This window comes from Lolium perenne, chromosome 2 (genome assembly GCF_019359855.2).
Source record: "Lolium perenne isolate Kyuss_39 chromosome 2, Kyuss_2.0, whole genome shotgun sequence".
NCBI lineage: Eukaryota > Viridiplantae > Streptophyta > Magnoliopsida > Poales > Poaceae > Lolium > Lolium perenne.
The window spans coordinates 57,479,045-57,550,919 of record NC_067245.2 but is presented as its reverse complement, the minus strand read 5'-3'; the positions used below and the strand labels follow the sequence as shown (position 1 = coordinate 57,550,919).

Here is a 71,875-nt window from a genome sequence, read left to right as displayed (position 1 = left end):
GTTCTTCGCAAACAAACAATCATCATCCACACTATACATCTAATCCTTTGTTTACAGCAAGCCGGTGAGATTGACAACCTCACTGTTACGTTGGGGCAAAGTACTGTGATTGTGTTGTGCAGGTTCCACGTTGGCGCCGGAATCCCTGGTGTTGCGCCGCACTACACTCCGCCACCAACAACCTTCAACGTGCTTCTTGGCTCCTACTAGTTCGATTAAACCTTGGTTTCTTACTGAGGGAAACTTGCTACTGTGCGCATCACACCTTCCTCTTGGGGTTCCCAACGGACGTGTCAACTACACGCATCAAGCAAATTTCTAGCGCCGTTGCCGGGGAGATCAAGACACGCTGCAAGGGGAGTCTCCACTTCCAATCTCTTTTCTTTGTTTTTGTCTTGCTTTATTTTATTTACTACTTTGTTTGCTGCATTATATCAAAACACAAAAAATTTAGTTGCTAGCTTTACTTTATTTACTGTCTTGTTCTCTATATTAAAAACACAAAAAAAATTAGTTACTTGCATTTACTTTATTTAGTTTGCTTTATTTACTACTGCTAAAATGGGTACTGTTGAGAATACTAAGTTGTGTGACTTCACTAGCACAAATAATAATGATTTCCTATGCACACCTATTTCTCCACCTGCTACTACAGCAGAATTCTTTGAAATTAAACCTGCTTTACTGAATCTTGTCATGAGAGAGCAATTTTCTGGTGTTAGATCTGATGATGCTGCTGCCCATCTTAATAATTTTATTGAACTATGTGAAATGCAAAAGTATAAGGATGTAGATGGTGATATTATAAAATTGAAATTGTTTCCTTTCTCCTTAAGAGGAAAAGCTAAAGATTGGTTGCTATCTTTGCCTAAGAATAGTATTGATTCATGGACTAAATGTAAGGATGCTTTTATTGGTAGATATTATCCTCCCGCTAAAATTATATCTTTGAGAAGTAGCATAATGAATTTCAAGCAATTAGATAATGAACATGTTGCTCAAGCATGGGAGAGAATGAAATCTTTGGTAAAGAATTGCCCAACCCATGGACTGACTACTTGGATGATCATCCAAACCTTTTATGCAGGATTGAATTTTTCTTCGCGGAACCTATTGGATTCAGCTGCTGGAGGAACCTTTATGTCCATCATCTTGGGGGCGGCAACAAAGCTTCTTGATGATATGATGACAAATTACTCTGAATGGCACACGGAAAGAGCTCCACAAGGTAAGAAGGTAAATTCTGTTGAAGAAACCTCCTCCTTGAGTGATAAGATTGATGCTATTATGTCTATGCTTGTGAATGGTTGATCTAATGTTGATCCTAATAATGTTCCTTTAGCTTCATTGTTGCCCAAGAAGAACATGTTGATGTGAACTTCATTAAAAATAATAATTTCAACAACAATGCTTATAGGAATAATTCTGGTAACAACTATAGGCCATATCCTGCTGTTAATGGTAATAGTTATGGTAATTCTTATGGAAATTCTTACAACAATAATAGGAGTGTACCCCCTGGTCTTGAAGCTATGCTTAAAGAATTTATTAGTACACAAACTGCTTTTAACAAATCTGTTGAGGAAAAGCTCGATAAAATTGATATTCCCGCTTCTAAGGTTGATAGACTTGCCTCTGATGTTGATCTTTTAAAATTGAAAGTTATGCCTAATAAGGATAATGAAAATAAGATTGTTACTACAGCAAATGCCATCCAAGTTAGAATTAATGAGAATATAAGATTGATGGCTGAATTGCATGCTAGGTGGGAAAGAGAAGAAAATGAAAAATTAGCTAAAGAGAATAATGTAGCTAAAGTTTGGACTATTACCACCACTAGTAATGTTAATGATTCACATGTTGCTACACCTCCTACTATCAATGGTAAAATAATTGGTGTTGGCAATGTTACTACTCCTAGTGCAAAGCGCGCAAAATTACCTGAAACTGCTAAAACTACTAAAATTGATAAAACTGCTGAAATTTTTCAAAATATTGGGGACAATGATTCCATTGCTGTAGATCATAATGGTTTATACTTTGATGATTGTCACATCTCTGAAGTTATAAAGTTTTTACAAAAGCTTGCTAAAAGTCCCAATGCTAGTGCTATAAACTTGGCCTTTACAAAACATATTACAAATGCTCTCATAAAAGCTAGAGAAGAGAAACTAAAACTTGAAACCTCTATTCCTAGAAAGTTAAAAGATGGTTGGGAGCCTATCATTAAGATGAGGGTCAATGATTTTGATTGTAATGCTTTATGTGATCTTGGTGCAAGTATTTCTGTTATGTCTAAGAAAATTTATGATATGCTTGACTTGCCACCATTGAAAAATTGTTATTTGGATGTTAATCTTGTTGATAATGCTATAAAGAAACCTTTGGGGAGGATTGATAATGTTCGTATTATGGTTAACAATAACCTTGTCCCCGTTGATTTTGTTGACTTGGATATTGAATGCAATGCATCTTGTCCCATTATATTGGGAAGACCTTTTCTTCGAACTGTTGGTGCCACCATTGATATGAAGAAAGGTAATATTAAATATCAATTTCCTCTCAAGAAAGGTATGAAACACTTCCCTAGAAAGAGAATGAAGTTACCTTATGATTCTATTATTAGAACAAGTTATGCTGTTGATGCTTCATCTCTCGATAATACTTGATACACACTTTCTGCGCCTAGCTGAAAGGCGTTAAAGAAAAGCGCTTATGGGAGACAACCCATTATTTTACTTCTGCACTTTATTTTATATTTGAGTCTTGGAAGTTGTTTACTACTGTAGCAACCTCTCCTTATCTTTATTTTATTGCATTGTTGTGCCAAGTAAAGTCTTTGATAGTAAAGCCAATACTAGATTTGGATTGCTGCGCAGAAACAGATTTCTTGCTGTCACGAATCTGGGCAGAATTCTCTGTAGGTAACTCAAAAACATCTGCCAATTTATGTGCGTGATCCTCAGATATGTACGCAACTTTCATTCAATTTGGGAATTTTCATCTGAGCAAGTCTGGTGCCACTTTAAAATTCGTCTTTACGAACTGTTCTGTTTTGACAGATTCTGCCTTTTATTTCGCATTGCCTGTTTTGCTATGTTAGATGGATTTCTTTGTTCCATTAACTTTCAGTAGCTTTGTGCAATGTCCAGAAGTGTTAAGAATGATTATGTAACCTCTGAATATATGAATTATGCACTGACCCTCTAATAAGTTTGTTTCGAGTTTGGTGTGGAGGAAGTTTTCAAGGGTCAAGAGAGGAGGATGATACAATATGATCAAGAAGAGTGAAAAGTCAAAGCTTGGGGATGCCCCCGTGGTTCATCCCTGCATATTTTAAGAAGACTCAAGCGTCTAAGCTTGGGGATGCCCAAGGCATCCCTTCTTCATCGACAACTTATCAGGTTCCTCTAGTGAAACTATATTTTTATTCCGTCACATCTTATGTGCTTTACTTGGAGTGTCTGTTTGTTTTTGTTTTTATTTTCGTTTGTTTGAATAAGATCGGATCCTAGCATTCTTTGTTTGGGAGAGAGACACGCTCCGTTGTTTCGTATGAACACATATGTTCTTAGCTTTATCTTTAATGTTCATTGCGAAATTTGAACTATTTCATTCATTGTTATATGGTTGGAAACGGAAAATGCCGCATGTGGTAAATGGTTTAATGTCTTGAATAATGTGATACTTGGCAATTGTCGTGCTCATATTGATCATGTTTAAGCTATTGCATCATGTATCTTGTACTCATTAATGAATAACTACATAGAGCTTGTTAAAATTTGGTTTGCATGATTGATCTCTAGAGTCTAGATATTTTCTGGTTGAGGTATTTGAACAACAAAGAGACAATATACAGTCTTATAATAGCTACAATATGTTCATATGTAAGCTTTGCTGCACCTTTTATACTTGAGTTTGCTTCAAACAACCTTGCTAGCCTAGCCTTGTATTGAGAGGGAATTCTTCTCATGCATCCAAATCCTTGAGCCAATAACCATGCCATTTGTGTCCACCATACCTACCTACTACATGGTATTTCTCCGCCATTCCAAAGTACATTACTTGAGTGCTACCTTTAAAATTTCTATTCTTTACCTTTACAATATATAGCTCATGGGACAAAATAGCTTAAAAACTATCGTGGTGAAAAATATGTACTTATGTGTCTTATTTCTTAGTAAGTTGCTTGTTGAGCGGTAACCATGTTTTCTGGGGACGCCATCAACTCTTTTACCTTTGTTGAATATCATGTGAGTTGCTATGCATGTTCGTCTTGTCTGAAGTAAGGGCGGTTGACATAGGCATCCCCAATGGGCCTGCCGATGATGGTACCCGGGGTTTACTGAAGGCCCACTACCCGAAGAATAAGAAGATTCGGGAGCCCAAGATATTATTAAGGAAAGCTAGAGTTGTAATAGGAAGCATTATTTGTAATCTTGCGGGAGGAGTTAGAAACCTTCCCGGACTCTGTAACTTGTACAATACGAATCCCTCGGCTCCGCCTCCTATATAAGGGGGAGTCGAGGGACACAGAAGGCATCGAATCATTGTTTCCCAAACCCTAGTTTTCGTATTCGTCGAGTACTTTTCGGCTGAAACCTTCGAGATCTACTTGCCCTCTACATCCAACTAAACCCTAGTCTACAATCCGTAGGCATTGACAAATTAATACCTTGTCAATTGGCGCCGTCTGTGGGATCTAGAGGCGACAAGGAGCTGATCTCGATGGCACGTTCAAGATCGTCGACTTCATCAGTAGCAAGCAACATCATGGACAGAGGTAAACAGATCGAAACTGGTCTCGTCGATTTTATTCCTCACCCGCCCTCCCGTTTGGATGCATATGCGTATCTGGAGGGGCCCATGAAGATGACGTTTGGAAAATTCCACTTCCACGTCGAGAAAGAAGGATCGTATCGTCTCGAAGTTCCGATCTCGTCGGGATTATCGGCAGATGGTATTGATTTCTCAAACTCAGTATCATCCGTCGAGTCAAGCGACAAGGAGATTTCGTCGCCACGCTTCATCGGCAGCAGGGCAAGTGAAAAACTCGCCAAAATCTTCAGCGACATGTCCTTCGAGTCATCGGCGGACTCCTATATAAGCGATGATTCGAGCGACACCGATAGCTTCGACTTCATCGACAAATCCATCTCTATTGGGAAGGTCTTCACCAATCTCTATGATGGTGTCACCAAACCAAGCAAAGTGAAAACTCCAAAATATCACCAAGTCTATGCCATTGGAGAAGCAAGTCGCGATCAAGAGGAAACATAAGAGGCTTTCGACGATTTGGGAAACCCCTATGTCGATCCCTCAGATCTAAGGAGAGGTTTGGGCACTAAATATGTCGGGCCCACACCGCGTGCTAGAGTTCAACTTCCACAAGCAGCCTGGGATAGAGCTGCGAAAGCTTTGGATGGCTCTGAACCAATGGAGACAACTGCTACAGTCGAAGAACTGCAAGCTTATCAATATAGACTTGCCCGAGCTGGAAGAGAGTTCGGAAAACAGACAGTTGCTTTGAACAGAAGAAGGGAGGCAGCTTCCGCATCAAGCAGGCGACGAGCGGAATTAAGTCGACACTCAGAAACTTCGGGAGATAGTCACAGAGAAGCTCGGAGGAGAGCAAGATCTCGGCTGCAAAATATACCGGAAGCTGAAAGAGAGACTCTAATCCAAAACCTCGACATGTCTTTTATGTCAATCGACACGAGGGGGAATATTATCCCAAAAACACCGGAAGCAGGGTACATGGCGACACAAGCTTTCATCTTAGCGTCCAGGCCACCTCCCGGAGATCCAAGAGAAGCGTTGTACAACATGGCCATGGTAGGATGTGGAGCCATGGGAGCAGCGTTCACAGCTACACCTCCCGAAGGAACTGCAAGGCAAAATAGTCCGAGACCTACCACAGCAGTACAAGATCCACCAAGAGCAAGTGGAGCCAGGGACACAGCAACTCAGGCCAGAGTCGATAGAGCGTGACAAGAAAGAAGGGAACGTCGGCATTCACCAGAACTTGCTGAAGAGGACATGTGTGGACTTCCATGTTTCACACGACGGGTCCGAAAAACTCGAGTTCCATCAGGATTCAAGCTACCCGATAGTTTCAAGAAATTCGATGGCTTGCAAGACCCCGAGGATTGGCTTGTGGATTACCTCGAGATAGTAAAATTGATAGGCGGGACCAGAGCAACAGCCATGCAGAGCATCCAGATACATCTGAGCGGAGCCGCCAGATCATGGATAAAAAAGCTTCCCCCAGGTTCCATTGACAGCTGGGAAAGTTTCGAGGACGTGTTTATCAAGAATTTCCGGTCAACCTGCAAGAAACCTGCGACACTAGAGGAGTTGAGGTCATGTCGACAAAAGCATGATGAATCAATGAGGAAGTACATTCAAAGGTGGAACATCATCAAAAACTCGGCAGAAAATATATCTGACGAAAGAGCGATAGATGCATTTGTTGCAGGAGTTCGACGAGGAGATTTCGTGGAGGACTTGGGGAGGACAAACCCAAGAACAGTATCAGCTTTAATGGAGATAGCAAACAGATGGGCAGATGGCGAAGATGCGGTACATAACAAACGACATAGGTCCCCAGAGGAAGATCGCAGTCGAAATTTTCAAAATAGACGCCGATTTCCCCGTCAATTTTCAAGTTACGATGCACCTGGCCAAATATCGGCTGGCTTTCAGGGAAACAATGGAGGAAACAATAGAGATGACTACCAAAGAAGTAATGCACAGCAAGGCGACAATAGAGATAACAAGCAAAATAGCGGGCAAAGGTTCCAGAGACCTTTTGTGTCTCCCGAAGAGATGATGAACGGGCCGTGTCAGATGCATTTCTTTCTCGATAGCAATGGAAAAAGACAGTCAGGACACTTGCAAAAGGATTGCCGAAATTTCCAGGCAATGTTAAGATGGGCAGGACATGCAAATGCTCAGCAAAGACACGTAAATCCTCAAGGACCTAGGAGTGAGATTCACTTGCCACCTCCTCCCGCGGTTACGGATGAAAATCGACATCACTCGTAATAGCGGCAGCACTGCTCCACCGCCCTACGTCGATCCTAACTCTAATGGAGCGGTCTCGATGATTCAGAAAGCGAGGCCATCCAATAGAGCTCGGAAAAGTAATCTCGCGATAGGTGTTTATGGCGAGAGAAGATGCCACCGCCAACAATGAAAGTACCTTAACCGGTCGGGGCAAGATATTGGCTTCACAATAGCTGATCATCCACAAGAAGTTCCTCGACCGGGGCGATCAGACTGATCTTACCGATGTAATTGCAGGATTTGACGTATCTCGAGTATTCATAGATGGCGGCAGCAGTCTAAACCTTATGTACGCAGATACGCTAAGAAAGATGAATATCTCCCTCGCAAATTTGAAACCAACCGACACACGTTTTCACGGCATCATACCAGAGAAGCCAAGTTAGCCACTGGGGAAGATCAATCTCGACGTTCAGTTTGGGACCCGAGAAAACTACAGGATAGAGAGGTTGGAATTCGAAGTTGTGGATTTCCCGTCGCAATATCACGCTTTGCTGGGGCGACCAGCGTATGCCAGATTTATGGCAGTACCACATTACACGTACCTGCTTTGGAGGTTACCTGGACCTAAGGGACCAATCATAGTCAAAGGAAGCTTCGCGCTAGCCGATAAATGCGACAAAGATTTTCATCGACTATCAGAAACTTTCGGGATGCAGGCAGAGTACGCAGCGTCAAGGCTCATGACTGATTATGATGTGCTGCCAGACGTAGGGAGGCCCAACAAGGAATCAACTTTCAATACAGCAAAAGATTCTAAGGAAGTGCAGATTCACCCGACAGATCCGAAGAAAACGACGTCCATCGCAACAAACATGGACCTCGCATAGGAAAGCGCGCTCGTCGAGTTCCTCCGTGAGCACTGGAAAATCTTCGCATGGTGTCCAGCTGACATGCCAGGAGTACCCAGGGAACTTGCCGAGCATCACCTAAACTTGGATCCTATTGCGAGACCAATCAAGCAACCTTTGCGGCGTTTTTCAGAACCAAACCGCAAAGCCATGCTGTCAGAAATTGATCGACTTAGAGAAGCTGGTTTCATCAAAGAGATATCTACTGAGGCCACTTGGGTAGCTAACCCAGTGATGGTGCCGAAGAAAAACACGAAAGTCCTTCGCATGTGTGTCGACTTTACGTGCCTCAATAAATATTGTCCAAAGGTTCACTTTCCCCTCCCAAGGATCGATCAGATTATCGACTCCACGGCAGGATGTGAAGGTCTTTCCTTCTTGGGCGCATATTCTGGTTACAATCAGATCAGATTAAAAGTAGACGACGAAGCTAAAACAGCGTTCATCACACCGTACGGCGTATTTTGTTACAAAACAATGCCCTTCGGGTTGAAAAACGCGGGAGCAACATATCAACGGATGATGCAGAAGTGCCTAGCAACACAGATTGGGAAAAATGTACAAGTGTACATCGACGACGTCGTCATCACATCAAAAAAGGGGGCAACATTAATCGAGGACTTGAAGGAAACTTTCGACAACCTCGACAAATTTTGTCTCAAGTTGAACCCGACGAAATGTTCTTTCGGCGTCCTCAGAGAGAACTTCTCGGGTTCCTAGTTTCAGCGAGGGGGATTGAAGCAAATCCTGAAAAATCCAAGCTATCGTAATAATGAGGAAGCCAACAAAGTTGAAGGAAATACGGCAGCTAATCAAGCGAGTCGCAGCTTTAAGCAGATTCGTCGCCAGGCTGGGAGAAAAGGCGCTACCATTCTACGCCTTAATCAAACAAGGAGAGAAGTTCCAATGGAACGAAGATGCAGATAGGGCCTTCGAGGACCTCAAGCGGAAAATTTCGACACCACCAATTCTAGTAGCGCCAAAAGAGAAAGAACCGCTCATGTTATATATTGCGGCTACACCTCAGGTGGTCAGCACGGCACTAGTTGTCGAAAGAGAAGAAGAAGGAAAACTCCATGGAGTGCAGAGGCCAGTATATTTCATCAGCGAAGTATTATCGCCTTCAAAACAGAGGTACCCGCAGTACCAAAAGCTAGCATATGGAGTATTCACAACCGCAAGAAAGTTGCGCCACTATTTTTCGGCGCATCCGATAATAGTGGTGAATGAGGCGCCTTTATCCAACATACTCAATAATCCAGAAGCTACAGGCCGTGTCTCCCTTTGGGGAATAGAACTTTCTCCTCGAGACATCACGTATGAAAAAAGAAAGGCAATAAAGTCACAAATTCTACCAGACTTCATCGCAGAGTGGATGGAGTTGCAAAACACAGGACCTCCGGATTTATCGAGAACCTGGACTATGAACTTCGACGAGTCCAAAAGGTTAGAAGGAGCTGGAGCAGGGGTAATACTCATATCACCTGAAGGCGACAAATTGAAGTACGTCCTGCGGATGACGTTCCCAAACGCATCTAATAATGAAGCAGAATATGAAGCCCTTATACATGGGATGAAGATGGCGAAAGCCTGCGGCGCAACTCGACTAAAGATATTCGGCGACTCACAATTGGTAGCTCAGCAAGTCATGAACCAATGCGATGCGGTCAATGATAGCATGGTGGCGTACAAAGAGATGTATAATGAGCTGGAGAAACTGTTTGATGGATGCGAGGTAAATCATATCAGCAGGTTGAGCAATGATGAAGCCGATGTTCTCGCAAACATCGGGTCGCAGTGCCTCGCAATTCCCCCAGGTGTGTTCTGGGAAGAGATAACAGAAAGATCCATGAAGCCGAAGAAATTAACAAAGAAGGAGAAAAGCGAGAAACCCTCGGGGGCTGCGAAAGAAGCATTGGAAGAAGAAGAAGAGGAACAAGATCTAGTATTGATGGTGCAAATCCCGTGGATGCAGGCGTACATATCATACATCCTAAGAAAAACAATACCCGACGATCCAGTTGAAGTAAGGCGAGTTATTAGGCGATCCAAAGCTTTCACGGTGGTCAAAGGGGAGTTGTACAAACGCAGTATCTCGGGTGTGTTACAACGGTGCGTCACACCCGAAGAAGGAAGGATAATTCTGAAAGACGTACACGAAGGAGTATGCGGCCACCACGCGAGCAGTCGAGCTATTGCAGCCAAAGTTTTTCGAGCAGGATTCTACTGGTTGACAGCAATTGAGGACGCAAAGGAGATAGTACGAACTTGCGACGCATGTCAGAGATTTGCCGCAAAACCTCACTCTCCCGGCATGAATTAATGCCAATACCCTTATCTTGGCCTTTCGCTCAATGGGGTCTCGATATGGTGGGAAAATTACACAAAGCTTCGCTAGGAGGATACGAGTACATGTTGGTTGCTGTTGACAAATTCACCAAGTGGATAGAAGCAAAGCCGATAAATTCTCCAGATGCAGCATCAGCAATAAAGTTCGTGAAGGGCATCGTTTTTCGATTTGGAGTACCTCACAGCATCGTCACAGACAATGGCAGCAATTTTACGTCAAAGGAGTTCAAGGCGTACTGTGCAGAGGTAGGCATCAAATTGCACTTCGCGTCAGTTGCACATCCTCAAACCAATGGTCAAGTCGAGAAAGCCAACGGTATCATCTGCAACGGCATCAAGAAACGCTTGATAGGACCATTGGAAAAAGCTCGACATACCTGGCCAGAAGAGTTACCAAGTGTGTTATGGAGCATCCGAACAACACCAAATACAGCAACACAGGAGACCCCGTTTTTCCTTGTCCATGGAGCAGAGGCAGTACTGCCGATAGAAATAGAGCACGACTCCCCCAGAGTCACAGAGTATAACGAAGAAGTTTCCAGGAAAGCATTGGAAGACGACGTCGACGCACTCGACGAAGCTCGAGACGAAGTATTGTCAAGGGTAACTAAATATCAGCAGGACCTGAAAAATTACCAGAGTCGACGTTTGCGACCAAGATCTTTTCAAGTCGGAGACTTAGTTTTGCGACTCAATCAAGAGCGCACTGAAAAACTCGAGTCGCCATGGCTTGGCCCTTACGTCATCACGGAAGTAATCGAAGGAGGAGCATACAGGATAAAAGACAAGAAGACAGGGGTTCCCGAGAAAAACCCCTGGAACGTGGCACAGCTCAGGCGGTTCTACGCTTAGAGTCGAAATATAGTCCTCCCCTGTAAAAATACAATGTACTGAAACGCCCGCGAGTTTTCAGACGCACTCTTTTCCTTTTCGGGGCACCGAGTGGGGCCGGAAAGGTTTTTAATGAGGCGGGCTCGCGGTGCTGCAATATAATAAAGATAGTGGAGATATACTTCTTATCCTTCGACACGCCCGGGGGCTCAATGCCTTCAAAGTTACAAAATATATACAATATAGATAAAACTAGGCTTACCGAAATATTTCGCCTTGGTACAAGAATACCTCGCCAAATAGAACATCGGAAGCCAACAACTATGAATATAGTGTACTCGTCAAAATGTTATTGCTTTGGTCTGAAAACCTCGCAACAAAAAGATAGAACGTCACCACCAAGACACTCGGGGGCTCGTACCCATTGATAGCGAAATATATGTACCTTCTCGCAATAAGAGAAAAATCTTCGGGATAACAAAATAGTATAAGCCCCAGCCAAAGGCTCGGGGGCTCGACGATCAAAAATAGAAACAACATATACTTACAGAGTTGACAGCTTTACAATATAGATCATGTGTACAAAGACATATCAATGGTGAAACTACAGAAAAAGGAAAAATTCTCAGTGGCTACCTAGCACATGATCTATGGTTACTCGTTCATTGGAAGGACGGGTACTATGCTCGGCATAGCTACCCTTCACAAAGAACTCAGCGTCCATCCGAAGAAGTTCATCCATCATATCTTCGGCTACAGGAGTCACCAGATCATCAATCTTGCTCATGTTTCTCTTTTTCTTCGACATTTTAGCCAGGCACGTAGGAACAATTTGATCCATGGGCAATTTTGGATGGCAAATCTTTATCATCATCATAGCAAATCTCGCGCCAGCAGAGAGTTGAGCCCGCACAAAGCCATGGATTCGAGGAGCATCTCGAAATTTTTCCATTAATGCAGGAAGAGTCTCTGGCATTTTGTTGCGAGGGAACATGGTTCCATAAACTAAAAATAGGGTCTTCGTACAGAAATCAAGGAAATCACGGACCTGACCCGCGCGATCTTGGAATCTGACAATTTGACGGGTACGCTCGGGAGTAACCCAAAAGATAGAACCATGTTGTGCCGCCAGTTTGAGCAAAGCATTGGCTCGAGCTTCAACACGTTGATCTTCGGCAGCAGTATCCAAAAATGAGCCTGGTACAACGAATAAATTGATAAGGAAGGAAAAATAGCAAAAATAACATCCAGCATGGTTGTGAGCAAGAAACATACCTGTCATGTCCAAGCTGGCATCAGTCATCAGCTGAAGCATATAATTTTCTCGAGAGGAAGCTTCGGTAGCCTCAGCAACAGCAGCATCCCTTGCAGCAATGGCTTCTTGTGACTGTTGAAGAGCAATTTTTTCCCTCTCGGATGCTTGTCGAGATTGTTCCATCATCGCAAGAGTTTGTTTTTTCATGGATTGGAGTTGTTGGCGCAATTCTTGCAAATCTTGCGACAGATGTTGCCCGGAAGAACCGTCGACAAAGTTATCATTGACTAGTGTTTTCTTCGAGAAGGAGGAAGCAGGAGAAGTATCGGCAGAATGAGGATCGACAGAGTAGTTATCAAATATCACCTAGAAAAGAAAATTCCAATATCAAAGGATTGCACAAGACAGAATTCCATTGATCTTCAAGAAATTTACATGGATATTACAAAAGGAGTTCTTCAAAAAGTACTAAGGAAATTGTCGCCAAAGCTAATATGGCGACAATAGCTAAAGAAACAAGAAAAATAAAAAGAAGGGGCATTCAACTAGACCTCCGGCTTTGATGAGCTAGGAGTCGAAGATGGCTTGATCCCGAGATAGGACAGGATTTTCTTCGTGTTGGGCTTTGCCGCCTTGATCAACGATTGCCATTTTTTCTGCTCTACATGTTCTGTGTCGCCTACTTTCGCCCAGTCGATAGTTTGTTGGCTATCAGCAACCAAGGCAACAGTGCTTTCAACAGCGACCTTCATATTTTCCTGGCGCATCTTCAGCCCAAGATCTTCAGGAGGATTAAAGCACTTGGCAAGAGTAAGGAAAGTTGCGGGTTCCTCTTTCTTTGGGAAGAAATAGGGGAAGAGTCGCGACAGCCCTGCTTTCGCTTGATCAATGCCCTCGCGTGCTTCTGTTCCATGAAACTCCAGGAACGAAATGGCGTCAAGAAGAGGATCATTGTCGGGATCTTCAAGTTCAAATTCTTGAGATGTTTTACCTGTCAAGATAAAAACTTATTGATCAACAAACAAGTGAAGGAAAGAAAGTCCAAAGGATGTGAAGTGGTTCAGATACTTACTGACAAAGCGACGGTTTTGCGACCTTACGCGCTTAATGATCGTTTCCTCGCGAGCAGATTGTACGGCTATATGCTCGCTCAGCGAAGTCTCGGCATCGTGAAGTCTCTTCCTAAGATCTTCGACACCAGCAGCATCGGTCTTGGCCTTGTCAGCCTCTGCTCTAGCTTGGATAGCATCTGATTCGGCCTTCTTACGAGCCTCGTCACTTTGCTCTAATTTTCGAGCAAGTGTATTAGCACGTTCGTTGACCTCTGCCAGTTTTTCTGCCAAGGAAGTTAAATATAGTTAAAAGCATCGACAACAAAGGAGTAAGAAAGCAAGGGCAAAAAGAAGCAGCAAGGCATTACCTTCAGTCTTACTCGCATACTCACGATACCCAATGAATTGGGCACCAATACGAATAAGCTCTTTGATCATAGGCTGTCAAAGAAGGACAAAGAAAGAAAATGTCGGTATGGGAAAAATATGATAGCATAAAGAAGCAAACAGAGGAAATATAGACAGTGATACGAAAATTAAGAACTTACATCATCCAAGAGAGGGTTAGAGGAGCTACTCAATTGAAGAGTAGGCTCCGGGATTGTTTCAACCCTTGCCCTTTTCGGTGAAGGGACAAGGGGGCTTGAAGGAGGAGTAGAAGCGCCGATGTTTTGTTGAGGGGGCGAGGATTCCTCTCCTTCAACTGGCGTTTCTGAAACAACTAGAGTACGTGACGTGCTCGTTCGAGCAGCCACATCAACAGCTGGTACTTCTTCCTCATCATCACTGCGAATAAAGGTTGGCAGCATAAAAAGCAAGATAGGAAAAAATCTTCGAGTACAAAAATAAAAAAAATAAAGAGAGAAAAAGGTAACTTACGAACTGATGAGGGCCTCAAGGTATGGATCATAAGCTGCCTTCTGATGTGGAGGAACAGCTTCTTCGGCTTTGGAGGTGCCGGAGTCTTCGACATCACTCCTTTTCCTTTTATTCTTTGGAGAAACAGCAGGAGGAGGAGATTGTGCTGATGCGATGCCTTCAGAGGCAGCCTCCTTTTCAACAGATCCCGCAGATTTTCGAGAATCTGCGGGTTCATTCACAAAAGAGGGGGCATCTTGGTTGTCGTCGGTAACAACGGCCCTTTCCTCGACTTCTCCACCTTCAGGAAGGGGAGGAAGCGAGACAAGATTTGGATGGTTCTATATAAAAACAGGGGAAGATGTCAAAAAAAGGAGTTACAGAAAAATAGCAAGGCAATAACAAATCAACCGATAAAAATTACCTCGGGAAGCGCATTGGTGGCGCTGTACGGTTTTACACGACAGGAAGAAGGGACAGAATCTTTTTTGCTGAGAGAAGAGATTTTTCGGACAAGCTTTTCTAAATCCTTGACCTCCAAATCCACCGACAGCCGATCTGCGTCCTCGTCGCCAAAGATACTTCCGTAGAGGATTTTTGCGAGCCTGAAGAGGCTGCACTCTGGTTCTAAGAAAATACGCTGTGATTTGGATACCTGACAATTCTTCGCCGCGAGTATTTTGCAACTCATGGATGCGAGTCATCAAGGCCTCTGTCGATGTTTTTTCTTCCTCGGTAGCCTCTGCATCCCAGGAGCGGCGGCGAAGGATTTTTTCGGCACCATCGAAAGGAGGGATGTTTTTCTTCAGCGCATCCATGGTTCTCCTCTTGAATGTACAACCACTTCTTGCGCCACCCTTGAACTGAGTCAGGGAGTTTGACGTCGAAGTAATCGACAGTGGGGCGTACAGAAATAACAACGCCGCCTATATTATAGGCGACATTGGGAGAGCCATTGCGGCGACAAAAGAAAATGCGCTTCCATAGCGCCCAGTTAGGCTGAACGCCAAGGAAGGCCTCACAGAGGGTGATGAAAATGGAGATATGAAGGATAGAATTGGGCGTGAGGTGGTGAAGTTGAAGACCATAAACAAAAAGTAATCCACGGAGGAAAGGATGAATGGGGGCGGAAAGACCGTGGATGAGATGGTCGACGAAACTTACCCGATACCCCATTGGAGGGGTTGGGTAGCTTTCTTCGCTAGGAAAGCACAGCGCCTTAGGCTTTTTGCTAATTCCCAGCTTCTTCAAGAGATTGATGTCCTGGGTGGAAATCTTGGACCTTTCCCACTCCACGCTTCCCAGATCTACGGCAGCCATTGATGATTCAGGCGTGCTGCGCTTGGTCAATCGACGCGGTGGCATCAACAATGGCGCAGGAATGCAGCTTGGAGAAGATGAGCTTAGGAAGTTGTGGGGCGCAGGCGGAGGTTTTTGCAAAGGAGAGCAGGAGAGCGGCGTGAGCGGAAGTGCTCGAGGAAGAAGAAGGAGGTCTTATATAGAGATGCGGTGAAGCGGCGGACCGTTGGATGGAAAAAATGTGTGACAGATGATAAACACATGGAAACAAGGGTAAAAAAGTATTTTAACACTGGAGAAGTTACGGTACGTGCGCCAGGAAAAGCGGAGGACGTGTGTCCCCCACCTACACGACGTGTCAAGATAATGGATAATTTGGGCCCGCAAGGCAGTGAGAGAAAACTTCTCGCCATTTTTGGATTCACAATCGTGGCTATCGTCAGCAATAACATCACCTTGTCAGAGAGAAAAATTTGACTCAACAGCGGCATAAAAAGGCGATATGAAAAAATGTTGGAGAGCCTTTGATCAAATACAAGTTTTTGATCAAATGCTCGGGGGCTACTCTGAAAAAATGAAAAGATCAAGAAAGACAAAATAGAAACGGCGTGAGCCTATGATCAAATACAAAAATTTGTTCATAGCCTCGGGGACTACTCCCATCGGGAGCGCTGTTCGCGCACCCGAGAAATTATAAAACTTCGGGAGAAAAAGAAAATATAGCGGCATAAGGCGTGGAGCCTACAACCAAGAACAAGTCCTTGGCTGTAGCCTCGGGGGCTACTCCCATCGGGAACGCTGTTCGCGTGCCCGATGAAATTATAACAAAGAAAGAAAGAATGAAAAGAAAAAAGGTAGAAGAGCAAAAGAGTATATTTCGAGTTATAAATAACTCTGCATATACTCCCATCGGGAGAGCAATATAAGTCATCTTTGACTCAATAAAATGTGCCATTCCAACAGTCGAATAAGCACTCGACAATATATTCTCAGAACGCCAAAGTTGCGATCAATTTCTGAATGCCGCAAAACTTTGCGAAGGTAAGACCCCATATCCATTCTGAGAGGCGTGGCACCGTCTCTGACGTCGGTTTGCTACTTTTATCCGTATCAACAGATACGAAGAAAAATCCTAACGGACGCGTTAGGTACCCGATAAATATAACTGGGACTCGACAGAATGGTAAGACCTTAAGCGGCACCTATCGAAGTTTACACCAGTATCCCGAGATCATGTCCAGGGACGTGATTTTGAAGTAGGTTTTTGCGGATTGCCACTAGAGCAGTTAACTAGTACCTGATCCGTCAGATGAACTAGCCCCAACTACCATTATCCCTGCACAATATAGAAATTTATGTGGAGAAATATAGAAAGGTTTTGAATTGTCGAGTAAAAATAAACAGTGGAGATTTTCCCTGACTCTGCGATTCAAGTAAAATCTCGGGAGCTACTGACATAGGCATCCCCAATGGGCCTGCCGATGATGGTACCCGGGGTTTACTGAAGGCCCACTACCCGAAGAATAAGAAGATTCGGGAGCCCAAGATATTATTAAGGAAAGCTAGAGTTGTAATAGGAAGCATTATTTGTAATCTTGCGGGAGGAGTTAGAAACCTTCCCGGACTCTGTAACTTGTACAATACGAATCCCTCGGCTCCGCCTCCTATATAAGGGGGAGTCGAGGGACACAGAAGGCATCGAATCATTGTTTCCCAAACCCTAGTTTTCGTATTCATCGAGTACTTTTCGGCTGAAACCTTCGAGATCTACTTGCCCTCTACATCCAACTAAACCCTAGTCTACAATCCGTAGGCATTGACAAATTAATACCTTGTCAGTGGTTCTCACAATCAAATGGTTTGAGTATGCATACTGTTAGAGAAGAACATTGGGCCGCTAACTAAAGCCATGATTCATGGTGGAAGTTTCAGTGTGGACAGCTAATCCTCAATCTCTTATGAGAATATTAACTGTTGTTGAATGCTTATGCATTAAAGAGGAGTCCATTATCTGTTGTCTATGTTGTCCCGGTATGGATGTCTAAGTTGAGAATAATCAAAAGCGAGAAATCCAATGCGAACTTTCTCCTTAGACCTTTGTACAGGCGGCATAGAGGTACCCCTTTGTGACACTTGGTTGAAACATATGCTATGCAATGATAATCCGTGTTAATCCAAGCTAATTAGGACAAGGTGCGAGAACTATTAGTATACTATGCATGAGGCTTGCAACTTATAAGATGTTTTATACATAACACATATGCTTTATTACTACCATTGATAAAATTGTTTCTTGTTTTCAACATGAAAAGCTCTAGCACAAATATAGTAATCAATGCTTCCCTCTGCGAAGGGCCTATCTTTTACTTTATTGTTGAGTCAGTTTGCCTATTCTTTCTATCCCAGAAGCAAACACTTGTATCAACTGTGTACATTGATTCTTACATGTTTACTTATTGCACTTGTTATATTGCTTTATGTTGACAATTATCCATGAGATATATATGTTGAAGTTGAAAGCAACCGCTGAAACTTATATCTTCCTTTGTGTTGCTTCAATGCCTTTACTTTGAATCTATTGCTTTATGAGTAACTCTTATGCAAGTCTTATTGATGCTTGTCTTGAAAGTATTATTCATGAAAAGTCTTTGCTATATGATTCATTTGTTTACTCATTATCTTCATCATTGCTTCGAATCTCTGCATTCATCTCATATGCTTTACAATAGTATGATCAAGATTATGATAGCATGTCACTTCAGAAATTATCTTTGTTATCGTTTACCTACTCGAGGGCGAGTAGGAACTAAGCTTGGGGATGCTTGATACGTCCCAAACGTATAATTTCTTATGTTCCATGCTACTTTTATGATGATACTCACATGTTTTATACACATTATATGTCATATTTATGCATTTTCCGGCACTAACCTATTGACGAGATGCCGAAGAGCCATTCTTGTCGTTTTTGCTGTTTTTGGTTTCAGAAATCCTAGTAAGGAAATATTCTCGGAATTGGACGAAATCAACGCCCAGGGTCCTATTTTTGCACGAAGCTTCCAGAAGTCCGAGGGAGAGACGAAGTGGGGCCACGAGGCGCCGCCACAACAGGGCGGCGCGGCCCAGGTGCTGGCCGCGCGGCCCTGGCGTGTGGGGCCCTCGTGTGGCCTCCTGACCTGCCCTTCCGCCTACTTAAAGCCTCCGTCGCGAAACCCCCAGTACCGAGAGCCACGATACGGAAAACCTTCTAGAGACGCCGCCGCCGCCAATCACATCTCGGGGGATTCAGGAGATCGCCTCCGGCACCCTGCCGGAGAGCGGAATCATCTCCCGGAGGTCTCTTCATCACCATGATCGCCTCCGGATCGATGTGTGAGTAGTTCACCCCTGGACTATGGGTCCATAGCAGTAGCTAGATGGTCGTCTTCTCCTCATTGTGCTATCATGTTAGATCTTGTGAGCTGCCTATCATGATCAAGATCATCTATTTGTAATCCTACATGTTGTGTTTGTTGGGATCCGATGAATATTTAATACTATGTCAAGTTGATTATCAATCTATCATATATGTTATTTATGTTCTTGCATGCTCTCCGTTGCTAGTAGAGGCTCTGGCCAAGTTGATACTTGTGACTCCAAGAGGGAGTATTTATGCTCGATAGTGGGTTCATGCCTCCATTAAATTTGGGACAGTGACAGAAAGTTCTAAGGTTGTGGATGTGCTGTTGCCACTAGGGATAAAACATCGATGCTTTGTCTAAGGATATTTGTGTTGATTACATTACGCACCATACTTAATGCAATTATCTGTTGTTTACAACTTAATACTGGAGGGGGTTCGGATGATAACCTGAAAGTGGACTTTTTAGGCATAGATGCATGCTGGATGGCGGTCTATGTACTTTGTCGTAATGCCCTGATTAAATCTCATAGTACTCATCATGATATATGTATGTGCATTGTTATGCCTTCTTTATTTGTCAATTGCCCAACTGTAATTTGTTCACCCAACATCTGCTATCTTATGGGAGAGACACTACTAGTGAACTGTGGACCCCGGTCCTATTCTTTACATCTGAAATACAATCTACTGCAATTGTTCTTTACTGTTCTTTGCAAACAAACAATCATCATCCACACTATACATATAATCCTTTGTTTACAGCAAGCCGGTGAGATTGACAACGTCGCTGTTACATTGGGGCAAAGTTCTGTGATTGTGTTGTGCAGGTTCCGCGTTGGCGCCGGAATCCCTGGTGTTGCGCCGCACTACACTCCGCCACCATCAACCTTCAACGTGCTTCTTGACTCCTACTGGTTCGATTAAACCTTGGTTTCTTACTGAGGGAAACTTGCTACTATGCGCATCACACCTTCCTCTTGGGGTTCCCAACGGACGTGTCAACTACACGCATCAACCCGATAGAACTTTTTTCGCACTCCAGGATCATGCCCGGGGACTTGATTCTGTGTAGAGTAATGTTGTTTTGCCATCGGCAGTTAACCAGCAAAAGTTGGGCACGTTACTCATTATCCCTTGCATAAGGAAAATATATCGGATGACCTACGAAGGCTTGCAGGAAAACTTCGACAGAGAAAAATGTTCGAGTGGTACAACTTGAGTCTACGCACGGATTGCAAGCATCCGTACCTAGACTCGGGGGCTACTCCCATCGGGAGCGCTGACGCGCACCCGACAGAAGAAGATGATGCAGATTCAAGAAGAACAAGAACAATCGAGGAAAAGAGCATTGGATGGAGGCATGTTTTAGTCTCTACCCGAACTACCTTCGGCTAGACACTCGGGGGCTACTGACGTGGGCATTACCCTTCGGCTAACCAATGTTGCCCTATCCTATATTTCCTAGTTGGAGGCCCATGAAGGCACTCAATGGCGAGGTGGGCCGCTAGGACGGAGCGGCGGAAGATTCCTTGAAGTACAAGACACGGAAGGAGCCGAACAAGGAAAGTCTGGAGATAGATCTACTGTAAACCTAATCGTCCTCGATTAGATCTCTTGAGACCTGGCCTCCTATATAAAGGCCAGGAGAGGGGCTGTCGAGGGGGACAATCAATCCTAGCGATCTTAGCCAACAGAAGTTCAGAACTAGGTTACCCTAGAACTTAGCTATCTCGACGATATCACATCCGAACTATTCGGCACCCCATTGTAACCCATTATCATCATAATCAAGAACAGACAGGCAGGACGTAAGGGTTTTACCTCATCGAGGGCCCCGAACCTGGGTAAATCGCTCTCCCCGCTTGTCTGTGAACCGATGTCTCGTGTCAGCTTGCAGGATTCCATCAACCCTAAGCCCATATCGGAGGGCATTGCCGAGGAGCACCCTCGACACCTTTGTTGAATATCATGTGAGTTGCTATGCATGTTCGTCTTGTCTGAAGTAAGGGCGATTTTCATGATCAAATGGTTTGAGTATGCATATTGTTAGAGAAGAACATTGGGCCGCTAACTAAAGCCATGAATCATGGTGGAAGTTTCAGTTTGGACACTAATCCTCAATCTCTTATGAGAATATTATCTGTTGTTGAATGCTTATGCATTAAAAGAGGAGTCCATTATCTGTTTTCTATGTTGTCCCGGTATGGATGTCCTTGTTGAGATCTATCAAAAATGAGAAATCAAATGCGATCTATCTCCTTGGACCTTTGTACAGGCGGCATAGAGGTACCCCTTTGTGACACTTGGTTGAAACTTATGTTATGCAATGATAATCCATGTTAATCCAAGCTAATTAGGACAAGGTGCGAGCACTATTGGTATTCTATGCATGAGGCTTGCAACTTATAAGATGTCTTATGCATAACACATATGAATTATTACTACCGTTGACAAAATTGTTTCTATGTTTTCAAAATAAAAGCTCTAGCACAAAAATAGTAATCCATGCTTCCCTCTGCGAAGGGTCATTCTTTTACTTTATGTTGAGTCAGTTTACCTACTTCTTTCTATCTTAGAAGCAAACACTTGTGTCAATTGTGTGCATTGATTCTTACATATTTACCTATTGCACTTGTTATATTGCTTTATGTTGACAACTATCCATGAGATATACATGTTACAAGTTGAAAGCAATTGCTGAAACTTAATCATCCTTTGTGTTGCTTCAATGCCTTTTACTTTGAATCTATTGCTTTATGAGTTAACTCTTATGCAAGACTTATTGATGCTTGTCTTGAAAGTACTATTCATGAAAAGTCTTTGATATATGATTCAGTTGTTTAGTCATTATCTTTACCATTGCTTTGAATCACTTCATTCATCTCATATGCTTTACAATAGTATTGATCAAGATTATGTAGGTAGCATGTCACTTAAGAAATTATCCTTGCTATCGTTTACCTACTCGAGGGTGAGTAGGAACTAAGCTTGGGGATGCTTGATACGTCTCCAACGTATCTATAATTTCTTATGTTCCATGCTAGTTTTATGACAATACCTACATGTTTTATTCACACTTTACATCGTTTTTATGCGTTTTCCGGAACTAACCTATTGACGAGATGCCGAAGTGCCAGTTCCTGTTTTCTGCTGTTTTTGGTTTCAGAAATCTTACACAGGAAATATTCTCGGAATTGGACGAAATCAAGGCCCACGATCTTATATTTCCACGAAGCTTCCAGAACACCGGAGAGGGACCAGAGGGGAGGCCCATGGCCCCCACACAGTATGGCGGCGCGGCCAGAGGAGGGGGCGCGCCCCCCTGGTGTGTGGGACCCCCAGACCCCTTCCGACTCCGTTTCTTCGCCTATATAAGTCGTCGTGACCTAAAACTTCAACACCAATAAGCCACGGGACGAGAAAAGTTACGCAGCCGCCGCCATCGCGAAGCCAAGTTCGGGGGACAGAAGTCTCTGTTTCGGCACACCGCCGGGACGGGGAATTGCCCCCGGAAGCCATCTCCATCGACACCACCGCCATCTTCATCGCCGCTGCTGTCTCCCATGATGAGGAGGGAGTAGTTCTCCCTCGAGGCTAAGGGCTGTACCGGTAGCTATGTGGTTCATCTCTCTCTCTCATGTGATCTCTATGTGATCATGAGCTTTGTGATCTAGTTGAATATCATCTATGTGCTACTCTAGTGATGTTATTAAAGTACTCTATTCCTCCTTCATGATGTAATGGTGACAGTGTGTGCATCATGTAGTACTTGGCATAGGTTATGATTGTAATCTCCTGTAGATTATGAAGTTAACTATTACTATGATAGTATTGATGCGATCTATTCCCCATTTCATAGCTTCAAGGTGACAGTGTGTATGCTATGTTAGTACTTGGTCTAAATTGCAACGGTCTATTATGCTCTAGAGGTTACTTAAATATGAACACCGAATGTTGTGGCGCTTGTTAACTCCTGCTTGAGGGAGCTCTTGTAGCCCTACACAATGAATGGTGTTTGTTATCCAACAAAAGAGTGTATGTAGCACAAAGGAAGAGAAGTTATTTATTTATGTGATCATTGTTGAGAGTGTCCACTAGTGAAAGTAGGATCCCTAGGCCTTGTTCCCGAATAGAAAAGTTACACCACAGAGAATTGCCTCCCACGCCAGCAAGCTATTTTCTGGCACCGTTTCCAATAAGTTCTGCTACATGTTTACTTGCTGCCATATTTATTTCAGATTGCTATTACCACTCATATTCATCCATATTACTTGTATTTCACTATCTCTTCGCCGAACTAGTGCACCTATACATCTGACAAGTGTATTAGGTGTGTTGGGGACACAAGAGACTTCTTGTATCTTAATTGCAGGGTTGCTTGAGAGGAATATCTCTGACCTCTACCTCCCTAAGTTCGATAAACCTTGGGTGATTCACTTAAGGGAAACTTGCTGCTATTCTACAAACCTCTGCTCTTCGAGGCCCAACACTGTCTACAGGAATAGAAGCGTGCGTAGACATCAGGCCCCCCCCTTGGGCGCACCGCCTTGTGGGGTGGGGCCCCCCTGGCTCCCCTCTGGCCCCTCTTCGGTGCTTTGGAAGCTTCCGGGAAAAATAATATACTGGGCGTTGATTTCGTCCAATTCCGAGAATATTTCCTTTGTAGGATTTCTGGAACCAAAAACAGCAGAAAACAGGAACTGGCACTTCGGCATCTTGTTAATAGGTTAGTTCCGGAAAACGCATCAAAACGATATAAAGTGTGAACAAAACATGTAGGTAATGTCATAAAACTATCATGGAACATAAGAAATTATAGATACGTTGGAGACGTATCAAGCATCCCCAAGCTTAGTTCCTACTCGCCCTCGAGTAGGTAAACGATAACAAGGATAATTTCTTAAGTGACATGCTACCAACATGATCTTGATCAATACTATTGTAAAGCATATGAGATGAATGAAGTGATTCAAAGCAATGGTAAAGATAATGACTAAACAATTGAATCATATAGCAAAGACTTTTCATGAATAGTACTTTCAAGACAAGCATCAATAGGACTTGCATAGGAGTTAACTCATAAAGCAATAGATTCAAAGTAGAAGGCATTGAAGCAACACAAAGGATGATTAAGTTTTAGCAATTGCTTTCAACTTGTAACATGTATATCTCATGGATAGTTGTCAACATAAAGCAATATAACAAGTGCAATAAGTAAACATGTAAGAATCAATGCACACAGTTGACACAAGTGTTGGCTTCTAAGATAGAAAGAAGTAGGTAACTGACTCAACATAAAGTAAAAGAATGGCCCTTCGCAGAGGGAAGCATGGATTACTATTTTTGTGCTAGAGCTTTTCATTTTGAAAACATAGAAACAATTTTGTCAACGGTAGTAATAATTCATATGTGTTATGCATAATACATCTTATAAGTTGCAAGCCTCATGCATAGAATACCAATAGTGCTTGCACCTTGTCCTAATTAGCTTGGATTAACACGGATTATCATTGCATAACATATGTTTCAACCAAGTGTCACAAAGGGGTACCTCTATGCCGCATGTACAAAGGTCTAAGGAGAAAGTTCGCATTGGATTTCTCGCTTTTGATTATTCTCAACTTAGACATCCATACCGGGACAACATAGACAACAGATAATGGACTCCTCTTTTAATGCTTAAGCATTCAACAACAAATAATATTCTCATAAGAGATTGAGGATTAGTGTCCAAACTGAAACTTCCACCATGATTCATGGCTTTAGTTAGCGACCCAATGTTCTTCTCTAACAATATGCATACTCAAACCATTTGATCATGAAAATCGCCCTTACTTCAGACAAGACGAACATGCATAGCAACTCACATGATATTCAACAAAGGTGTAAAAGTTGATGGCGTCCCCAGAAACATGGTTATCGCTCAACAAGCAACTTATAAGAAATAAGATACATAAGCTACATATTCTTTACCACAATAGTTTTTAAGGCTATTTTCCCATGAGCTATATATTGCAAAGACAAAGAGTAGAATTTTAAAGGTAGCACTCAAGTAATGTACTTTGGAATGGCAGAGAAATACCATGTAGTAGGTAGGTATGGTGGACACAAATGGCATGAATTTTTGGCTCAAGGATTTGGATGCACGAGAAGAATTCCCTCTCAATACAAGGCTTTGGCTAGCAAGGTTGTTTGAAGCAAACACAAGTATGAACCGGTACAGCAAAACTTACATAAGAACATATTGCAAGCATTATAAGACTCTACACTATCTTCCTTGTTGTTCAAACACTTCACCAGAAAATATCTAGACTCTAGAGAGACCAATCATGCAAACCAAATTTTAACAAGCTCTATGGTAGTTCTTCATTAGTAGGTGCAAAGTACATGATGCAAGAGCTTAAACATGATCTATTTGAGCACAACAATTGCCAAGTATCAAATTATTCAAGACAATATGCTAATTACCACATGAAGCATTTTCTGTTTCCAACCATATAACAATTAACGAAGCGGTTTTTAACTCCGCCATGAACATTAAAGATAGAACTAAGAACACCAGTGTTCATATGAAAAAGCGGAGCGTGTCTCTCTCCCACACAAGCACGAATTTATTCAGAGAATGAAAAATAACAAAACGAAAATAAAAGCACACAGACGCTCCAAGTAAAGTACATAAGATGTGATGGAATAAAAATATAGTTTCACTAGAGATGACCTGATAAGTTGTTGATGAAGAAGGAGATGCCTTGGGCATCCCCAAGCTTAGACGCTTGGGTCTTCTAATATGCAGGGATGAACCACGGGGGCATCCCCAAGATTAGACTCTTCACTCTTCTTGATCACATTATATCATCCTCCTCTCTTGACCCTTGAAAACTTCCTCCACACCAAACTCGAAACAAACTCATTAGAGGGTTAGTGCATAATCAAAATATCACATGTTCAGAGGTAACACAATCATTCTTAACACTTCTGGACATTGCCCAAAGCTACTGGAAGTTCATGGAACAAAGAAATACATTCAACATAGTAAAAGAGGCAATGCGAAATAAAAGGCAGAATCTGTCAAAACAGAACAGTCCGTAAAGACGAATTTTTCTGGGACACTTAACTTGCTCAGATGAAAAAGCTCAAATTGAATGAAAGTTGCGTACATATCTGAGGATCACGCATGTAAATTGGCAGATTTTTCTGAGTTACCTACAGACGGGACAGCTCAATTTCGTGACAGTAAGAAATCTGTTTCTGCGCAGTAATCCAAATCTAGTATCAACCCTACTATCAAAGACTTTACTTGGCACAACAATGCAATAAAATAAAGATAAGGAGAGGTTGCTACAGTAGTAACAACTTCCAAGACTCAACAAAACAGTATCAAAATAAAAACATGGGTTATCTCCCAAGAAGTGCTTTCTTTATAGCCATTAAGATGGGCTCAGTAATTTTAATGATGCTCGCGCAAGAAATAAGAGTTGAAGCAAAAGAGAGCATCAAGAAGAAAATTCAAAACACATTTAAACCTAACCCACTTCCTATGGAAAGGAATCTTGTAAATAAACAAGTCATGTAAGCATAATGCAACAAGCATAGAAAGGCAACACAAGCGCAACTTCAAGATTCTCAACATAAAGAGGGGAAACTTAATATTATTAAGATGCATATAACCATGTTTCCCTCTCTCATAATAACTTTCAGTGGCATCATGAACAAACTCAACAATATAAGTATCACATAAAGCATTCTTATTCACATGCATAAAAGTATCATTACTCTCCACATAAGCATAATCAATTTTATTAGTAATAGTGGGAGTAAAACTACCATAACCATCATTGTAATCATCATAAATTGCAGGCATGGTATAATCATGATAACCTTTATCCTCCATAGTAGGTGGCACCAAAATACCACTATCATTATAATCATCATAAATAGGAGGTAAAGTATCATCAAAGAAAATTTTCTCCTCAAAACTTGGGGGACTAAAAATATCATGCTCATCAAAACCAGCTTCCCCAAGCTTAGAATTTTTCATAGCATTAGCAACAATGGTGTTCAAAGCATTCATACTAATAACATTCCCATTAGCATGCATATAAAGTTCCATGGGTTTTTTAATTCTCTCTTCAAACACATCATGTCCTAATTCAAGATAAAGTTCATAAAGATCTCTCATTTTGTTGTTGTTTTCCATTAAGCCTAACTAGTGAAAACAAGAAACAAAAAGATATAATTGTAGGATCTAAAGGAAATACTTTCGAGCACTTACACACCGGCAACAGTGCTAGGAAATAGCCTAGTAGTCGGAGGATGTGAATACCTTTTACCTTACCTCCCCGGCAACGGCGCCAGAAAATAGCTTGATGTCTACGCACGCTTCTATTCCTGTAGACAGTGTTGAGCCTCCAAGAGCAGAGGTTTGTAGAACAGCAGCAAGTTTCCCTTAAGTGAATCACCCAAGGTTTATCGAACTTAGGGAGGTAGAGGTCAGAGATATCCCTCTCAAGCAACCCTGCAATTACGATACAAGAAGTCTCTTGTGTCCCCAACACACCTAATACACTTGTCAGATATATAGGTGCACTAGTTCGGCGAAGAGATAGTGAAATACAGGTGGTATAGATGGTGGTAATATTGCAGGAAGTAAAGATGCAGTAAAACAGTAAACAAGCGATGTTTGCAGTATTTGGAAACAAGGCCTAGGGATCATACTTTCACTAGTGGACACTCTCAACATTGATCACATAACAAATAAATAACATCTCCTCACTTGTGCTACATACACTCTCTTGTTTGATAACAAACACCATTCATTGTGTAGGGCTAGAAGAGCTCCCTCAAGCCGGAGTAAACAAGCTCCACAACATTCGGAATTCATATTTAAGTAACCTCTAGAGCATAATAGACCGTTGCAATTTAGACCGAGTACTAACATAGCATACACACCGTCACCAATAGCTATGAAAGGGGGAATAGATCACATCAATACTATCATAGTAATAGTTAACTCCATAATCTACAAGAGATTACAATCATAACCCCGCCAAGTACTACATGATGCACACACTGTCAACATTACATCATGGAGGAGGAATAGACTACTTTAATAACATCACTAGAGTAGCACATAGATTAATAGTGATACAAAGCTCATGATCACATAAAGATCACACCATGGGAGAGAGAGATGAACCACATAGCTACCGGTAGAGCCCTCAGCCTCGGGGGAGAACTACTCCCTCCTCATCATAGGAGACAACAATGGCGATGAAGATGGCGGTGATGTCGATGGAGATGCCTTCCGGGGGCACTTCCCTGTCCCGGCGGCGTGCCGAAACAGAGACTTTTGTCCCCCGAACTTGGCTTCGCGATGGCGGCGGCTGCGTAACTTTTCTCGTCCCGTGGCTTATTCTCTTAGGGTTTTCGCGACGGAGGCTTTAAGTAGGCGAAATGGCAGCCTCAGAGGAGTCCTGGTGGGGCCACACCATAGGGGGGCGCGCCCCCCCCCTTGGCCGCGCCGCCTTGTGGGGTGGGGCCCCCCTGGCTCCCCTCTGGCCCCTCTTCGGCGCTCTGGAAGCTTCCGAGAAAAATAAGATACTGGGCGTTGATTTCGTCCAATTCCGAGAATATTTCCTTTGTAGAATTTCTGGAACCAAAAACAGCAGAAAACAGGAACTGACACTTCGGCATCTTGTTAATAGGTTAGTTCCGGAAAACGCATCAAAACGATATAAAGTGTGAACAAAACATGTAGGTAATATCATAAAACTAGCATGAAACATAAGAAATTATAGATACGTTGGAGACGTATCAGGCGACAATCAAAACCCATCTAGGGTTCCACCCCTCTCGCCGGCGACGACACCGGTCCGCTCCGTCTCCGGTGGCCTTGGGCCTTGGAGGTGTGTCGGACCACGGCCTCTTGCGGCGGAAGGTTTTTCGTTCTTTGTTCAGTCTATTTTTTAGTGTCTTCTTCAGGATGTTGATGCGGCGGCTACGTCCTGAAGTTAGAATAAGATCCTCCCCGCTCTATCCTCGCTCTTGTGGTGCATTTAGCGTCGCTGGAGGACGCGTGGAGTCGTATGTCCGGCAGATCTCGTAGGATCTAGCCGTTTTTCGTGTTCGTTTGTGTGTTTTCAGATCAGTCTCTTCCGATCTACGATTATTAGTAATGGCGATGATTGCTGCTCTAGTGTGCTGGTCCTTTGTACCCTTAGCTCAACGACTTTCCGTCTGTGTGTTACAACAAGCTCTACTAAGACAAGTTTTTTTCCGACTTCAGTGATGGAGGAGTGATGACGGCAGCGCGCCTTCGGCTTGTGCTAGTGATTGTAGTCTTCATTAGGTGGTCTAAAGACCTATTTGTAATTTTTATTCTTCTCTGTACTACTACTTGATGATTTTTAATAGATTGGTGAAATTTGGAAAAAAAAAGTGTCATGTCACGCTGTTTTTGACCTTGTTTTTTCTTCTAAGTTTTACCAGACCAGGGAAAAACCCAAGCACTTTTCGTGTTCAGCCCCAAGGAAAACCACGCGAGATGCGGGACAGAGAAAAAGAGACGGGGGAACACAGTAGATTCCTCTTTCAAGCACCCACCCTCCCTCACCCTCCTCCTTCCCACCTGTCCGCCTCCCCTCCCCTCCCACCTCCCTTCTCGCTCCTCCTCCGCCGCCCCCGCCTTCTCGGGAGGGCTGTTCTTCCACGCACTCCGCCTCCCTGCTGCCGCTCCTCCGACAACGCCGCCGCCGCCATCTTTCTTGGATTTTTTTTTGACAGTTTCTGGTGGGCAAACCAGCCCAAGAACCCGCCGGCGGCTGCCCCTGGTTCCATGGAAGGCTTCTTGGTCTGCCTGAACCCCTTCCGATTCAAGCCGATTTGGCCTGCCAGAACCGCCCCCAAGTCCCCTTGAAGCCCCACACATCCTCCTCCCCCGGGGATTGCAACGAATCCCCGGCCGCCGCCCTTCCCCAACCCCCACTTTCCCTCGCTAATCTGAAGCTCCCCGCGCAATTCCCGCTTTCCCTGCCGCCAAAGGCCCCTTCTTTTGTCTCCGGGCGCGCGCGCGCGTCCTGCAAGGATGGCGAGGGAGGACGACGGCCCGGAGTTCGTGAGGTGGAGGGAGGAGTTCCTCTCGCAGGAGAAGGGCAGCCGCGTCGTGCATTACTACCTGGAGGACGCCGCGGGCGTGCCCCACCTTGCGGTCGTCGGCAAGGAGCGGAGCCTGCGCCACATGCTCTACGTCGTGTCGGAGGACTTCCATGGGCCCGAGGGTTCCGGCGGTGCTGATGGCCAGGGGATGTTCGCCCGCAAGTGGCGCTCACGCCGTGAGGTGGTGGATTGGCTCGAGTCTTTCCTTCCGGCCAAGACCCTCACATCAAGTAACTCCCATCTCCTCTGTTTCTAAACATTTGGTACTAGTACATGAATTCGGCTGATACCATCTGTTATTGTTGTTTCTTCAAGTTAAAATGCTATGCTGTGTAGTGTTTCTGAAACCTAGAAACTTAGCCACAATTATTTATCTCGGCATTGATATTTTTCTATAAATTATAACTTGCATAGTTTTGCTACATCAGTCCTCACTAGAGAAGCTTGTTTTGAGATTGACACAATCAGGCATGTTCAAACCTTTAAAGGGCATGTCCGTCTGTAATATACAAATTAAAAAGACCTAAACGGCATAGTTGAGGTCCTCTGCTCAAATTTTATCTCAAACTGAATTGCGGTAACATTCATTAGCATAAACCTTTGGATGACCACTTGATAGTCTGTTGGATGATTGGTAAGATGTGATATGCGATAACATGGTTTCTATTGCACTCTACAGACATTCCCATGAGTCCATTCAACCGTGATTTTACAACTAGGAAGGGGGACAAGTAGGCATGCCCATTCCTTGCTTTTACGGTTTGGCAAAATCGGAGACCTCTTCATTAAAGCATGAACAACCATACATACATGAATACAAGATTGTGCAGTAAGTCACGGGGCTGTGTATCTTAGAAACTGGCAATAAACGCCCCTGAGTAGGGAAAATTCAAAATTGTGGAAGCAGGGAAAATTTTACACACATTTTTAGTATGTGTGTACTGCATAATCATACCAGTACCAGTTACCAGGAACGATTTTTAAACAGCACTAAGATTTAACGTAGCAAACTCATCTAGTTCTAATAATGCCTTCAGGAAAGAACTGCGGAACATCTTTGTGGTTAGTTCACTAGGATGTGATGGATTTTTTTATCAAGGTTTTGCCTGTCCATGATTGTGAAAATATGGTTTCACAGTTTAGACGGTTTAGGCTAGTTCATTTTGCACATCCCTAGAGGCAAGGGCGTGCCAGGAAACTTGGAAACCATCCAAATAAGGTACAATGTTTTGGTCAGGACCGAGAATTCAGTAGGGTAGGTTTTGGGCATAAACATACCCTTGTTTATTTAGAGAAAAAATAACCATGGTCGAACCTTGATTAGAAAGCCAGACAAAGAGGCCTTGTAGAATGACACAGACTCCAATTTGCAAGAGAAGTATTATAGTGATAACAGGAAGTACTCGGCAACCTAGCAGCTTAGCAAAGTACAATTCACTTCAGTAACTGACAACCACTAAGAATACCAAGTGCTTCACCAAGGACACCTGGGAACTGATGAGAGCTTTAACCCGCTCCAAGATGTCTTCATCAGCCCTTGATTACCAAAGCTCGGCCTGCACCACCACACTTGAGATGACTCCCGTGGCCACAAGCATCTTCATACTAGTTAAGATTCAGTTATATTCTTATCAGTTATCTTCATTTATTTGCTGCTGAAGATATAAACCACCTATGCTTTCTATTCAACTTGTTGGTGGTAGGAGTGACAATGGGCTGGATAAGATCAATTATGTGTCCTTTTCCCACCGTAGTATAAAAATGCCATATTGCTGGATGGAATGAAAAGGCCATAGGAGTGCGAGCTCGATTGGATAGTTTCAAAGAAAAAAATATACATTTAGTAGCAAAGTCCAAGGCTTCAAGCTGTAAACAATTTTAGTAATAGAACTCCCTCTGTCTTGGCAAAAAAAAAAATTACTGTCTCACTATATTCTCATATATTTAATAAGTATGCCAGAATGCTAATTGGGAAAATCGCTTCTTTGTATATGATCCCATGGGAAGGAGATGGACCTTCTGAGCTTCTTCACGTTCTTTGCAGTTATTCTTTTCCTGGCTGCATTTCTTACGCATAATGTTTCGATTACCTGTCTGGCCATTCATGTTCGACATATAAGTATATAACTTGTATGATCAACACCTGTATTATTTTTGTGCCTCAGTGATATTAATATCTGATAGCTTGTTCATTCCAGATTTTTCAAAATTTGGACCTCGTATGGGCAATGATGTTGGATTAGATGGATACAGTGAAACTGGTAGCTTTGTGTGTCACAATCTGGTATGCAATCATTTGTAACTTTGCATATGGTTTCTCTACATCTTTTGCAAACATGTTGATAATTTTTCAATTACGTTGTTAGGGAAAAACTTGCAGTTCGGATATTATGTGGTCTGGTCCGTTCTGGACCTGTAGCAAGCAGCTTCAGCACTATCAAGCCTTTTGTCGTAATGGAACCACAATATCTGTAAGTTTTTTTATGGACTCTCTGTAAACTCAGCTTCTGGATCATTATTTAATTGTGTATGATGTCTAATTTGGCAGACCCACTCTTTTGCACTTGTCATGTCGGAGGAGGAAAATCGCTATCTCGCATACTTGGAGGATATGTATGAAGATAAGAAGGGACTTAAGAAGGTTAAAGTGCGTTGGTTTCACCAGAACCAGGAATTTGCTTGTGCTATACCTCCTCCTGCTCCTCATCCTTGTGAAGTTTTCATCACTTCTTATTCTCAAGTAATCAGTGTTGAGTGTGTCGATGATATTGCAACAGTTTTAACCCCCGAGCATTATGAAAAATGTCTGGACACATTGCCAAATTGTTCTTTGGTGGGGATGCGTTTCTGCTTTCGTCAGTACAGCAAAAATAAATTTAAGCACTTTGACTTGAGAACATTGCGTGGATATTTTAGTCAAGCTGCTGTTTTGTCGTTGAAAGTTTCACCTGAGAAAGAAAAGGATGGATCTGATATCATAAGGGTAGTCAAACATTGCTCACCTGGGAAGACCAAGTTTTCGAAGGAGTTTGAGAGGCTTTATTCAAAATGTTTGGGTACCAAAATCTGCCGAGGCCCACAAGCAGATTCTATACCATCTTATCAGAACCTAAATAATAAGCAATCTCCTGGAAAACATATCTCAGTTAAGTTTATAGGCCCCCAGAATCAGCATGTGCCAACCTACAGTGTTGGCGACAAGATAGAGGTCTTGTCTCAGGACAGCGGCATTGTAGGCTGCTGGTTCAGGTGTACAGTTCTGAAGCCATGTACTAGTCATAACAAACTGAAGATTCAATATGATGATCTCCAAAATGCTGATGATTGTGGTAGACTGGAGGTATGACTAACTTATCTTAGTATGACCATTAAGTTGGATTTGTATTTGAAGGGAAAATTTATCACAATATTTGGCATCTTGTTACTCCTTCTATTTTCCCTAATATTGCAATTTATTCTGTTTTTCCTGCATAAGTGTATATTTTGATAGCACGGATGAGGTTCTTTCTTGCCGTGTCAGTTGAACTTCTCTTATTCTGCTGTGTAGGAGCGTGTACCTGCCTCTACATTGGCTCTTCCTGATAAACTTGGACTAAGATGCCCAGGCAGGCTCAGAATCAGGCCACGTCCTCAACAAAATACTTTGGTTGATGACACTGCTCTTTTACCTGGAAGTGCTGTTGATGTCTGGCAGTTCAGCGGCTGGTGGGAAGGAATTGTCATCAGTGCAGATTCCAGTTCATCTGATAGTCTGCAAATATATTTCCCAGGTGCCTTTTCTTACTGAAATGATGTTTTCCCATGCTTAATTTTGTCTTGATAGAATGTTGGTGTAATACACAACAACAACAACAACAACAACAACAACAAAAACAACGAAGCCTTTCAGTCCCAAACAAGTTGGGGTAGGCTAGAGTTGAAACCCATAAGATCTCGAAGCCAAGTCATGGTTCCGGAACGTGGATAGCTAACTTCCACGCACCCCTGTCCATGGCTAAATCTTTGTCGATATTCCAAACCTTCAGGTCTCTCTTAACGGACTCCTCCCATGTCAAGTTTGGTCTACCACGACCCCTCTTAACATTATCAGCACGCTTTATCCGTCCGCTATGCACTGGCGCTTCCTGAGGCCTCCGTTGGATATGTCCAAACCATCTGAGACGATGTTGGATCAGCTTCTCTTCAATCGGTGCTACCTCAACTCTCTCCCGTATAACGTCATTCCGTACCCGATCCTTTCTTGTGTGGCCACATATCCATCTCAACATGCGCATCTCCACTTAACTGTTGGATATGTCGTCTCTTTGTTGGCCAACACTCCGCGCCATACAACATCGCAGGTCGGATAGCTGTCCTATAAAACCTGCCTTTTAGCTTTTGTGGCACTCTCTTGTCACAGAGTACGCCAGAAGCTTGGCGCCACTTCATCCAACCAGCCTTGATTCGGTGGCCCACATCTTCATCGATGTCGCCATCGTTCTGCAACATGGACCCCAAATATCGAAAAGTATCTCTCTTCGGTACCACCTGCCCATCAAGGCTAACCTCTCCCTCGTCGTGCCTAGTAGAACTGAAACTGCACCTCATGTATTCAGTTTTAGTTCTACTAAGCCTAAAACCTTTCGATTCTAGAGTTCGCCTCCACAACTCTAACTTTCTATTAACCCCCGTTCGACTATCATCGACTAGCACCACATCATCCGCAAAGAGCATACACCATGGGATATCTCCTTGTATATCCCTTGTAACCTCATCCATCACCAAATCAAAAAGATAAGGGCTCAAAGCTGACCCTTGGTGTAGCCCTATGCTAATTGGAAAGTCATCAGTGTCGCCATCACTTGTTCGAACTCTTGTCACAACATTATCATACATATCCTTGATGAGGGTAATGTACTTTATTGGGACTTTGTGTTTCTCCAAGGCCCACCACATGACATTCCGAGGTATCTTATCATAGGCCTTCTCCAAATCAATGAACACCATATGAAGGTCCTTCTTTTGCTCCCTATATCTCTCCATCAGCTGTCGTACCAAGTGTTAGAGTAATTCTTGCTTAGGAGTTAGCTAGTACCTTCTAGTAGTACTGTAGGTGCTGGTATGTTCTAGTATGTTCTAGGAGTACATTACATATGTAAGTCTTAGCCAGTAGAACACTCTGGATAACTCTACTAGTAGATAGCTATAAAAGGATAGCAGTAGAAAGCTCTAGAAGGCTACATGTTGTACCTAGCCTGTATCCTATAAATAGCACTATGCAATACAAGCTGCATGAAGCTTTTGGCAGCATCACAAAACCAGACCACTTCCCACACACTACACTACCTGTGAGCTAGCTAGCAAGGCTAACAATTGGTATCAGAGCCTTGGTGAAGATAGAGCCTTGGTGAAGATAGGATCCTGAGAGATGGTGTCAGCTCCAGTTGGAGGTGTTGCTGGCAGTCCGCCTCGCCAGCCACGGCGCCGTTCCCCTTCACCACCACCAAGACGACCGCGCTACCGTGAAGCAGGAAGGCGCGAGGTTGTGGTCGAGCGAGTCGTGAAGGACGTCGGCGGTGGCAGTTACCCGATGCTGACGCGGACGAACTACACCGAATGGAGCCTCCTCATGAAGGTGAAGCTGCAGGCTCGGGGCATCTGGGATGCAATTGAGCTCGGCGCCGACGACTACCAGGAAGATCGAATGGCGCTGGAGGCCATCTTGCAAGCGGTGCCACCAGAAATGATGGCTGGACTAGCCGTCAAGCGGACAGCGAAGGAGGCGTGGGAGGCGATTCGAGCCATGCGCGTCGGTTCAGATCGCATGCGGAAGGGCAAGGTGCAGCAGCTAAAGAAGGAATTTGAGATGATCTCATTCCGCGACGGGGAGTCTGTTGATGATTTCGCGCTACGACTTACGAACCTCGTCACAAGCCTCGCCACGCTCGGAGCACCAATCGACGAAACTCAAGTCGTCGAGAAGTTTTTGCGGGTTGTGCCGCCAAGGCTGTCGCAGATAGCCCTTGCGATCGAGACCCTCCTTGACACTTCTGATATGTCATTGGAGGAAGTCACCGGCCGGTTGAAGGCAGCTGAGGATCGTCTCGAGTCGCCTGAGCCGGCGCGTGAGCAGGGCAAGCTCCTACTCACTGAGGAGCAATGGCTAGAGAGGATGAAGGGGCGCCAAGGAGGCAGCTCCTCCAGGCCTGCACGCAGCAGCGGACAGCGACAACGACGGCCACCACGTAAGAAGGTTGGAGAAGGCAACGACGATCGTGCAGCGGCTAGGGACGGCCCGCGAGATGACACATGCCACAACTGCGGCCGTCGCGGCCATTGGGCCAAGGATTGCAGGCAACCCCGGAGAAACAGGGCATACCTGGCCGAAGCAGAGGAAGATGATGAGGAGCCTGCACTCCTCATGGCGCAGGTCTGCACCAGCCATGGTGGTGCAACAAAGCACTACTCCAGCTCCAGCCATGCCGGTGGAGAAAAGTGAAGCTCCAGCTGCCATGGTGGTGCAGCAGAATGTTGCTCCAGCCCAGGCCATTGTGGTGCAGGATAGCACCATCACAGCTCCAGAGCATGTTCCTCTTCACATCGACGAGCCGAAGGCAAAAGCTTACCTTGGGACGAGCAGCGACGAAGAACGAATCGAGGGCTGGTACCTCGACACCGGCGCTACAAATCACATGACGGGCCATCGAGACGCCTTTGCTGAAATTAACCGTACAATCACCGGCACTGTCAAATTCGGCGATGGCTCGGTCGTGGAAATCAAGGGCATGGGCACCAACATCTTTGCAGGCAGAAATGGTGAACACAAGGCTCTCAGCGGCGTCTACTACATCCCACGCCTGAAGAACTCGATCATCAGCATTGGTCAACTTGACGAGAGCGACGCATGCGTGCTGATCAGGAGAGGTGTGCTTCGCATATGGGATCAGCAAGGACGACTCCTTGTTCGGGTCACACGCGGCCGGAATCGCCTCTATCTCCTCCATCTTGAGATTGCGCGGCCAATTTGTCTCTCTGCCCGCCGCGATGATATTGCTTGGCGCTGGCATGAGCGATTTGGGCATCTCAACTTTGATGCTTTGGAGAAGATGGGACGCCTCGCCATGGCATGTGGGCTGCCACGGCTGGAACACGTGGAGCAGTTCTGCGACACATGCGTCATCACGAAGCATCGCCGCAGCCCGTTCCCTCGGCAAGCAAGGTATCGTGCACAGGAGCCACTTGAGCTTGTCCACGGCGACATCTGCGGTCCCATTTCGCCGGCGACACCTGGAGGCCGGCGCTACTTCTTGCTGTTGGTGGATGACGCCACTCGCTACATGTGGGTGATGCTCCTGGCAGCCAAGAATGATGCAGCAGATGCCATCAAAAGAGTTCAGGCAGCAGCAGAAGCTCAAAGCGGACGCAAACTGCGTGTGTTCCGCACGGACAACGGCGGTGAGTTCACCTCAACAGATTTTGCATCCTATTGCGCTGATGACGGAATCGAGCGCCACTTCTCCGCGCCATACGCCCCACAGCAGAATGGCGTCGTCGAGAGGCGGAACCAAACAGTGGTGGCAATGGCACGTTCTTTGCTGAAACAGAGGAGTATGCCAGCTGAATTTTGGGGGGAGGCGGTCAGCACTGCTGTCTTCCTCCTAAACCGAGCTCCCACCAAAGCCCTCACAGGAAAGACTCCTTACGAGGCGTGGCATGGCCGCAAGCCGGCTGTCCACTACCTTCGCACCTTTGGGTGCTTGGCATATGTCAAGGAACAGGGGAACCTACGCAAGCTCGATGACCGCAGCTCTCCCGCTGTCTTCATTGGCTATGAGGATGGAGTAAAGGCATACAGACTGTTGGACCCAGCCACAAGGCGTGTTCGCATCGCTCGTGATGTCATCTTTGATGAAGAGCGAGGTTGGGATTGGGCAGCAGATGGCGGCGAAATCCCCAGCAGCAACTTTGACGTGGAGTATATCAGCTGTCATGCCACAAGACTGCCTAGCCAGGTGTCCAGTTCAGCGGGGGACAGATCTCTGTCTTCGAGACGTGGGGCTCAAGGTGCCTCAACCAACGCCCCACCAACACCTCCATCAGCTCCAGCAACAAGTGTTGCAACCGCATCAACCCCGGTTTTCGTCACGCCACTAGCAGATGATGATGACCGACTGGATGCTGCGCATGGAGACACACCGGTTCGCTATCGCAGGGTCGAAAACCTGATTGGAGACGAACCAGTGCCTGGGCTCGTACCGCGCAACCTCGACTCGAGCTACACTTGGCCAGCACGGGGAGCCGTGCTCATTCGCAGGCCGAGCGCGACAAGGCATGGCAGGCAGCCATGCGCGAGGAAATTGAAGCAGTGGAGCGAAACAACACATGGGAGCTTGTTGACCTGCCACACGGGCATCAACCAATAGGCCTCAAATGGGTCTATAAGTTGAAGAAAAATGAAGCCGGCGAAGTCATCAAACACAAAGCACGGTTGGTCGCTCGTGGCTTCGTCCAGCAAGCCGGCATAGACTTTGATGAAGTCTTTGCTCCCGTCGCTCGCATGGAATCAATCCGGCTGCTGCTTGCTTTGGCTGCCCAGGAGGGGTGGCCCGTCCACCACATGGACGTAAAATCAGCCTTCCTCAATGGAGAACTGAAGGAGGAGGTCTATGTGAAGCAGCCACCGGGTTTCGTCGTCACCGGAGAAGAAGGAAAAGTCCTACGGCTGCGCAAGGCCCTCTATGGTTTGCGGCAAGCTCCGCGGGCATGGAATGCGAAGCTCGACTCCACGCTCAAAGAAATGGGTTTCAAGCAGAGCGAGCACGAGCACGCAATCTACCGGCGCATCACGGGTGACGCAATCTTGCTCATTGGAGTATATGTGGATGATCTGATCATCACAGGTTCGTCCAAGGGAGCAATTGAGAGTTTCAAGGCCGAGATGAAGACAAAATTCCAAATGAGTGACCTTGGATTGTTGTCATTCTATCTCGGAATTGAAGTCCAGCAGCACGGCGATGGCATCAGCCTATGTCAAGCACACTATGCCTCGCGCATCCTACAGCTGGGTGGAATGGAAGGATGCAATCCAGCACACACTCCAATGGAGGAGCGGCTCAAGCTTAGCCGTGAAAGTACAACAAAAGAGGTGGATGCTACGAAGTACCGACAAATCGTTGGCAGCCTACGCTACCTCGTCCACACCAGGCCAGACCTGGCATTTGCTGTTGGGTTCGTCAGTCATTTCATGGAACGACCCACGAAGGAGCATATGATGGCGGTGAAGAGAATTCTTCGCTACGTCGCTGGCACGACCCACTATGGTCTTCACTACCGACGGAAGACAAAGGATGCACATCTAATTGGTTACAGCGACAGCGACCTAGCCGGTGACATTGACACTAGGAAGAGCACGAGCGGCAATCTGTTCTTCCTCGGCAACTGCTTGGTGAGTTGGCAATCTCTCAAGCAAAGGGTGGTTGCTCTGTCTTCATGCGAGGCAGAATATGTCGCGGCCACAACTGCAGCAACTCAAGGTATTTGGCTGGCTCGACTTCTTGGAGAACTTCAAGGAAGAAAAGCCGAGACAGTTGAGCTAATGGTGGACAACAAGTCTGCCCTGGCATTAGCCAAAAATCCAGTCTTCCATGAGCGCAGCAAACATATCGATATTCGGTACCACTTCATTAGAGGCTGCTTGGAAGATGGAAGCATCAACGCCAGCTTCATCAATACTTCAAATCAGCTCGCTGATATTTTGACAAAATCACTTGGGCGAGTGAAGTTTCAGGAGCTGAGAGCTAGAATTGGAATGGTCCAAATCAAGTCAAGCATGAAGAGCAAGGATTAGGGGGAGAATTGTTAGAGTAATTCTTGCTCAGGAGTTAGCTAGTACCTTCTAGTAGTACTGTAGGTGCTGGTATGTTCTAGTATGTTCTAGGAGTACATTACATATGTAAGTCTTAGCCAGTAGAACACTCTGGATAACTCTACTAGTAGATAGCTATAAAAGGATAGCAGTAGAAAGCTCTAGAAGGCTTTAGAAATCTACATGTTGTACCTAGCCTGTATCCTATAAATAGCACTATGCAATACAAGCTGCATGAAGCTTTTGGCAGCATCACAAAACCAGACCACTTCCCACACACTACACTACCTGTGAGCTAGCTAGCAAGGCTAACACCAAGAAGATGGCTCCATCAGCTGTCGTACCAAGAAGAATGTTGGTGTAATACACAAGAGAATAAAATCTAAATGGTTCAGGCAAAAAGTGCTGTTTTCTGCTAGGCTAGATCCCCCAGTTGTTGGAAACATGATGTGATTTATGGATGTACTGTGTCATACTATATCTGTCAAAAATCCATTTTCAACTTTTATACTCCATTCATTCTCTTCAGTTTTAATCTATTATGAAATACGGTATGATGTATGCATAATCATGTTACTATAAACCCGAAAAGGGATATTTTCTCGTTACCCCTAATACTGGTGCCACACTTTTTCTAAAGTTTTCTCCATGTTACGGTGTATCAGCACCATAAGGACACTTTTATTCTTTCTCTGAACGTTGTAAATGTTCTTTATATAATGAAAATGGCGCAGTAGGGATCTTCCCTACTGTTAATGCTAAAAAAAAAGTGCGCTGCATATAATATTGAGAAAAATATCTTATGTAAATCTCAAAGGTAGTGTATTGTGTTTTTTCGACCATGGTGCTGGTATGGCAGTGGGAGTCCAATAAATTTGCGATTTGCAAAAATGTTACTGTTGTAACCTGAAAAGAACATGTTGCAAGTTTTATATACTATCTCTGTTTGTAAATACATAACTTACTAGAAAGCGCTTGTTCAGACTTTTGGAACTTTGAGTAGTGATATATAATAGATATTAAATTTCTTAGATGGAAATAATATGATTAGATTTTGTAGCGTAAAATGTTATCATTGTATAAATTTTCATAATTTTTTACTGAGATATGCACGCAAAAAGTGATAGTCAAAGTTACCGTTTGGTGACCGTGTCAATGTGTAAAACCTCATCTCTTTCTGAAAAGAGAGGGGTATAATACATCGGTGTGGTACGCAAACATCCAGTTTAGAGTCTTGTGATATTCTACGGCAGTTCTCTGGCATTGAGCGAGTCATGACGATTGCACTGTGTTGTGTCGAGTCTCATTACTGTTTTTCGTTGGATAACCATAAAACTTGAGGCACTCCATTGCATTTAGATCAACAATACTTTACTTCAGTGTTAAGGTATAAATCAGTATGTAAATTCCAAAAAGATTGAATTTCCAAAGTCATATCATGATTCACCATTATCTATATTATCTCGTAGAATTGCTTGCAAATGTGAGGAAGCAATTCAATAGACGGAGAAAACAATGTTATTCTTTTACTCCATGTGATATAATTTTCTGCTATATGTCCCCTATGTTTTCTGCATTTCTTCAGGTTACTTTTGCAAGTTTGAACAAAAGGAAGGGCCTGACACAGTTATATTATTGTTCCAGGTGAAAACTTTTTTCGTGTATGCCAGCTAAATGACACAAGAATTTCAAAAGATTGGGTCAAGAGCCACTGGGTACATATAGAAAGGAAGCCAGACGTGCTGTCAAGAATACCTTCGGTTCGTGTGCAAACTAAGCAACCTGATAATGTGAAATCCACTGGTGGTTTGGACTCTAATTCTGCAATATCTGACAAAGAGGCCACTGCTTTGCAAACAAACTCCACTGGCGATAAACAGACAGGGGTTGATGCACAAACCGAGGTTAGTTTGAATGACAAGGCCTCTGCTTCTATAGAGGATGATGAGAAGCAAACAATATTGCAGAAGCAGCCGAGGTGCAATGATGCTGAAGATGACTGCAACGGTGAAGAAACTATGGCTGATACGCGAACTGAGGTTAGTTTCACTGATGCGGCTTCTGCAGCTGTAGAGGATGAACAGCAACCGATATTAGGGAAGAGGCCAAGGGATGATGCTGTGGAACAAAACTGCAATGGGCAAGTGTTCACTGATAAGGGGCCTGCTTTAGATGAGGAGGAGCAAAAGGTATTACAAAAGCGACCTAGGGATGATGATGATGCTGAAGAGCACTGCTACGATGAAGTATTTAGTTTAACTGATACGGCTTCTGCAGCTGTAGAGGATGAAAGGCACACGGTATTAGGGAAGCGGCCTAGGGATGTTGCTGTGGAACAAAACCGCAATGGGCAAGTGTTCACTGATAAGAAGTCTGCTTTAGATGATGAGGAGCAAAAAATATTACGAAAGCGACCTAGGGATGGCGATGATTCTGAACAGCGCTGCAAGGATGAAGTATTTAGTTTGACAAATAAGGCAGCTACTCCTGTAGAGGATGAGAAGGAAACATTACTAGGGAAGCAGCCAAGGGATGATGGCTCTGAACAGCACTGCCGTGACGAAGTATTCAGTTTGACTGATAGGGCCTCTGCTTCTGCGGAGGATGAGAAGCAAACAGTATTAGGGAAGCGGCCTAGGGATGATGATGATGATGATGAACAAGACTGTGAAGGGGAAGTAGGTGTAGATGTAGATGTCAGCAAGTTGTGAAGTTTGGGAAGCTCATACTTCATTGGACTCGATGTACATAGCTATAGATATGGTAATTAACCCCAGTGGTGGGGTTTTACTACTAGGTCGCGGATAGTAGAGTTTGCCGACTTCACCACATCTCTTACACATATTTTACCTAGCTTGTGTATTTTGCTCCTACTAGTTTGTCTCGTATCTGTCCCCAGATATATGGATTGCAGATCAAACAGTGCCCTTGGCAGTCGTATTGTATAGCGGTATGATCTGATTGGTCTTTTGCTTCAAGTTAATCCTCGGTTGCATAAGCTGTCCATCTGTTTGAGAACATTCTTATCCTGGTTTCCTTGTGCCAGATGAGTGGCCGTTGTTGGTCTGCATTTAAGCTGTGCAATGATGTTAGCAGTTGGATGGCATGATCCATTCTGGTGACCGTCCTATCAACTGCAGCTGCAGCATGTTGTTCGGAAGTAGTTTCAGAATGAGTGGGATATCCCGTCCCAAGATGTGCAAAACCTATTTATGGCATCCTGAACCCTGAAGTAAACTCGTACTGGGTGCCGATGCCATGCCATGATCATTTTCCGTTATGCTAGGCCTGGTGTCTCTGGCATGACCATGCGGCATGATGCATTGCCTGAATGCCCTGTTCCTTCATCCATGCAAACCCTTGGCGGCCATGATTGACACGCCCTACTCTGCCCTCAACAACATCAACTAAAATTCTTAAAAAATGATTTTTTTTAAAAAAAAGCAAAAGATTTGCCATTTTCATTGTTAAGGGGAAGTTTTAGAGGTCTTACAAACCAAACTTGGTAAAGCATCAATCTAGACAACAAAGTCCTACTCTCGCAGCATCATATTGCAAAGTGCTTTCGCATCGGCAATGCTCGACAAAGAGACCTCCTCTTTGATTTCCATGAACAAGCATGTTTGGGGTTGATGAAATATTCCTAAAGACGCGAGCATTCCGTTCCTTCCAAATCTCTCATGAAACAAGCATTGCTAAGGAGGCTAGGGCATTTCTATGTTTGCTTCTTTTTTTGGATCACATCCCGCCACCATTCTTTGATAGAGTGAAGAGCGGTCCAATCTTGGGGTTGAATGTGAAGAAGACCGAGCCATGACTTCAAGCTTTCCCAAATGCGTCGAGTGAACAGGCAATGAAGTAGTAGATGCGCAGCCGATTCTTGCACTTGGTTGTAAAGTTCACAATTTCCATAATTTGGGCAACCCCTCTTTTGTAGACGATCTGTCGTCCAAACACGGTTTTGAAGTTCAAGCCACGCAAAGGTCTTAGGACACCTCTCCTCCCCAATGACTACTATGGTTTGGGAAACGATCTCTTTTTTTTTCACAGGACCAACAGATCTCATGTTGCTACATATATGGACGTGACAGGTCCGTTACATACATGGCCGTACTAGTACATGTCAACTAGGTGGTTACATTATCTGCAGTGAAGTGAAGAGACAAAGCAATCTGAATGAATTGGAGAATGGAAGATTCTCTTTAGGTAGGTTACAGTGTCGTCGTCTACAATCTGAGCCACTGCTCGCCATTGATGAAGTCCCGTCCGAGGAAGGGGCGCGCCTCGTCGTAGGTGAGCGCCCGCGACCACGGCACCCTCTGCCGTGAGCTCGCCCCCGGACCCTTGCAGTTGTACTCCCCGAACAGCACCGTCCTGCGCAAAACACACACACCACACGCGTCACTTTCCCATGGATTTCATTTCACCAATCAATCGGGCAACCAACTAATTGCCCGTACTTGGTAGTGGTAGTAGCTCAAGGAGAAGGGTGAAGTGTGACAATACTTGGTCCTGGTGTGGTCGCCCCAGTCGCTCCAGCCCTGGGGCACGACGATGCCGCTGAGGTCGCAGTAGGAGTACACCACACGGGCATACTTCCCCCACGCCCGGCCCAGGTAGAGCATGCCGGAGCCGGTGAGCCGGCACCCCACGAACGAGAACCCCGACTCCTCCGACGGCGAGCTCCGCTGCGACGCCGCGATCGCGCCGTAGCTCGTCGCCACCGCGTGCAGCCTGCAACCCTGCGTCCGTGCATTGCATGCATTTGTCAGTTTCAGACTTTCAGTTCAATGTCAACATCAAAAGATAAACGTAGCATGGCATTGGCATGTAACATCGCGTTCATTGAGAACTTGATTATTTCTCGGTCAGCGACAGTTGTGCATCGAGTAGGAAGAGAATGTGGCCACGGAAGGTTTTAGCGCAGGTTTATGCAAGAGCATTGTGGGCATTATGCTTGGCTACCCAATGGATTCTACTGAGGTGTCGATGGCTAATGTAGCTATCTAGTACTGCTAATCAAGTTGTGTACCACACTACTCCCTCCGTCCACAAATAAGTGTACGTGCGCGATTTTCAAGATACATTATGGAGTGAAGTAAAAAATGCATTGGGAAGATGCATCTCCCCTCTTTAATTAGTTCACCTCCAATGAGCTAAGTGCTTGTAGAAAACAAGGAGAACATATGGTCAATATTATTGGGTTTGATTTCCGTGCGATGAGAGAGAAGCAATTAAATTGCATAGAAGTACACTCTTTTGTGGACAAAGTTTAGGGCTAGATGTCCACTTATTTGTGGACGGAGGGAGTAGATACCAGAGCTAGCCTACATGTTAGACACATAGAAAGTGAGGGAACCAAGTGTCAAAGCCGTGTTTGCTGTAAGAAACGGGATGCAATGGCAGGGGTTGGTGGATTCCTGAATTGTGAAATTTGAGACAGCAACCCAACAGTACAACAACAAAGAATTATTGTGATCCTTGGGAGGAAGGACATGAAGATGGCAAGGCTAAAATAAGCGTCAAAATAGTAGCCTATGGGAGCAAATTAATAGGGCAGCGTGGACAACTAATCCCTGCCTAACATCGTCTAATTCCTGAACAAAAGTTGGGTGTGGTCAGTATCTAAAAAGACAAAAAAAAAGAAATGTTTGGTTGCGGTTGGGTTTTGCCAAACAAAATCAAATCTTGGACAATCTCCTAGTACCTGGTACAGGGACCTCGCGTTCCCGAAAATGAAATCAATGGAGCCCTGGATGTCGCAGTTGAACAGGTAGTGCCTCCCGATGTTGTCGAACAGCGTGTCCTGGGTCCCCAGTATCCTGCACCTGTACAGCATGGTCTTATCGCCGGACAGCCGCAGCGCCACCGCCTGCTGCCCCACCGCTCCCGGCGGCGCCGCCGGCGCCGAGTTCTGCACCGATCACAGCGTACATATCACGTTCTGATGGAAGAACAGCTTTATCGCCGGCGATCTTCAGCATGGAGAGCTAGAACCAACGTACCTCGAAGGTGATGTGGCTGGCGCAGAAGTAGTCGGCCTCGACGGCGACGGAGGCGGACAGGAAGGTGCCGACCTGGTGCCCCGACGGGTCGATGTCCGACGCCCGCGCATTCCAAGTGATCACCGTGCGCCCGGTCCCCATGCCGATGAGCGACACGAACGGCTTCGTGATCGGTACCGTCACCTTCTCCCTGCACCCACCAAGTCCCACCTAGCTCGTTAGTTCAGTGGTTACTTGCACCGTGCAGCACTATGAAAAATATTAATTGCTCAACAAAATGTAGGAGAGCTAGCTCGTACTAGTTTTGAACCTCTTCTGGATTATTTCCTAGTACGTGATAAAAAAGAATGCGATATTCTACCTAACTAGAAGCAGCATGCAAATTTCGTAGCCTGCAAGCATATTCCAGTTTGCAGACACTAAGATGGAAGTGGAGAATGACTAGCTGCAAACACAAACTAGCTAAGCTATGTGGTAGAACTGTCTGTCCAGAAGAACTGTCGTCTGTCCAGAATCTAGGGAGGACGGAGGAACACACACACACTGTAACTTAATGGCCCCATTAACTCTTGACGGCAGTTACTCCGAGAGATCGAGGGGAATCGCCAGTGAATGGCCGGATCAGTTCACCTGTAGACGCCGGGCTTGACGAGGATCTTGACCCGCCGCGTGTTCCCGGCGGGCACCATGTCGACGGCGCCTTGCACGGTCCGCGAGTGCCCCGTTCCGTCCTGCGACACCACGATCGTGCTCAAGGCCACCATACCCCCGCGGCGCGGCGCCGACGCCGATGACTTGACGCCTGCTTCGACGACCGGCGTGCCTCGGGGCACGGCCGCCAGGGCCGGCATGGTCAGGTCCTCCCACGTGATGAACTCGCCGCCGGCCACCGAGGCGACGGCCGCGAGCAGGAGGAGGACGACGGTGTAGTGGCGGAGCCGCCGCTTGCCCGCCATAGACGCCCCCCGCGCGCGCCCTCCTAGCTAGCTCGTAGACTTGGGTCAGGTTGTGAGTTGTGACGTAGGGATCGATGATCGATGAACTGGTTGGCGATCGCACAAGCAAGGGGTTTGGCAGACGGTGGGAGCTGATCAGCTTAGCGGGGAATATATAGAGCTCGAGTGCTCGATACATCGATCTGAGGGGTTGCACTAACACGTTACTAGTAGGTGACATACATGATCGGGGTGATGGTATGTGTGATGATGATACGGAGAAGGAATGGGTTGGGACGGAATGCAAGAAGACGTTGGAGGCGTGAGGAAGTGGTGACGCCATTAAATATGGGGAGCGCCCGGCCTGCCGGGCGGCGGGTGCCCGCTCCGATCCCCTTCATCTGCCGTCCCTGCTTGCACAAGCTAGACGGCCTTTGTACTTTGATGATGCGCTCAAAGGAGAGAAATCAGGGACGAAAAAGTTTCCGATGTGACATTGTGTGCACGGCTCTGGTTATGACAAACCAGATTGCTAACTTTCGTCTACGAAATCTTCAGAAACTGTCACCTAAAAGCGCGCGTTAGGTTTGTGATGTTTCGCGAGAATCATCAGCTTAAACCTAGCCACGCATGAACCTGATCTTGAAAATGGTTACTAAAACCGTGCATTTCTAAGCTTAAAAAAATTATGAAAAGAAACTACACATATGGTTATAGCGTAGAAACTTAGTCTTGCAAATTTTTCACACGAAGTAGTGGAAAATTTCGAGCCATGCAAAAAATCACAAGATCACAAAATGTTGCGTTTAAGTTACAAACTTCGTAACTTGGTATGCGGCCGAATCATTTTGTTATTTTTTTCATAGATTAAAAATGGCCATATTGAAGTTTTAAAGTACACACGCATAACATACTGTATCCATTCTCTACATGTATGTTTTTTTGTCTTTTTTAACTTAAAAATACGACTTTCTGCTCCCTCCATGTTAGCTTTTTTTTCGAAATGGGAAAAATATCGCCCCAGCTTCTGCATCCAAGGGATGCACACGACTTTTTATTAGATTATTCACAACACCTTATAAGAGCAATACAAAGGATCAAACTCGAAGCCACCTCACTAAACCTACAGAGGGATGAAGGGGGTGACAATTCACCAACACACATCAACCAAAAACCAAATGCCTTTCCAGGCCGCCCAATAGCAGATGAGAAGCACATGTTAGCTGATTGCCTAGGTTAAATGTTTCACAATAAGTTACGAAACTTTGCCAACTGTGCAAAAATCATCACAAGCTCGCACATCCTAGTGTTTAAGTCACGCATTTTGTTTTGTGGACAAGGAGTTCAGGAGGGTGTAGTTACTAATTGCTGCCATGAATTACTAGTGCAGGGCTTAATGTTTGGTGTTTTATTTATGCCATTCCAAGATGTGGAACTAGAAAGGTTGGTCATGGATTGCGCACGTGAGGGACATAGATTTGTTAATTTGGGGAATTTTTGTGTATGCCATCGAGGGATGGAAGGATGTGTCTGAATGAGGTAGTTAGAGCATGTCTAGTAGAGCCCCTAAACCCTCAAACCTCTATAGCAGTTTTACAGGTTGGAAATAGCCATTTTTGTGCATTTTTACAGGTTGAAAAACAGGGGTAAAGAGTAGAACCCCTAAACCCCTAAATAATGCAGTTTGAGGGTTCTAGTCTTTGGCTCAACCCCAACCCCTAAAACTGTCATATGCCATATCACAGATTTCATCACATATCATCATTTCACATATCACAAATATCATCACATTTCACATAAAACAATAAGCATTGTAGTTATTTATTACAACACCAAATAGTACATTCGCGCACATAAAACAATAATCATTCAAATTGTTACAACAATGTTGGACCATACAACAATAATTGTTCGAATCAAATAGAACAAAGGTAAATCATGCGGCACGGCGCTGCCCATCCAAATGCCACTGGTGCTCGACTAGATCATCACGGAGACGACCATGAGTGGCTGCATCTTCAATCTCACGATGTGCTTGAAGAAAAGCTTCTACACGAGAAGGGTTTCTTTCCGGTTGCACACGTGTGCCAACATTGTCATAGAAACAAGGCAAGTTTAACCCCCTCTCATCTTCTAGGATCATGTTGTGTAGAATCACACAACACTTCATGATGTCCACCAAGGTTTTTTTGTCCCAAAACCGAGCCGGACCCCGAACTATGGCAAACCTTGCTTGCAAGACACCAAAAGCTCTCTCTATATCCTTGCGGGCTGCCTCTTGTGCCCTTGTGAAATGAGCCTCTTTTCTGGACAAGGGCACCCCATTTTTCTCCTTGATGGACTTCACAAGAGTTGCCCATTCGGGATAAATGCCATCGGTGAGATAGTATCCCATTGAGTAGTCATTGCCATTGACTGTGTAGTTGCAAGTTGGAGCATCTCCAGAAATTAATCTTTTAAACAAAGGAGATCTATTGAGCACATTTATATCATTGAGTGTTCCCGGCAACCCAAAGAATGCATGCCAAATCCATGTGTCCTCCGATGCCACGGCCTCAAGCACAATGGTAGCATCACGGCTTTTACCGCAATACATTCCATGCCATGCCTTTGGGCAATTTTTCCATGTCCAATGCATGCAATCAAGGCTACCTAGCATCCCCGGCCATCCCTTTTTTCATTGGTTTCCATCAATCTTTTTGTATCTTCCTCGTTTGGTGCTCGAAGGTATGTCTCACCATACAACCGGATAACTAACTTAGCAAATCTACGGACGGATTCCGTGGTTGTATCTTGCCCAATGCGAAGATACTCGTCCGTGTAGTCCGCAGGTACACCATAGGCCAGTACCCGCATTGCCGCCGATATCTTCTGGTATGCACTAAACCCCATGATACCGGCGGCGGATCTACGACGCTTGAAATATGTGGAGGCCGCCTCACAGTCGATGACAATCTTCACAAATAGACTACGGCGCATTCGGTACCTTCTGCGGAAGAGGCGAGGAGGGTATGTAGGTACCTCGGCGAAGTAGTCTTCCATCAAATGCTCGTGTCCGAGAGCGCGGTTCCGGTAGATGGTGGTTCGCCCCATCGTCGACCCTCTCCTCTGATCCATCAGCTTCGCGCGGTCTTCAAACGATTGCACCTCGACGAGGAGGCTCATCATCTCGACATCATCGTCTTGCAACAACTCATCAATGTCGGAATCGTCGGATGTCGACCAATCCGACGAATCCGACATCGAGTCCATGACAACGTTGTTGTTCATCTCCATCTGCAAAAAAATCAACCATCAATTAGTGCTACAAAATGAAACAAAAAAAATGAAACAAAAGAAGAAAAAAAAGAACATACCTGGGCGGAGGAGGCCGGGGCGCGGCGGGGCAGGGGCGCGGCGGGGCCGGGCGGGAGGAGGGCGGGGCGGAGGCGGGGCGGAGGCGGGGCGCGGCGGGAGGAGGCCGGGCGGGTGGAGGGCGGGCGGGCGGAGGGCGGGGCGGGCGGAGGCCGGGCGCGGTGGAGGGCGGGCGGGCGGAGGGCGGGGCGGAGGCCGGGCGGGTGGAGGGCGGGGCGGAGGCGGGCGGGGCGGAGGGCGAGGCGAGGCGGAGGCGGGGCGCGGCGGAGGCGGGCCGGAGGGCGGGAGGCGAGGCCGGGCGGGCGGAGGCCGGCGAGGCGGAGGCGAGGCCGGGCGGGAGGCGAGGCCGGGGCGGGCGGAGGCCGGCGGGCGGAGGGCGGGCGGAGGCGGGGCGCGGCGGAGGCGGGCCGGAGGGCGGCGGCGGCGGCGGGGCTGGAGGGCGGCGGCGGCGGCGGGATCGGGGGAGGAAGAGGGAGAAGAGGGAACGAGCTGAAATGTCCCTCCCGCGCGTGTCCGAGACGTTTACAGGTCGGGGACGGGTTGGATTGCCCAACCCTCGTTTCTACAGGCCAAGAAGGGATTCCCAGGTCCGACCTGGGAATTTTTTTACAGTTTTACAGTTTTAGGGGCTCTAGTCTTTGCGATTTTTTCGTCAAAAACTGTAAAAAAGCGGTTATTTTTACAGATTTAGGGGTTTAGGGGCTCTACTAGACATGCTCTTAGTAAGTAGTTAGTGCAGGGCGGTTGGGTCCAAGCATGCACGTTTCTCTTTTTCTTTGACCTAGTTTAAGTCATGGCCAACACGGCACTCGATAGTTAATGCTTTCGCTTCCAATTAGGCAAACAATGTTCTGAAACAGAATGCTGCTTCAGACGAGAAGATTGCAACATAGCCCACGAGTCATAGTTGCTAATGCTTTTTCTTCGAAGAAACAGGCAAAACAAAGCTGCTAATGGTTTAGGCCAGAAAGTGTTTAAGTGCTCAAACTGACTAACCTAACATCGTTGAAATCGTATTAAAAACACTGCTAAAATTTGAAAAGCGGTCAACTTGGTAGGTCTCCTTCAACGACCATTAAGCAATCCTAAATTGCCCAAAACATCGCATTCTTGCTGGGATGATAAGGGTAAAGGGCTTGCACGAGGAGCTCTGTGGGGAGTAGTGGCTAGTGAGAGAGGGTTCCACTCAGTCCACCGGGTTCAAGTCTCCTCATCTTCTAAGAGCATCTTCGGTCGCGTTCCCCCAAAGCATCCCCCGAATGGATTTGGGAGACGTCGGACACATAACCTCTCCCAGGCACGTGCTCCAAAGGCCGCTTCGGTCCGGACATGCCCCAAACATTGTCCGGCGTCCCTGTGTATAGAGGCTCTATCAGGGACGTCGGACACGATTTTTACATTTGCTTTTTTATTTGGAGGTCATGTTTGGGGGACGCGGTTAGGAACGGGAGCTCCCCCAAACGCAAATTTTGTCCGGACATCCCCAAATGACCATCCTTTTTGCGCACCAGAATAATAGGAGAAGAAAAGGCACTGTTGCTGATACGAATAACACCGCTGTCTAGCATCTCTTGGATTTGCCTATCAATCTCATCCTTCAGTTGAGGTGTATATCTGTATGGTTTCTTGTTCACCGGTTGTGCTCCAGCAATCAACGGTATAGAGTGATCATAGAGACGTCTTGGTGGTAAACCAACAGGTTCAGCAAATACAGTCTTGAAGTTTTCCAGAATCTGCTTAACTTCATCAGGTAATTGTACAACGCTATCAGGGGAATTGTGCATCATCATGAGTTCAACTACAGTACAGGCAAACTGTCCAGGTTGCTGACTCTGTAATGTAATATGCTGACCCTTGTGATCAAAAGACATCCATCTCTCCTCCCAATCCACATTCATGGGGCTGTGCAAAGCTAGCCAGTCCAACCCAAGGATCCCATCATAAGTACCCAATGCAAGGAACTTGAAATTTGACTGGAAGTCATGGCCATCACATAACCAGTGACATTGCAACACGCCTTGATCACATTGCATTAGTGCACCATCTGCTACTTTCACTCTAAGCACATTCTTCAGTGCAGTAACATTAGTGAGCACAGGAATAAACTTGTTGTTGAGGAAAGAATGTGTACTACCCGAATCCACAAGTAACTGCACTGGGTGACCTTGTATTTCACCAGTTAACTGGAAAGTAAGCATGCTTGGATCCTTTACTACAGTATCAGTCATCATCAGATGAAGCTCAGCTTGAGTATCGGAAGAACCAGCTCCAGTATCATATTTAGGTGCCTCTGCTTGAAAGAGGTCCAGTACTTCGTGCAGCACATGTAGCTGGACAGTTCCTTTGCATTGATGATCTCTACCCCAACGCTCACCACAGGTAAAACACTCCCCCCGAGCCCTCCTGTAGTTCCTCAATGCTATCCATTTGGCATCTGTGGAAGTTGTCGTTGTTTGCTTCTGGTTTTGATCAACAGCAGGTCTGTGTTCAGTTTGCCCTGAGGAAGTCCCAGTTGGCGGGGCTGGTAATGGTAGTGCCCGCCTTGGTGCTGGTAACGCCAACATAGGTGGCGGAGCATGCAATTGCAGTTGTTGACGATGTGCATGTTGATAATGCCTCGGCGCCTCACCCACCTCTTCCTGCAACAACGCGAGAGAGTAGGCAGTATCGAGGTCGACAGGTTTTTGTATAGCCACAACTGCACGAACTGAATGTGTAAGTCCATCTATAAATCGAGTAGTGTAATGTAACACATCTAGGCTAGCTTCATGAACAGAAAGTTGGTCGATCAGTTCAGAGAATCTATCGACATAGTCAGTGACGGTGCTGGTTTGCTGTATGTGATATAATTGGCGCAACAGGGCTTGATGCTGATCGCGGCCAAATCTTACTACCAGCCAAGAACAAAATTCTTCCCATAATTTTGGACATGCGCCATCAAATTTTGGGAAGCGAACGGTGGTGGTGTGCATCAGGATCTCGGTGGTGGGGTGCGAAATCATCATAGCGGCGGTGGGGATGAGCTTCGCTAGCCATAGTAGTGGAGGAGGGACGAATAATTTGCGCACCTCTTGCCGGAGGAGGCACATAAACACCGGTGGTGTCATGAGCCTTCCCCCGGTCCAGTTTGTCATCGCCGGGCCCATCTGGGCGAGCATCGCCGTCGCGCGGCGTGAGAGGCAGGGTGGATGCCGCAGTTGGTGCTGGAGTGGGCTTGGAGATGCCGCCCGCCATCTGCAGTTGGATCTCCCCTAGATCTGCGCGGATCTCGTTCAGCGCGTCGAGCGTGGCTTGGTGCAGCTCTTGCGCCTCACGGCGCCGCGTTGGTCTCCAACTTCTGTTCGTTGACCAACTTGACCATGGTGTCGAATATCTGCTGCTTCGTGAAGCCCTCAACCTCCATGGCTCGATTTCTGGTGAACTGGCGGGTGCGGTGGTGGGTGGGTAGAGGAAAAAATTGGTCCAGGATGGGCTCTGATACCAGATTGTTAACTCCTATCTACGGATGAACACGAATCGGAGAGACAGTTCACAAGTTCATCGATTATCTGGAAGGATTCGATACAAATTGAGTTCTAGCTCATGGCCGAAGCCACTACCACCAAGCCGAGTCCATCCGGAGGAAGAAGAGGACCCCTTTATCCTCCCCAGGCCAGGGAACGAAGCGGGCTAGTCGAGCAAGAGGGCCGGTGTCTTCCTCGGACGGTTGCTTCGACGTACTGGGCCTGGGCCGTCTTCCTGTACTTCTCTTGGTTCGCTAACAGTTTGGAAGATGCGACTGGAGATGCTCTAAGGACACAACAAAGGAGCTTCTTTTCTACTAGTTTATTTTACAAGAACTTCCACATATTAGTACCTCTGGTTCTCAAAACAAGGTGCATATTTTTTTAAAGGTGTGACTGATTTTCAGTCGACTAAAAACTAGCTTAGTTTTCAGTCAAGTGATGTTATTTTCAATTTTGTATTGGGTAAACCATTTTTGGTTACAATTCACTTGCGATTTAAAAATCTCAGTTACATCCAGAAATATCTCGGCTGTAACCCCGACCTCAACATGAAAAATTTAAGTTGCAATCCTAGTTACAATTAATTGAAACCCTAGTTGCAACTAAAAATTTCAGCTTCAACTCTACAAGAGCAGACGAATCGTGATGCAAATTTGTCGATTTTGGACTTGACTAAGCACTAAGTTAATTCTGAGCTAGTAATTCGCTTTTAAAAGTCAAGCAACCTAATTTTTGACCAATCTTGTAGAAAAAACTATTGACAACTATAATATAATATGGATATAATATAAAAGTACATTTTATGATGTATTTCATGATATTTACTCCCTATTTTGGATGTTCTTTTTGTAAACTTGATCAAACTTTAGAAATATTTACTTGGCCAAAATTTACACGCTTTATTTTGAGAAATAGAGGAAGTATTCCTGGATTACGTTTGGAGTCCGTATACGACTAGGAGTAGACTAGGATTTTAGAGATCATCTTGCACTTCAATTCTATCTCCTCTCGTGTGCCTCTGTATATGCCTCCATGCAGGGTCATCAAAATAAATCGAAACAAATACGGAGTACTTCCTCCATTCGGAAATCATTGATTCAAATTTATCTATATATATTCGTAAGTATCTAAATGTGTCTTAGTGTGTAGATATATACATGCACGACATCATAGCGGTTAGTCTCGTGATGCCGATCGTAGAGTTTCTGACCACTCCCAAAGCCATGATACCCGGTTTTGACGAAAGATCAAATCGGTTCTTCATAAATTAAATCGAAATTTAAAACATTTCGATTTTCTATAGATTAGATCAGTTAGTCAAATAAATCCGGATCCTTCTCCGGTGAGTGCTCAGGGGGCGGCGTCCATCTTGGACGAACAGAGCGGACAACAAATCCCGAATCCGTAGCGCATCGCATCATCGCCGCCCGCTACGCGCGCCGCCACCGCTCGTTGGTCACAGGAGCACGCACATGTACAACGATGCGCTGCATCTACGTGGACCGATCAGCAAGAGCATCAGCCCACGCGCAGGCGGCCGGGCGACATCCTCGATCTGCGTCGACCTATCGTCTCCCAAGGCGGGCATCACCACCGCCATGCTGTGCGTATCACTATCACCACGAGCCCAGCGCCATGCAGGCGTGTGTGCAACTTTGCAAAGCATCTGCATCAACCATCGAGCCACGCAGCCACGCAGGCCTGCGTACGTCCGTCTGCTCCACCGTCGCGCACCCGAGACGCAAACACGACTCCGCGTGTGACATCACAGCACTAAGATTACCAGCGTGGTTTCCATCAACACGCCGTCGTTACATCGTCTACTCGATTTTTTTTCTTCGATAAAGAGCATATAATATCGCGGAGATACTAATTACATGCAGCCTCTGCAGCAACATCATGCTCTAATCGCATAAAGAATGCATACAACAAAAAAAAGAGAAAAAATATAAAAAAAGTTCCGCTACAGAGATCCATAACTTGATACAGCAGCACTGAATCACCAAGACAACACCAGAAGATCAGCTTCTCCATAAGCGACGGCTCCAAGAAGGAAGCAGTGCACAAATGCTATCGTCGCACGATTATAGATCGTAGGTTTTCACCCTGAAAAAAGTCCTCACTCTCAAAACAATGCCTTCAACATGAAAATGGTAGGCACAACCAATTAAGGCTAGACCTTGGATTTTCACCTTGAAAGTAGCATTCCAAGTGGCGTCCCTTGCCCCCGAACCCCACTTCCTCCGCCCAACTGGCCAAAACCCTAGTCATGGCCCTGCTCTGTTTTCCTCTCACTTCTTCGCGGAGCGTTACTAGATCGACTACTTTTTTTGGATATAATATAGATGGCACTCATGGAGGCTTCAGATATTCATCGACACATTCCCCCCTTTTTTCTATGTGCTTGATCACACATTTGACATGTTGGCGCTCCTCCCATACGTGTGGATACCTTAGATTTGTTTGTTCGATGCTTGATCTTGCAAAAACAATTACGAATTTGACTTGAAAGAATGTGAAATTGAACTATCATTTATTTTACAAGTAGAAAAGCTAAATAATCAAGATTCAGCTCCGTGCACCAACAACCGAGCTAAGCATGATGGGTATCACAAGGAAATCAACTCTGGTATAGAGATAACCAAGGCTCGTGGAAATGAATATATATACACTTACGTTCACGCACATGAAGAAAGATGACCACCGTTGGAGAGGTGCAGGTCGTTACCACGAAGGACCCCAGAACGCTACAAAAGCACTCCTTCTTCTCCGAGCCCCTCATGAAGTTAGGGTTCCTTCTTATGGCTAGATTTTTCTCCACTCTAGAGATGGCAAGATCCACGACTATTTCGCAAGTGCCACGAAGGAGAAGCCCAGACCTCTTCACAATATTTCATGAAGAGGTCACCACGGCACCAACAGCCAAGCCAACTATGAGGTCATCCTACAAGATTAACAAATTTATAGTCTCTCACTCGAACAAATTGTAATGGAGAACTCAACCCTTATGCAAGAATGCAAATCAAGAACACCATGAACAGTGGTCAAATCCTTCTCCCTCCAATCCCAAGAAAGTAACAAACTTTGGGGTGGAATTAGAGAGGAAGAACAACGTAAAATTCAATGACTCCAATATCTAGATTCTATGGGTTCCCCTCCCTTAGAGGGAGGGAATTGATTGATGGAGATTGTAGATCTAGATATCATCTTCCAAAGCCCACAAAAAGATGCAAAATCATAGGAGGGGTGGAGGTGGAAGCAAGCCTTTTAAGGAAAAAATGGAGGTCAATTTCGTGTTCAGGAACCCTAAAATTCTAGGGTAGGAGACCCCCCCCCCCCCCTTTAGCCTATAAATAAAAGTGAATGTTAGAGAAGTGCACGTGCTCTCTTGGATTCAGTTCGGAATTCCGAGCGCGAACTGAGGTTTGCACCTCCTTTTTCCGTTCGAAATCAATTTAGATTTTGTTCGTATTATTTCCGAGCCATTCGAATTTTATTCGGAAATCCGAATGTCACATGACAAAAGAAACACTCATACGAAAAATGCAATATCTTCCGCATCAAGATTCCAATTCGGATGAACTTGGGATTGTTTTGAAGTTAAAAACAAGCTCTAGATCTTCATGCATAGAAGCACCAAAATTTACCAAGAGAGTAACTACCAAGAGTGGGGAGGTGATAAACCTCCCAAAATGAAGAACCGATAAAACCTTTAAACTCAAAAATGAAATAGAAGAGATGCATACAAATTCCATTTTCAATGAAATTGGAGTTTTTGAAAATCTAGTAGCAAGAAGGAAAAAAATTAGAGAAGTGTAATTGACCTTCCTATGAGGATGCGATGAAGTTACTCAGCATAAATCCCCTCTTGATAGTGCGGATATCTATCTAATAACCCGGTCTCTCAGCAAACACGTTAAGACCGATAAAAGGAAAATTTTGCATGATGGCTATGGGAAGAAAATAAACTCTGGTATAGACATAACCAAGGCTCGCGGAGATGAATATATATCCTTATATTCACTTACACGAAGTAAGATAACCACCGTTTGAGAGGTTCATGTTACCACGAAGGACTCTAGGATGCTACAAAAGCGCTCCTTCTTCTTCGAGCCCCTCATGAAGTTAGGGTCCCTTCTTATGGCTAGATTATTCTTCACTCTAGAGATAAAAATCTCCACAGCCACTTCACAAGCTCCACGAAGGAGAATCCAGGACCTCTTCACAATATTTCACGAAAAGGTCACCGTGGCATGAACTGCCAAGCCAAATAGGAGGTCACCCTCCAAGATTAACAAGCTTACAGTCTCTCACTCGAAAAAATTGTAATGAAGAGCTCAACACTTATGGAAGAATACAAATCAAGAACACCATGCACAGTGATCAAATACTTCATTCTTAAATCACACAGAAGCAACAAACGTCGGGGAGGAATTAAAGAGGAAGAACAATGTAGAAGTCAATGACTCCAAGATCCTCTTAAGGTTAAAAAAATGGAGGTCAATTTTGTGTTCAAGAACCCTACAAAGTTTTGGGCAGAAGACCCCCCTCTATAGCCTATCAAGAAAAGTAACTGTTAGCGCAGTTTTCGTGCTTGCTCAGATTCAGTTAGGAATTTTGAGTGCAAAATTGAAGTGAGGTTTAAACCTCCTTTTTTGTTAGGAATCAATTTAGATTCCTTTTGGATTATTTCTGAGCCGTTCATATTTTATTCGGAAATCCGAATGTCACTTGACAAAAAAAAAATACTCACACAAAAAATGCAATATCTTTTGCAACTAAATTCCAATTTCGGTGAACTTGGGATTGTTTTGAAGTTAAAAACAAGCTCTAGATCTTCATTTATATAAGCACCAAAATTTACCAAAAGAGTAAATACCAAGAGTGGGGAGGTGATAAACCTCCCAAAATGAAGAACCGGTAAAACCTTGAAACTTGAAAATGTAATAGAAGAGATCCATACAAATTCTATTTGCAATGAAATTGGAGTTGTTGAAAATCTGGAAACAAGCTCATAAACTTTGGAGAAATACCAAGAAAGAAAAAAATAGAGAGATGCAAGTATGCAAAGAATTTGAGCTCCCTATGACGATGCAATCAAGTTACTCAACCTGAATACCCTCTTGATAGTGCGACTATCTATCCTCTAACTCAGTTTCTTAAATAACAAGTTTAAACCGACAAAAGGAAAACTTCACAAGTTGATACATTTGCTTGCACATCCCGCTTGATCCTGATGATGTCGCTTTAGGCTTCCCTCAAGGCAGAATGCTTCACTTGATCATTATAGCTTGGTGAAGATTTACAGTGTGCTCCCTATAAACCACTATGGGACATATTCATTCGAACACATCTTATATGTCCATTATCACCAAATGAACAACAAGATTAAAGCATATGATCTTCTCGACATGCTTCTCTTGAACTTTTGCCTCGCAACCTTGATGATCATCATCACTTGATGTTATCCTCTCGTTGGCTATATGAACTTCTACTTTTGATGCAAACCCATGTAAATATATCAAAACCCACATAGAAACCCAAGGAACGTAGATTATGTGTTAGTTCACAAAGAATAATCAGGAAGGCTTACCATACCACGAGAACACATCTAACATGTGGTACACTATTTATGCTTTGTATGTTGACCAACTTAAATGAAGCCGCAAGCGCATTTTGCACGATAAGAGTGACGGAGACGCATCGGGCATTCATGATGACGAGTCAATGAAGTCCAAACCGTCGAGGACGACGTGCGGACCTAGTTTTGCCAGAACTAGGTGCACGTCGAGTATGAAGGCATACTGCGATTTTGCCAGAACTAAGTACGCATAGAAGAAGTCGGTGACGCTGTGGAGGCAGCATAGACGAAGTCGATGCCGAGGAAGACGTTGTCGAAGCCGATGAAGATGAGGCACTAACCCGAGATTTAGTGACTCGAGGACGCGTCGAAGAGGAAGGCACTTGCCGGTGTTGCCAATATCGGCGTGCGAGGGCGGGGACCATCATGAACCGTGTGCTAGTGTCGTAGGGACTAGCAAAGGAGGCCTCCAGAGCAGTTGCGAGTCGTGGATCGATGAAGAGAGAGAAGGAGAGAGAGATGCCGGTGTTGTTTGCGATTGTCGGAGTACACGTTGTAGTCGAGGATGAGATGGTGTCGCTGACGACAAGGTCTTGGTAGACGAAGACATAGATGGCGGTGAAAATCAGCGACGTCCTGGAGTAGCCATGTTGGACACCTTGATTGTCATATAGAGGTAGTCAACGACACCTACGATGACCACAACTGGTCATCTAGGTTACCTGTAAAGGTGCAATGGTGTCACTCGAAGTAGGCAAAGAAGAACACGACGTGTGCCAAAGACCATGTGCGGATGTGGGTGATCCACGCCTAGGGAGACGACACAGTGGAAACTTGGAACTTTGGTGCGTATGGATGATGAAGTAGACTGCGTGCATCGATGCCGCACCCCGAGGGGGCGGATAGCTACTAGGCGCCAATTGGTCCAACGGCGGGATACCACCAGCGATGTACACGCCATGAAGATGCGTTGGAAGCTGGTAGTGTGGATCAAGGGCAGCGGTCCTGCGAACCGAAGGGGTGACGCATCGGCAGTCGGTGCTCGATCAGTGGTAGGAGCATGCTCGGGCGTGCTTAGCGTAGACGCGCGCTAGGTCGGTTGATCATACCGATGTGGCGTTCTGTGAGCCATGGCATGGACGATATGCAGATAAGAGTCGATGGCAAAATTCTAGGCGATGTCCCAGGCGATGATGGACCAACGATGGAGACCGCGTGGGCAAGGGCAGTCGGTGGCGACACATGAAGGCGTCCCTTGTGCGGCACTTCCAGCCTTGCTCCATGGATCATGAAGAAGAGCCGTTGTAGAGTAGACGCACATGTTGGAGTAGAGGCGCATGAGGACGACGGGTGGTGGGCGGTACAATCCGATCTATGATCGGCAAACCACAAAAGAAAATGTTGGTCGAGCGACATGCAGACAAAAAAAGATATATAGATCAGGAAAAAAACTCGAGGGTAGCCGATCAACCGATCAACGGACAAACCCTCCTACGTGTTGAACGCCCCCATAGTAGATCATGGAGATCGATCTCCCTAGAGGTAGCGTTGAAGCGTGTCACAAAGTTAGGTCAGGAACTTACAGTTGATACCATGTTAGACGAGAGAGAAGGATTGAAAAAATATGATGGATGTATCATTGAGCTCATAACGAGTATATATGGAGGTGCAAGGATCATATTGAAGTACAAGCTAAGTTAAAATTGTGTCGAAACATATTCCGACTATATCCTAGACTACTAAAACAACCGTGTATGCCGTACTCTAACACCAAGTCTTTTTTAACCATAGCTTCACTCAGAAGTCTATCATGATATCGAGTTACAACCATTTTCTTGAATTCCTCTTTTGGAAACAAACTCTCGAGATTTTGATCATCAAAATACAACATATTTTGCCTCAAATTTTCTACCGTACCTTCAAAATGTGTATGTGCAAATTTGTTTTTAGATTTTTTGAAGTCTCAGAAGTATTTTTTCAATATTTAAAAAAATAGGAGCACTGGTGCTCGAGTGCTGTTAGGGATTTTCGTAGACTACGTGCATTTGTTAAGGTAGCCTCAGGTAGCCTGCAAAAGTAGCCAACAAACTTATCACATTGTACATACATTGCTATCACACGAAAAGTCTACAATCCCACCCTTACCTCCATGACTCCAGTAAGCAGATATCCATGTGGTCAATATTAAACTAGAACTAAGTTTTAACCTAATAAGCTTGGACTCTCGGACTTACCAGCCTTATCTTGGCTATGCAATACTCTGAAGGCCGAGTTTGTATCTGCACTGTTACGCAGAAATGTGGAAATCCAGCATCGCCACATTGGCACGCAGGAGGAGATATCAAGTTGATTCCTTTCAGCATATTATAAGAATATGTTAACACCACACTAGTTCAGATGCCTATCACTCATCAATTGGAGGTTACAGCCATGTATTTTAGCAGGTTCTAGCCATTAGAGGAAGGAAGAGGAAGGAAGTGGAATACAGGAAGGAAGGAGAAGACAGAAAGTGGAGGAGGCCGAAGCCGTTCCGTTCCGTTCCAAGCCCCATCTTCCTATCGTTGATGTGCTGGTATATATCGCCCCCTTCCTTGTCTGGCTTTCGAGCAGGCCCTGGCCCAATAATGGTGGCCCATCTGCCAGCAAGACACGCTGCTAACATTGATAGCCATTTGAGTTGCACAAAGGGTATGTGAATGCACAAGGATTTTGAGCAAGCAAAACCAGCGCACAGATGATTTCAGTGTCCAGATTTCTTGCAAACCGATGTTCCTTCTCTAATGTAGAGAAAATGCAGAACTAGAGCTATTTGATCTGCTTGCTAAGAAATCTAAGTACTTGCTAGGGAGATGAGAGTTCGGTCTGCTTTATGAAGTTTTTAACTGATTTTGCATACATCATTACATCATAAGACAGTAACTATTTCGTCGACTAAAATGTCAGATGAAAGAAAATAGAGCTAAGTTGAATTGCTGCAATGCTCATAGTTAGCGAGTGGTCTTCTCTTAAAATGGGACGTCAAAATTTACAGGAACCATCTGCTTATTCACATATATCCTCATGTTTAGACATTCATAGCGTCTAGTCAGTTAAACCAGATTGTACAAGTCTGTGACGAGTGACTGAATGATGTGATGCACCGGAGCAGCTAAAGGCAAAACGATGGCCAGATGTTAAATGACTTTAATCCTCCACCCATCTTAACGTATATATGCACTAAAGTCAAGCATGCAAACTGATACAAAAGAATGCTGCATCTCCTCAATACCTCCCTACAATCAGGTTCACTGGGCCTGGATGCACTCAAGAAACAGCTTGCTAAATCATACAATCAAGATTCTGGAACCCACAGAAAACCTCCATAGGAAGTTAAAACTAACTAGCAGTATATTAAATCGTTTATTCTCAGTTTGCATGCTTATTCTGAAGTCCACTGGATGAAGGGGAAATAATGTAATCCAGCAGTAAAGAGTGGAACCAGTACCAGTAATGCTCTACTATAGATTACACAAGAAGCAGCATTCCAAATTAGCTGTACCTAGGAATATATAAAAAATACAAAATGGAAGTTATCTTCAAGCACAATATCCACTTGTCAGAACTGCTGATAACTAGAAGAGACACTGGATGGTGCTTCGATTTATTTAGTGAGATACATTTTTTCGAGAAATTGGCAGGACAGCGGTCCTCAGCTAGAATAGGGTACAATTTACAGTGTGGATTGGTACACTAGGTGGCATGCCAAGTAGTCGCCAAAAGAAAGCACTACAGCCTACAGGTGTTGCAGAGACGGGCATGCAACCCAAACTTCATCGGCCACCTCACGTTAGGTTTGCCTAGTTTCCTTGAAGACGCCGCGGTTCCAATCCTTCCAAATATTTCGCATAACATTTTATGAAATTTGTCACATTGCACCTAGCCTAGCACCCCATAAATACACAATTATTGGCACAACTTTGTCATAGGGTCCTCCTAAACTTCATCCACCATTGAATCCATTGTCAAAGTTGAGAAGTTGCAGACTGCAATCAAGAATCTTACCAGTGAGACAATGAGCACATAATTGGAATCCTTACTCAGATGAGAGATTAGTCGCAATCATAACCCTCAATGTGCGGCACTAACTGATCTCAGTATTGGTCTTGATTGTACCAATGAACTTAAAGGAAGTGAATATAATGCTGCAGAATCCAGCAAACTTTTGATTTACTTTCTGATGAACTTATTTGATAGCAACTACAGGGATGATAAAACACACATATGACAGGATAAACTCTATTGCTATATCCACAAATCAGCCTACTATCATAATATTCTGCACTACTGAACACATATAACCATAGATTGGCAACCCAGATTTCATTCACCAAAAGTATCCTACAGTACTAAGTAAAGAATATGGATTTTATTTTGTGTGAAGTGCACCATCCTAATATCCACCAATGGCTAGAAAAATAGAGAAATACTGTAGATAAAGGTCAAACCATCAAAACTGAAACAAGCACAAATACGGTATATCGGGAGGCTGAACTAAATTAGCGAGAAAGTACCGGTAGAAAAAATAAACTTTTACACACATCTGAAAGGAAGTGCACACAGGATGAATGCTCACTAGGGAAAGCAAACGTATAAATCCAATTGCATATATCTAATAAAGGGAAACAATATTCTCATGGGGAAACAAATTAGCAAAAGGATGAACTCGTTCGTACCTAATTATTATTCCGTGACTGCTCAAGCTCAGGCCTGTGTACTGACATGCGGGCAATCTCAGATACAGCTGCGTCACTTGCAGGCGTATCATCACCAGCAAGCTCCTCATATGCAGCCTCAAACGCTTCTTGCCAGAACCGCGGAAGCCATACATGATCACCAGTGCGTGTGTACAGGTCCCACATCCGGCGCACTAGTTTCTCCCTTTCCTCCATCTCCTACTCAATTCATAATTAGGCATACTTCAGTATCCCTTATTTACAAAATCACAAACCCAAAAAAAAAAAATCTACTTCCATTTGTTTCAGAAGATGCAAATGTTTGGATAACCCAAAACAGGAACAAATGCAGACAGTTCTTCATCCAGGTAATATACCAAATAAAATATATCTTGACAATAAAAGAGGTCATGGTATCAGAAAAACACCATGGTTTCAGGTTTCAGCATAGTACTTCCACATCACAAAACTGAACGTTCAAAACCTGAGAAGATGCAAATGTTTGGGCGAACTCCCCGTGTGTCCAGGAAACCAATTTGTCCCGGTAACAGTTAAAAATAAATAAAAATGTTTGCAGAAATCAATCAGTGTAGCACCAATTTCATGCTCACTCTGAAACTTTAGAGGTAAACAGTTCATCTCCTTATATAACTTCACAATGTCACTACACATTTCTAAGAACTTACTAACATGTTGAGGTCAGGATACAGGAACAGAACAAACACCAAGTAACAGCATTATCTAACAGGGTTTGTAGGTGGGGGAACCGTACACGTCTTGGGAGACGGCGGCAAGGTTGGAACCGCACAAACAAAAAACGGATTTGTTGCGCAATGATTGATCTGATTTCATTTTTTTTCGATAAAGGGAATATATTAATATCAAGAAGATACCAATTACACCCAGCCTCTGCAACAACGCACCACCCTAATGGCACTACGGATGCACACAGCCAAAAAAAGGAAAAGAAAACTAAGAAACAAAAAGTCCCGCTACAGTATCTCGGGCCTAACAACAGCAATACATCCACAACCATGACAACACCTGAATTACAGACTCTCCAAAAAACGACGCCTTCAAGAAGGGAACAGTGCTCAAACACCGTCGTCGCCCGATCAAAGATCTTAGGTTTTCACCCTGAAGATAGTCCCCGCTCTCAAAACAATGCCTCCACCAAGGTCACTGCCAGACACAAGGCCAGACCTTGGGTTTTCACCCTGAAAGGTAGGACTCTGCGCTGCGCTTCACCTGTGTTGCCGCCCCCACTTCCAAACCGCTGCTATGAAGCCGGGACACCAAGCAAGCCCCTCAACAGCGCGGAGACTTGAACCTCCCTTAGCTAGTCCTCCCCTCCGGCCTTTAAGAAATTCTCTTCTTCCGACTTTCATCATGGATCCAAAGTCACTTGATGTCAACACAGAAAAAGAGCTTCGCGCCGCTCCCTCCAGAACCAAACGGTCGGAATAAACGCATGGGTGCGCACGACCGAATACCTCCGATCCAGCAAACTCCAGGCAAAGCGCTGTTACATTCGCCGGCGGAGCCTTCCGGAACTCAACCCTCCGGCCAGATCACGAGTCCAGGCCTCCGGTAGGTCCTCCTGTTCACGCAAAAGAGGCCCTAGGACCGCCGCCTTTATTCAGGTCGGACCCCCACGTCGGCGACCATCCTGGGCTGGCCAACCCAACCCTCCACCGGCGACACCATCGTCGGCTTCCAAGCACCTCCATCGCCCCTGACGCCCGCCACCTGCGACCAGGTCGATGCCGTCACCGCCATCCAGGGCCGCCGCCCTATGTGCCGTGATCCAGACCTTGAGGAGGAGCAGCACGAGATCCACCCCCATCACCACCCGCCCGGCGATGCCGAGGCGAGGAAGGAAGGAGAGGATCGCGCCGCCAGGATCCAGGGCCGCGCCGCCGCCCCCAAACCGCATGCCCGGTGAGACCGCGGCGAGGAACGGAGGAGAGAGCCGCGCCGCCATGGTTCCATGGCCGCACCGCCGCCCCCATCATCGCCCGCCCGGCGAGGCCGTGGCGAAGACGTGATGAGATGGCCGCGCCGCCATCAACCGCCGGGTTCCGGGATCATCCCCCCGGCGCGGAGGCGTGCCTCCTACCGCCGCCCCAGGGGACCGTGCGCGGATCCCCGCCGCCCCCATCACCGACCGCGCCAGGCTTCACCGGCGGCAGCCTCAGGGGACGGCGAGGAGGGAGGAGGAGGGGGGGGGGGGGGGGGGGGGGGGCGGCGGGGGGTTAGGGTTCTGCCCCGAGTCGCCCTGGAGGGGACGACCCGAGCGGTTTCACCTAAGGGCAATCAGAGGAGGACAAATATGTTTGCATACCACCAATTTATACTGACTCTGAAGCTTACGAGATAAACAATTCATCTCCTTGTACAATGTCAGTACACAGTTCTAAGAACATAACATGTTGAGGTCAGGATTCAGGAACAGAACAAGCACCAAGTCACAGCAAGATCTGACAGGGAATGTGGGTGGGCGAATCGTACGAGCGGGTCTAGGTCGTCGAAGAGGGGATCGCTCACGTCCTGGGAGGCGGCGGCGAGGTCGCCGGAGGACCAGCGAAGGGTGACGGAGGCGGCGAACATGGACCAGAGTGCGAGTAGGGCGATGGCGGCGAGGGCCCACGCCTTGTACCGCCCCTTCCCGAGCAGCGCCGCCTCCGTGCCCCCACCGGGGGAGACAGGAATGGAGATCTTGGTCGCCGGCGTCGGCGACGGTGGGTGGTAGCCCTGGTAGTGGTGGCCGGTGACGGCCTTCATTGCGCCCCTCCGGCCGGTCCAGGTCCTAGCTCTCGATTGTAAAAACCGTGGGGACTGGGCAGTGGAGTGGCGGGTAGACCGTACGAGTGTGTGCGTGTCGTCCGCCAGTGATGAAGACTGAAGAGACGATCAACATTTTCATTTTGCAGGTGAAGAGGGAAACCCGTCTTCACTGTGTTGGTTGTCTGAATTCGACAGGACGCTGTTGTTGGGTCACGTAATCACGCTTCACGCAGTATGCTACGCTAGAAAAAAAAAACAAGAAAATGTCGATAGTAAAAGTTTTGGGCGAAATCGCCCATTACAGCATTCAGGCACCTCATACTCCCAGGACAAGGCGTTCACACTGCAGTTAGCATCTACAGTACTTGTGCAAGAATATACGAGCTAGTACAATGTTTGCAAAACGCTTACTGAACCTGATCGAACATGCAGAGAACCAAGTGCGGCTTTGAATCTTGACATCTTCAATGATCGGCGCCTCACTGGAAAAGTCTGCCTTGCGCCATAGCAACCGCGGCATCTGTTTCAAACTCAGCTCTGATTAGTGATTACTCCTAGTTCAGCTGCCAGACTGAATGCTTCCTCCGTGTCGCCTAACTCAGCTGTGAAAGCATCGTGTATTGCATCAGTGATTCAGTGCAACCAGCTCTAGCAGCGATAACCTGTCCATTTTCTGACCTGGCCACAACTATAGCTGCGCATCGGAAGCCCAGCCCGAAAATCTCGAGCCTAGCCATGAAATTTAGGCCTGATGGCTGGGCTGGGCCAGGTCTAGGCAGTGCAGATTGGTGATTTAACGAAGAGGCTCGGTATGTGGTTCATCGGGCTTTGGCCTTTGGGGCTTTTTGACCGGGATAGGCCAGCGCCTTTTTAGCACCGTGCTTTTCTTAGCCTAATCTGAAGCCTTGTTCGAACAGTGACGGAACCAAAACATCAACCCTATGTAATTGTGGGGTGCTGCTGTATGCCGAGCTGGTCGGCGCGGAAGCCGGTTGCCGCACACCCCGCGCCCGGATTACTAAACTGGGCCGCAGCCCAACATCAGATAAGCTGGTTTTTTCTTTTTCGTTTCTTTTTTTCTGTTGTTTGTTTTCTTTTTTAAAAGAATCTTTTTTAAAAATCTGAACATTTGTAAAAAAATTAAAAAAATCAAATTAAAAATAAATCACTTTTTAAAAAATCTGAACATTTTCAGATTTGAACATTTTTTTATTTGAACAAAAAATGTATTTTTTTCTATGAACAATTTCCGAATTTGAACATTTCTAAATTTGAACAAAATTTATATTTGAACAATTTTCGAATTTGAACGATTTTCATATTAGAACAATTTTCAAATTTGAACAAAATTCAAATTTGAACAAATTTTGAATGTGAACGATTTTCATATTTGAACAAATTTTGAATTTAAACAGTTTTCATATTTGAACAGTTTTCAAATTTTCGTAATTCTCAAATTTGACATTTTTCGAATAAAAACTTTTCTAATTTGAACAAAAGAAAAAATAAACAGAAAGAAAAAGAAAATAAAACAGAAAACGGAAAAAGAAAAAAGGAAAAAAAATAGAAAACGAAAGCGAAAAAGTTAAATGGGCCAGGCCCAATACCCGACCAGAGGTGTGCGGCAACCCGCATCGGCACCGACCTGGTCGGTGTATAGGACTGGCCGTAATTGTGTAGTCAAATACATGTATTTACGTAAATTTTTATTTGTTTTGCATACTTTTAGCATGTATGGCAAAGAACCATGTGGTCAAATGACTACACAGCTTAAGCGTGGATCCGCCACTAGGCCCCAAGGATGCCCAAGTATATCCACATCACCTCGTCCTCCTTGCATTTATCCTTCCACAAAAATCATGTCTACATTTAATTTTATCACTTCGTTCGGGGTTGGTTTCCATATTTTTGCACTATGTCGTACTTTATCTATATCCTTAGGGCATCTTCAGCGAGCCGGTCTATTTCGGACACAAATGTGTTTCTTTTGAATCGTTTGGATCGACCGACGGACGAGAATGATGCCGTCTCATCCCTTTGATACGTTTGGGCCGGAGGCAAACCTAGCGGACATACCCATATTGGTCTGCGGTGGCCACACCCCTCTTATTTCCCATTTCACCCAATAGTCCACCATGTGAATGATACTAGCACAAAAAATTAAACTAATAGCTAATAAATTACCACTAGTTAGGGAATCACATAGTTCACATGCCGTAGTACCAAATCAATGTGCAAAAAGACACACGTTTCATACGGAATAGACATAGTAAGATAGATATGCGAGATAAGGCATTTGTGAGTGCATGGATCCCCATGTGTGGTTTTGGTAATTGATGATAATCCCTATGAACTAATGTTTGCATTGAGTTATATGTGTAGGAGTTGTTCATAGGCAATGCTTGAACCATAAGTTGGCTTCAAGGTTGCAAATAGAATAAATTGACGAAGATCAAGTGATAAGTGTGTCTTGAAAAAGAAAATGGGTAAGTTCTCATACAATACATCAACAAGATGAAGAAAGAAGGAATGGTGTGCAGGTTAAAGATGAGTCTTCTCGAGGAGATCATAAGCTTGAGCTTGCCATCCATATGGTGATCATGGATATGTGAACATGAGCCAAATAAGAAGCCCTTCAATAGTGGATTATGGGTGACAAGGTATCAACTTGTCAATGCCTACAGATTGTAGACTAGGGTTTTCGTAGGAAGTAGAGGGCAAGTAGATCTCGAGGGTTCAGCCGGAAAAGTACTCGACTGCTAGAAAACTAGGGTTGTGTTGACAATGAAATCGATCCTCTCTTTCTCCCTCGACTCCCCCTTATATAGGAGGCGGAGGCGAGGGTTTCGTGATGTACAAGTTACAAAGTCCGGGAGACTCTTTGAGTTCGTCCCGTAATAGTTACAAGTCATTATTCCTAGTACAACTCTATCTTTCCAAACTATCTCTTAACTGGGCCTCCGGGCTTGATAAACTTTGGGTCGTGGGCCTTCGGTAAACCCCGGGTACCATCTTCGGCAGGCCCATTGTGGATGCCTATGTCAATGGGGGAGCACTCGCAAGACTTCATCAAGCAAGCACAATCAAGAAAGACGTTTCATCTCGTTACGATCAAGATCGTCATCATCGAGCTCAAGTGGAATGCGCAAGTTTAAGGTTTGGTCTTGATAGGGTTTCTTTCTTACCGGTCTCATGGTGTAGTTGGGAGACCGGTTTATAGGTTAGTTCACGTTCTATCGAGAGGGCTGATGTCTACGCACGCTTCTTTTCCTGTAGACAGTGTTGGGCCTCCAAGAGCAGAGGTTTGTAGAACAGCAGCAAGTTTTCCCTTAAGTGGATCACCCAAGGTTTATCGAACTCAAGGAGGAAGAGGTCAAAGATATCCCTCTCAAGCAACCCTGCGATCACAATGTAAGAAGTCTCTTGTGTCCCCAACACACCCAATACACTTGTCAGATGTATAGGTGCACTAGTTCGGCGAAGAGATAGTGAGATGCAAGTAATATGGATGTATATGAGTGGTAATAGCAATCTGAATAAAATATGACAGCGAGTAAACATGCAGTAGAACAGTAAACAAACAGTGACAACGGCGCCAGAAAATGTTTGCTGGCGTGCAGTTGACGTGGGAGATAGGAATCTTTGTGGTGTGACTTTTCTATTTGGGAACAATGCCTAGGGGTCATACTTTCACTAGTGGACACTCTCAACACTGATCACATAATAAAACCACTCTACACTCTCTTGTTCGATGATGAACACCACTAATTGTGTAGGGCTACAAGAGCACCTCAATGCCGGAGTTAACAAGCTCCACAACATTCGATGTTCATATTTAAATAACCTTACAGTGCATGATAGACCAACGCAATTATACCAAGTACTAACATAGCATGTACACTGTCACCATCATACTATGAAAGGAGGAATAGATCACATCAATACTATCATAGTAATAGTTAACTTCATAAACTACAAGAGATCACAATCATAAACTACGCCAAGTACTACATGATGCACACACTGTCACCATTACATCATGGAGGAGGAATAGAGTACTTTAATAACATCACTAGAGTAGCACATAGATTAATAGTGATACAAAGCTCATCATATGAATCTCAATCATGTAAGGCAGCTCATGATATCATTGTATTGAAGTACATGGGAGAGAGATTAACCACATAGCTACCGGTACAGCCCTTAGCCTTGATGGAGAACTACTCCCTCCTCATGGGAGACAGCAGCGGTGATGAAGATGGTGGTGGTGTCGATGGAGATGCCTTCCGGGGGCACTTCCCCGTCCCGGCGGCGTGCCGGAACAGATACTTCTGTCCCCCAGATCTTGGCTTCGCGATGGCGGCGGCTCTGGAAGGTTTCTCGTACCGTGGCTTATTCGTTTAGGGTTTTCGCGACGGAGACCTTAAGTAGGCGGAAGGGCGGCCTCGGAGGGCCCCTGGTGGGACCACACAATAGGGTGGCGCGGCCCCCCCTCTGGCCACGCCGACCTAGCGTGTGGGGCCCCCAGGGCTTCCCTCTCGTCCCTCTCTAGCTCTCTGGAAGCTTCGTGGAATTATAAGATGTTGGGCGTTGATTTCGTCCAATTCCGAGAATATTTCCTTACTAGGATTTTTGAAACCAAAAACAGCAGAAAACAGGAACTGGCACTTCGGCATCTCGTCAATAGGTTAGTTCCAGAAAACGCATAAAATCATCATAAAGTGTGAACAAAACATGTAGGTATTATCATAAAACAAGCATGGAACATCAGAAATTATAGATACGTTGGAGACGTATCAGCATCCCCAAGCTTAGTTCCTACTCGTCCTCGAGTAGGTAAACGATAACAAAGATTATTTCTGAGGTGACATGCAACCAACATGATCTTAATCATACTATTGTAAAGCATATGAGATGAATGCAGCGATTCTAAGCAATGGTAAAGACAATGAGTAAACAAATGAACCATATAGCAAAGACTTTTCATGAATAGTACTTTCAAGACAAGCATTAATAAGTCTTGCATAAGAG

At 45.1% G+C, this 71,875-nt stretch overlaps 3 protein-coding genes across 5 annotated transcripts; 1 reads left to right on the top strand and 2 right to left on the bottom strand.

Moving 5' to 3' along the window:
• Positions 1-29,553: 29,553 nt before the first annotated feature.
• LOC127322817 (uncharacterized) lies at positions 29,554-42,962 on the top strand. 2 transcript variants are annotated; one of them, XM_051351225.2, is made up of 6 exons: positions 29,554-30,350; positions 32,319-32,404; positions 32,487-32,591; positions 32,669-33,460; positions 33,668-33,890; positions 41,609-42,962. In XM_051351225.2, the coding sequence occupies exons 1-6, from the start codon at positions 30,050-30,052 to the stop codon at positions 42,673-42,675; spliced, it is 2,574 nt and encodes an 857-aa protein (XP_051207185.1). In that variant the 5' UTR covers positions 29,554-30,049; the 3' UTR covers positions 42,676-42,962. The 2 variants fall into 2 exon arrangements, with proteins under 2 accessions (XP_051207185.1, XP_051207186.1); XM_051351226.2 differs by lacking the exon at positions 29,554-30,350 and adding an exon at positions 31,256-31,728.
• Positions 42,963-43,984: 1,022 nt separating this feature from the next.
• Positions 43,985-47,310, bottom strand: LOC127322870 (pectinesterase QRT1). The gene is made up of 5 exons (XM_051351289.2): positions 46,600-47,310; positions 45,970-46,159; positions 45,672-45,878; positions 44,471-44,706; positions 43,985-44,338 (listed from the first exon to the last, which is right to left on the bottom strand). Exons 1-5 carry the CDS (start codon positions 46,923-46,925, stop codon positions 44,191-44,193), a joined length of 1,107 nt encoding a protein of 368 aa, XP_051207249.1. The 5' UTR covers positions 46,926-47,310; the 3' UTR covers positions 43,985-44,190.
• A 15,627-nt stretch (positions 47,311-62,937) lies between these two features.
• Positions 62,938-66,961, bottom strand: LOC127322871 (uncharacterized). Of its 2 annotated transcripts, none has more exons than XM_051351290.1 (3): positions 66,569-66,959; positions 64,058-64,276; positions 62,938-63,367 (listed from the first exon to the last, which is right to left on the bottom strand). In XM_051351290.1, the coding sequence occupies exons 1-2, from the start codon at positions 66,839-66,841 to the stop codon at positions 64,058-64,060; spliced, it is 492 nt and encodes a 163-aa protein (XP_051207250.1). In that variant the 5' UTR covers positions 66,842-66,959; the 3' UTR covers positions 62,938-63,367. The 2 variants fall into 2 exon arrangements, with proteins under 2 accessions (XP_051207250.1, XP_051207251.1); XM_051351291.2 differs by lacking the exon at positions 62,938-63,367 and adding an exon at positions 63,374-63,526 and having other exon boundaries at positions 66,569-66,961.
• Between the last annotated feature and the right edge of the window lie 4,914 nt (positions 66,962-71,875).

Excerpts from the sequence above, each read along its gene's own strand:
- LOC127322870 (XM_051351289.2), bottom strand. The coding sequence starts at position 46,925 with ATGGCGGGCAAGCGGCGGCTCCGCCACTACACCGTCGTCCTCCTCCTG. Across the intron at positions 45,879-45,969 it reads CCAGCCACATCACCTTCGAG|AACTCGGCGCCGGCGGCGCC; the intron begins GTACGTTGGTTC and ends TGATCGGTGCAG. Across the intron at positions 44,339-44,470 it reads GGCGACCACACCAGGACCAA|GACGGTGCTGTTCGGGGAGT; the intron begins GTATTGTCACAC and ends TGTTTTGCGCAG.
- LOC127322871 (XM_051351291.2), bottom strand. The coding sequence starts at position 66,841 with ATGAAGGCCGTCACCGGCCACCACTACCAGGGCTACCACCCACCGTCG. Across the intron at positions 64,277-66,568 it reads TCGACGACCTAGACCCGCTC|GAGATGGAGGAAAGGGAGAA; the intron begins GTACGATTCGCC and ends TGAATTGAGTAG.
- LOC127322817 (XM_051351225.2), top strand. The coding sequence starts at position 30,050 with ATGGCGAGGGAGGACGACGGCCCGGAGTTCGTGAGGTGGAGGGAGGAG. Across the intron at positions 30,351-32,318 it reads GGCCAAGACCCTCACATCAA|ATTTTTCAAAATTTGGACCT; the intron begins GTAACTCCCATC and ends TGTTCATTCCAG. Across the intron at positions 32,592-32,668 it reads GTAATGGAACCACAATATCT|ACCCACTCTTTTGCACTTGT; the intron begins GTAAGTTTTTTT and ends CTAATTTGGCAG.